Here is a 72,089-nt window from a genome sequence, read left to right as displayed (position 1 = left end):
ACCGATTGGACACGCAAAACAAACTCCATTGCTAATAGTGACCGTCCAGTACCCCTGACCACCCTTTGTGTTTTATATAATCATCTTCCTGTGCTAACGGTCAGCTGCACGCACACATGTTAAGTGTGAATTTGCAATATATCAAAGTTATACCTGACTTTTGTAATCATCGATTCACTTTGTTTTTTTTTTTAGTTTAGGTGTTTCTATTCTGTTAGCTTTAATGTCATGCTCGTTGTTGCTATAGTAGAAGAAAGATTACACAAACTGTGGTTATCTACTTGTTTTTAAAATTCGAAGATTAATGTTTTGGGAAGGATATATAAACGAAAACTACATTTTTGTAGTTACGCATTCCATTACACAGTGCACGACGATGTTTAACTTTGGATCCCAACACAATTATTTGACTGGTTATTTTTAATTATCTGATCTATGAGAACGTGTTTGAGACAGGTCAACAACTAAAACACACATCCATATATTCCATATAACTCTAACATTCCATTTTCATTAGTTTCTCTGATAAATCGAAAACAGCCGAAGTACCTCACGAAAACAAATTTCGTTGCTAATAATAGCAAAATGACCAAGTCCACTCCCCTACCCTCAGTATTGTCAATTAATTAATTATCCCCGTCCGATGGACCGGCGGATTTCAGCTGCATGACTCCCGAATTCATTACCGAAATTGATGATTGACTTTGATCATAATATCCATTACAATGAAGTTAAAGGTGCATGTTTGTGCGTAGATTTCATGAGAGTCTGCTTTAGTTTCACTATGTGATATTTGTGGCTTGAATGTGTGTATGTGTGTGGATTAGTTCACTAGGTATAGGGGTAGGAATAGAACTGTCTAATTTAAATATTGAAGGTACTATTTTTTTTTTGTGTCAATTTCAATTCCTAAGCCTTGAAAAACAAACTTACAAAATTAATTCTCCAATATTACAACTATTTTAAAAACGTGTTACTCCAACTCTTCAAAAAATATTTTGTACAATATTCGGCAATTTGTCTTTTTATTTGTTTGTCTGTGAGTTGCAACTCAGCATCGGCTCATCTGGTACAAGTACAGTAATCTAGTATTGAAGAGAGCTTCAGTTAACATTTTGTATCGAACAAAATTTTGTTTCATAACAATCGCTTCATAAATATAAAAGTATTGCAATTCAAATTTTGTTCGAAAGGAATATCCAAAAATACTGCGCATCGTATTTTTCCACGCGAACAAAGTAATCTATACTTCTATACTTATACTTATACTTACTAATATATAAAGCTGAAGAGTTTGTTTGTTTGAACAAGGTACAAGTTAAAAAAATCTTTTTGCGCTGAATAGACCATTAATCGAGGAAGGCTTTACGCTATAAACCATCATGCTGCGACTAATAGGAGCAAGATACAATGGAAAATATGAAAATAAACAGGGCAGGTATAAATCATAACTTATATCTTCTACCCACGGGGACGAAGTCGCGGGCAACAGCTAGTATTATATAGTATTATATATTTACTTGAAAGTCTTTTCTTCTAAAGTAATACCTAGGTACAAACGTTGTGGCTCTTTACTTTATTATTAAACCGTCAAATTGATTTCAGTGAAGTCATTAAAAACTTGATACAACTTTCCAATAAGAACAAAACTTATATCATTAGAGTTTGAAAAACATGTGCTATCGACGAATTGATAATTACCTAATTTTACTTTGTTTAGATAGACTCTTGTAATTAAAACTTGTTATTTTGGAATACTGTCGAAGATATTAAGTTATTTATCATTGTTCTGATTTCAAATGTCAACGTCTACACTAACTTTCAGCTGAATGTCTTTATTTTCCTTTTTCAGGTCACAAGAAGGTTTGAAAACATTTTACCTTTAATAATCGATTTCATTGTTAAGAATTTACGGAGAAAAATCTAAGGTAAAGTGGGTTTCTTCGTGCATGTGACTGAATAAAAAAAAAATCAAGAGACCCGCTAGTCTCTATAGTTATAAAAAAAGGTATAAAATGGCATGCTAACCCACTTTTCAGATATAATAACACATATAACCAACCTACTATAACTTAGCGTAATAAAAACAGCTACTGTTACCACAAACATGATGAGAATACATTGTTTTTCACTTTACAGCTTTCTAAACAGGTATAAAAAGTAAATGTGTCCATGGAGTCAGAATAAAGTATTTATTAAGGGCGGTATCGGGAAGGGGTCCCGGTGATGTCCCATTCCTAAGGGACGTCGGACCTTAGGCTTTGTTTTTATGATATACCTATAAATAAACGGAGGGAATTTCATTATTTTGGGAAAAAATGCTTATCCAGTATTTTAAGGGTCTTAAACACTCGCTGCTCGATGTTTTTTTTATAATTATTTCTGGTATGGACAGTTGTAAAGATATGTGTGGAGATAAAGTGTCAATGTCTTTTTATCAATGGTAGCAACTGAAATAACATCTTAGAAACTGTCGCAAGTGGCGAGAATTCACAATTTTCAGATAGATTTTCCATTTGCAAAAAAACACTTTCAGAAAAAGTGTATGTGTGTGTACATGTACAAAGTGTATGTGTAGATTACACTTGAATAATAAATAAATAATTAAAAGAAAACCACAAGGAAAAGAATTAAACCTTCCAAATCTTAGCCGACACGTCTTAATCTATTCCCGACTCGCTTGACCTGCAATCCACCCATACGTTCAACATTTACAGCCCCATATACTGTGCAACATCCCATAAGTTCGGGAACATCCCCTAACCACTGCTCCTAATAACGTTCTAAGCACAGTGAAGCTGCGTCCAGAGGTGAACGACCTCTCTCGGGACACCTGCTGATGTTATTGACAACAAAACTGTGTTTTCTTTTATTTCCCTCTTGGTAACGGACACAAGTGAATTTGTTTTGTCTGTTTCTGTCGCTATTAGCTTGTTGTGATGAGTCTGTTGCAAGTATGATACACGCTCCAAGTAGTTATGATTATTAGTTATTGTTTTCTGCTTCATTTGTTGCTTTGGCTCGTTCAACTTGTCTAATCTTTAGAATTACGATAGTTTAGACTTTAGATCATTAAACTTGGCAAATATGTTTATTAAAAAATACTTAAAACAAATTGTTTAGTTCCAGAAATATTTCAATTTGAATATAATACAAAACTATAAATGTGTACATATGTAACTACACTGAACATTCAATTCATATAATGCAAAAGTTACCCCACAAAAAAAATATGAACCCAACCGTGTTATTGAAAAATGGGCCAAGTAAGTACAAGCACAAAACTTCCTACCAAGAGAACGCAGTATTACTCAAGTATCAGTTGGCAAGGCTTTGTACTCTCCCATGTTAATCTCCTTGATACTTTTATCCTCAAAATAATATCAAGAAACATGATCAAAAACGGGATCCTCAAAAAATCTGTCTGTATCACCGCCGTTGTAATGCACTCCGTTATTTTGTATTATACTTCAATTTTATTTTATGTTGATCCCGAGCTCCCAAAAATGACTGCTAAGGGAACAGTAAAACCACGGCTTACATCGCGTTTTGCTAACCTGCCTTTTCAGATATAAAGAATTCATGGCAAAGAGAATTTTTGAGGTAAGACACACTGGGTTGTGAATTTTATCTTTATGTGACTCAAACGTTGGTTTTTATTCACTGATGTTTGAATGTAACTGCAAAGAGTTCTGCTTTAGTTCGCGAAACATTTATGAAGTCACATACTGGTGTTGTGGAATCTTTTTGATGCGAATGAATTACAAAAGCATGTCTTTTGTAAAGTATATTTCAGACTGTGTGTAAAGTTGGAAAAAAATTGGAAGTAATATGAAGGTATAAATAAAATATATTCTTAATTATTGATTCTGGTTGTCTTATCCAAGGAGTAAAATGGAATCCTAGTACTACGCTTCCGCTCTCTATCTGTCTTTCACCAGACTTTATCTCATACGAAAAAAAACGAAGTTTTGTGAATTATTTGGACCAATTTAAATGAATACATAATTCATATAAATAATACAAACAGAATATTTGCTTGCGTTACCAGACGATAAATACAGGTTTATATCTTTAAGTGAGTATGATTTAGTGGCAATCAATTTAGGGGATTTACGATGTATGCTATTTAATCTAAATAGTAATTAAACATAATGGTTAGGCAACGTAGGTACGGTCATTTTACTGCAACACCAACACCCTTTACAAGGGATTACAATACATCGTTTTTGATCAAACAATCAGCCATCTCATCAATCAGATACTAGGCTTGTATCCAACACGGACGAGTTTTTATCCCGAAAGCTAGGTCACAGTTTTGATCTAGGACACATACATTCGAATGATTGCGTTCCTGAAAAGTGACTGTCGAATTTTTTGCGTCACTGGTTCATATACAGGTTCAACATTGCTGCCATAACACCGAAACTATCAATTGAATTGGATTGCACATTTTGACTGAGTCCTTGTCATTTCAGAATCGGAGCTAAAAGTAGGCCCTATGTTTAACCACTTGCAATCCTACTATTTTAACAACAAAAACATACAATACACTGGATGTTTTTTTTTTAAGGGAACAATGAACTATTTCACGATAAATTACGAAACAATTACCAATATATTTTATCCAGTCCGAAGATCTAAGGTAACAAGCATAAAAAATATGGAAGAATTGGTAACCTCCTCTTTTCTGAAGTCAGTATGAAAATAAATCAACAATTCATACTTATAAATTGCATCGTTATCGTCAAAGTAAAGTATGATGGCAATGGAAGCCTAGGTGTCCATTTACAGGTACCAATCTCACAAGATATTAGAATAAATCCATTCCACAGGACCCATGAGACAAACGGGCCGACCATTCGCAGTCCCAAGCACGCAATACATACAAACCGAGATTGTGGAGGATTTCCAAAATTCTCCTCGGTTTAGCAAAACTGGGTTGAAATGGGTATAACCTACATATGTGTACTACTTCGTTTAAATTCTTGCTTACTCTTTAGACGACCCGACACTTAGAGCACCTTGGAGGAATGGCGGGAATGCTGAGTTAACTAAACATTTATTCTCTAAAGAGGATGTAATGTGACAAGTTGCGAAATCATTTGTGTCTCAGGAATAGAAACATCGATTTCAGAACGTAAAAATATGGAAAACCATTTATTTCTATGCGTTCCCCTTGCGTTTCCTTGTATCTATTTCTTAGATGGATTAGATGACAAGTTTTGTTCGCGAAATCGCAAGTTTTATTGCTATAATTATTATTATAAATTATATTAATTAGAAATTGAATCCATCAGTGTAAGACTTGTTGGTCTATACATGTACTAAACATTAGATGCATGTAAAAAGGCCAAGAAGAAAGGCGAAAAGAAACTATGTAGAAATGGTTAATTTAACACTGCGTAAAACAGGACGTGTATTGAAAAACAAAATCCACCATCCAAAAACTAAGCAGTCAGGAAAAATGAAGTGAAGCGTTAAATCGAAAATAGCATACATCGTACAACCCCTAAATCGTTTGCCAGTAAATCATACTCACTATAAAGGTCCGGATAAAACTGTAAATATTCTTTATGCATTATTGTGCCGCGGTAATGCACACAAATCTTCTGTTTTGTAATATCGCAGTATGGGTGTACCGTATACTCTGTATAACATAAAAATGGATTGGTTCTCTTCTGCAGATGATTTTCTTCATCTTTTAGACCTAACTGAAAACAAGGCCTTGTTTTTTTGTCTTATAGTGTCTTGCCTTAAAATATGATACGGTAAATAATATTCTCAATTTTTTAAACTGTGCTTATCATGACGATTCAAACAGAGAAATTGAATTTTAAGCTGATTGTAACAATTACAAGATTTTTCTATGTCTGTGTAAGACGATACCCCTTATTAGCATTATCCAGTTTACGAGATTTCTCATCTCATGAGTCAGTTGGCGGGCAATGTCATCGCCGGGAAGGCCTATGAGTCATTGACTCATCTCATTTGTTTGTAAGTAGTCTACCTAGTTAATTGGAAAATTGCTAGACCTCACAGCTTTATGCCATTATAAGAGGTATTTAAGGAGAATTACGTAGCTTTAGTATCAAGTGGCATTAGTTAACTGGGTTTTATTAGTTTGTTGTTTATTAAATAATTGCGAAACGGCGTGGGGTTCTTTGTTTGTAAAATAGTTGAGTGATGCAGTAGCTGAGGGTTTTTAAATGTTTGCGCGGTCGGTCTCCGTATTGAACCGATATTTGTGTAATCTGTAACCCCGATATTTTAAGAGAAATTGTACCTACTTGTGAAAAAAGCGATAGACCATGTACCCATGATAAAGCGATAGGCGATAGACCATATGGGTCTTAATTTCAAGTTTTGGTTATTCTTACGTGGGTATAAATCAAAACGCAGAAATATTAAATGTATGTGGCTTAATTTGAATTTATTAAAATTAAAATTGTTTTCCTAAAACGGTTATATGAAACGGTTTTTGTTCACTGAAAGATAAATTTATAGACGTTTTTAACTCATTTTATGATCCGAGTGTTGTAACAAAATCGTACTCTTATAGAGTTAAAGAAAGCACCGAACGACTGACTGTAAATTTAATTACAAATGTCGTCTTAAGCCGAGAAATTCTCAACTCGGTGGGATTCAAACATCCGCTTCTACTTAATTTATGACCGATTCGTTTTCGCTAATTAATTTCAACTCTTATCCAATACGCTTAATTGGAGTTACAGAGTTTGTTCCTAATTTATCAGCAAGTTTAATACTACCGCAATGAGTTTTGCAACCGGAGTTCCACGAATTTAACAAAACCGGGCTCCCTCTTTTTGTTTTACAAGCCGGAATAAGTGTTTTTCTATTACTGGACGTTTTTACAGCCCGATTGGAATTAGCATAATTAATTACTGTCGAAATAACCTCGGAGTCTAAGATCTCTAACATAAGGATCATTCAAAAGCGCCGAATACCTATCAGAAATGTGATAATTAAAGCATTTTCAGCTTTACATTATTGTGGGTAAATCTTAAGGAAAAGATTGTGACGGTTTTAGCAGATGCCTTCATAACCCGGTGGGTTAGTGGCACGAAGACGTATGTTATTATAACGTCAACCCATATCACGTAGCTGCTTCGTAAGTGGGATATTTTATTATGACAGCCTTTGTATCCTCCATAAGATAAATGCCCTGTACATAGTTAACTGGAGAAACGGACTGACATCCTACAGAAACACAAAGCCAAACAAAATGGACGTTTGGTGATCATATAATACAAAGGTCAATTTTACGGAACCTTTCCTTTCAATGTTTTACCTCTCATAGCTGACCTTTTCATCTATTGTGATCTTTATACTCTTTGCTAGATGAATCGACATTATAATTGTGTAATGTTTATGTATTTGAAAACTGGTCAGTTAAATCCGATGAAGTCCATCATAACGTATCTTGATAACAAATAATGTAGTTTACCAAAAAATGTAATGGTATCAATAGAAAAAGAAAAATATTAAATAGCTAATGTACCTAATGCTAAAAAAAATATCATGTTTTTCCAGTTTATAGATAACAACTATTTACAGTCCTAAACAAAATGTTAGTCCGTAGTTCTTTTTCAACGTTACCGGAGGCAAATACAGCTCATAAACGAACCCTTTTTTGTTTTAAAACCAGTCACTAAATAACTCACGTTTTGTCTCAAGTAGATCCGCTGAAAGGAAATTCAACCGTTTGCTTAGGTATATGCTGAATACGTTTTAGGGTACCTTTGTACCTTTTTCATCGAAACTAGTATTTCTGTTCATTGTCGCAATGCTCAAAGATAAGCTACGTATGAGTGTATGTGTATGTTCGTTTATTTAAAGTAAGCAAGAATCATATTTGAGACCGATGAAAAATAAATAACGGCCTTTGTACAATGTTTTAACATAATTACGCTGTGAATCTTCTGTTGTGAAGTACAACCAAAACGGCGAACAATTAGAAATTCATGAAAATGAAAGTCTGGAGTTCCTAAACTCAGCTACATACCTGCCTCCTGAAAATCTAGGTTGCTATCAGAAAAATAGTCAGGCCGTACCAAATATAAAACTTTGTGAATAGCGATTTAATTTCCGGGTCCATTCCACGTAGCAAACTTTCACTGGGCCGAGATTGAATAAAAATACAGCTTGTGCGTTCCTTTAAATCGTCCTGAGAAAGTTATTACGGTACAGTTGGAGGCAGGAAAGGTTAATGACTTGTACGTGATGGGCTTCTTAAGACGTACCTAGACGTCTGGAGTTATACCCGGTAAATATATCTCAGAAGACATCGTAATACTCTCGGTTTTTCTAAGATTTCAGCAGATACGGTGTAATGAAAAGAAGCTTACGAGACATTATTTTGTCCTATCTTGGAATTGAAATGCAGGGGGCCAACTTGGCCCGTACATTTGTGCGCGCTCTATGTTTTGAGTTTGAATTGTTTTGAAAATGTCCTGTTGTTTTTTCTTCTCTTTTCAATCATTTGCTTTCATACATACCATTTACTCATCATCATACATCATTTTCCTTTGCGCATATACTCAGACATGTTCATTACACTCTATCTCACATCAGAAACTTTCCGTCTAATAAAAAATGCAGTAATAAGTTTCGAAGCGATCGTCAACATATGCTGAAAACGTTTACGTTGGGGGTGACGGAACCCACACGTCAACAGAATATATCCATCGGTGTCTTTTTTCGTTGACAAGCGAGTGGCATGCACTCGAAACGAAGGCATTTCATGGTATCAGTATTCCATTCCCGTTCGGGAGGGGACACGTCGCACAGCATTTCATTACTGCATCCCTACTGGGCTGACTCGAGACATATCATGCGATATATTTTTAAAAAGATGTTGCACTTTTTGTTTTGTTCCTCATTTGGTTGGCACGCTTGCTGAATATTTTATGTAACTGAATATGTTAGGACTGTTCCGCTTCAAAATAGTTGTGAATTTTCAGTTATTTACAGAGCAAGACTCATACTTATTTTATCAACGCTTGTTGTGTAAAATCTTGACAAAGATTGGTAAAAAATGTATATTAGATAATTTTAGAGTAATCGTATTACTAAATTATTATTTCTTTATTTTCAGTGAATACGCACCGGTTTTTTAAATATTGGTTTGAGATAATATTAGTTTTAAAAGGCAACAGTTGCACAGAAGCTTATCAACAGCTTGTTTACATCTATTGGAAGGAAAAACAAGCCTAACGTTGGATTTAATGAAATACTTTTCTAAAAAAACAAAGGAAAATCGCTATTTCCACTTCAAGAGAACAGATCCTCGCTTAACAGCACTGATCCCTATTCGTCGCACGTTTTGAGTTTTATTGGAATTAAGTTATACGGAACCCTTTATTTCCACCGACGTTTTGGTGGTATTACCGCGGATTACCACTTTCGAAAGGGTGTGACTCACAAACCGGAACAATGTAAAATAGACACATTTTCCGTATTTATGGACCCCTAATCCTTATTACGTTGTGTAGATATTATATTTATTCATTGCAAATTTAAATCTCAATTTACGAGGGATCCAAATTGAAGGTAGTCCGCGTATTGCGATATTAATTTGTATTTGAAATTTAAAGGTCAGAAGTTTCGAAATAATTTATATATTGGAAAATGCTGAATATTTTCCATTTCAGCTACAATTAAATTAGGTTTTTATGAATTTCTGAATAATAATCTTTGTCTGTTAATAACTAATATTAAATATTTTTACAATAGGTATAATCATCCTTGTATGACGTTATCCTCTGTCTCTTTGCCTATGAATATATTTGATTCCTGCTGTCTTTTTATGTGAGATTCAATTTAAATCTACAGACGGATAAAATTGATAGCATTTCATCTTTCTATTGATGTAGTAGGAATCTTGGATAAAAATAATTCAAGATAAAAAAGGGCTCGTGCTTGTATGTAGCTAAACCTACTTAAATATTTTACAAATCATACCCAGGCAAAGCAAAAAGATGGTTCATCACACAAACATTTATCCTGGGTAGGAATCAAACCCGGTATAGCACTTAGGGACACTATTCAATAGACCAACAATAGGCTAGTCAAATAGTAATAAAATGGATTTTAATGAGGTTTATATTCTCCGATAATTATTAAAATAACTTGAATTACCCATATTCATTTTAAATTGGACATATAATTGGCATATTCCGGATAGCAATCACGCTTAATTATTTAGGTAAGCCTCTAATCACAATCAGTACATGATGATACAGCTATTAGGTATTGTATTGGAAGTGGGACTTGGATTATTCAATAGCTATCTCGATCGGGTTAAACGTGCATCTTGCATTAATCAAAAGGTAAACCGTTTAATTAATGAAAATGTATTTATTTTAAAAGTATTTCACCTACTTTATTTATGTCTATAAGTAAACTCTTTACTTTACTTTTTTAAATAAACTTTTTGCTATGAAGTTGAATCCTAGTGTCAGAGGAGGTTTCACAAACATAAATGTCACATGCACAAAACACAACAGAACGAGCATCTCATATATGCTTAAAAATGCTTGTTCTTCGCGGGGATCGAACTCGCGACAAGTGGCGCATATTGGTGACTTTACTCGGCTACACGTGCATTATAGGTTTTAATCGCATAATAGGAAAATACATTTTCATTTATTGTTACTCAGCACTCTTGGGAGACAAGGGGACATAACATTTCAGACTTACGTAAGCAAAAGTGTCGTGATAAGGGTTTATCATGCTCGTTCAGAATTATAATCCTCATCTGTTTTGCCTTTTTAAGGGCTTCTCGTATGGAGCGGTCTTCTCTCAGTCCCATGCAATTTGATATAATTTTACACGGCGCAATTGATGATGTCCTAGTGGCCTTTCGGTTCTTTGCATGGATTTATATGCACGTGATGTAGGTTCGATCCCAATGCAGGCAGAGTACCAATATGACTTTTCTAAGTTATGTTTTAGTTTAGATTTGTTTTTTATTAATATTCTAAGATAACACTGAAAAAACGGCGGCAAAATATCGCGAGGCAACCTGAATTTCAAATATTGGAATCTGAAATCGCCAGCCCAGTGAGGTAGCTTGGTGTTCAAGGCTCAAACCATCCTTTTACGGGAAGAAGTCTGTTCCCCGCTGTGGGACGTATATCGCCGTATCTAATCTCTTCGGTATTATATATTATTAACTGCTGACGTAAAGATCCTCTTCTTAAGTGAATACCATAGCTGTTGTAAAAGGAAGCGGTGTAAGCGGTGTAGACTGTCATCATTTTCCACAATTACAATAAAGCTACTTCAAGAGGTATCAGAAGTCTGCCTGACCTTCATAATACATGTAACTAGGTGAGTTTAGATTGTATTAAATTATTTTAAGTACATTCGTAGGAACATACGTTTCGAACACAGAATTGCCTGCTTGTAAAATACACAATAAATGTAAATTATACGTAAGGTAACAGACAAACGAATCGCTAGGGGGTGCGACGTAGTAATAAAATTGGTCGTACAGTCGTACTCGTAAACTATTGTGCGTTTTTATGATTCATCTGCAATGTTTGCTAAGGCCCTCACATGTCATGGGACGGCAGGAGGTACGCTCGCGTGCAAAAGGCATTTGTCGTAAAACTTGTATTGTTTTAAAAGTATCCAGCGAAAGTATGATTACGTCATGAATGATGGATTACACTTATTTTATTTTATTCCGTCACTTTCCTCTATACACATTCATAAAATAGAAGCTATCACTCCCCTTTGATCAATACTTTTACAGGTACTGAAAAATATGTTTTATGAAATAGTTGCTTTCTACACAAAGCGTTTTTTTTTTAATATAAGCTAGCAGTTTATTTGAATCTAATTTACCAACACCGTATGTAGCTTAAAGAAATACGTTTTGATTGTTTTCTACTTTAATTACTCATTTTTGTATGTCGTAAAAATAAATACTTTTGCAAATTAGGCTATTCTGTTAGTAGTTGAAGCTTATCCCATCAATCCCTTTGCACTGTCTAAAATATATAACACAGTTCTTCTTGCATTCCACACTATTCAACATACAACATTATCTTTAGGATACGACAGTCCTGAATTTGTGCAGTGTCCGCGTCTAAGTAAATTTGGTCATCTCACCCAATCCGTGTTTACGAGGGGTCCAAGGGGTCAGCCCTGCGTGAGCCATCGAGATTTGAGGGCCCTCTAACTATGAATCATTGCCGCGAAGACGTATCTTATTTAATTTGCTCTCCACTGTTTTATTTCTATTTTCTTAGTCACCCTTAGTTACGTGTCTTTCAACGAAAAATAATTGTGTTATTTGGAAAATGGTCGCATTGTCACGTTCGTATTTTGTTTGTTTAATTTGGGATTGTTTATGTTGCTCTAAAGAGTACGGCTTTGTAGGTAAGTTTTATGTTTGGGTTGAGTTAAGTGTTCCTTAAACTTAATTTTATTTATTTCGTCTGTGATTGTACGCAAAGTACTATTCACCTACCCGGTTACAGCGGCTCTGGGGTTTGTAGTTTTGTTTTCAATAAAATTTATTTATCCGGTTAAGTTCGCATTTCGGATAGTTCTACGACTGGCGCAGTTGATTAATCAGAAATTAAAAGTACCTACAGTTGATAAACCCCCCTTAAGAATGACAGTGTTGAAATTTATATTTTTTTGTGTTTTTTTACATCACCAAAAACTTTACTGTTATTAATTACATGGCTATAAACAACAAACATAAGACAATCGCTTCACAAATTACACACATTGTTTGTCACCTCAATTGGAAGCTTTGTTAATCCCTGAGGGGAACAGGCTTACGGTAATCGTTACCGACATTTCCTAGGGGTGGCGTGTCTAAGAAACAAAATACACATATCGAAGACTTTAATACACGAAATGGCTATTTTGGATTAGGAAATATTTAACATGTTGACAGAAAATAATAATAATGAATGAATGAATGCTTAAGTAAAGTTCGATAATGCTAAGAATAATTTTACTCTATTGAATTTGAAACAAATGTAAAGAGCGAAAAATAACAAAAGAGATAGTCTGTAACTGTGACTGAGTCGCAAAACGCCTAGAATAATTTGCTCAAACTTATTTCCATTGGCGCAACCGTACCGTATATTCTATCACAAAATATATTAGAGAATTAGAAATACCTAAGTGTCAGAATAATTCTTTTGACGGCTAAATTGAAGTGTACGGTTTTTTTTGTAAATTTTCCTTAACAGCAACTTATCAGATCACGTACCGCATTCCTTTTCATTTTGGCCTATTTGGGATTGGGCTTACAAAAAGAATTGAATTCCGACTGTCTGAATTGGATTGATCAAGAGCGGTCCGTGGCTGCGTGACTTGGTATTATGTTGCTTATTAATTTAAATGCTTCAATTAACTAAACGTTCTTCGCGTAGTCAAGTCATATTTGAAAGGGCGCATCGAATAATGATAAAAATCAGCCTTAATAACAACGTTGTAACAAGCTTTCCCAATACTTATATTACGACTAAGCTCCAATCTGTCAGAAACAAAAGTTGTACAAAAACATCGAAACAGTAAAACTATGACGGAACGAAACTAATAAGTTCTCCCCACCACAAAGAAACTACAAGAGGGAGAAATATTAGGACCCTCACCAATAACTAACTGGCGAACAAGAAAAAACTATACGCGATACAGTATGTAACGGTGAAGCAAATAAAATGAAGAGAAATTAGCATTTATGTAAATTTTAGGAAATTTTGTAACTGAGCTCATGTATTGCAAGCCCACGAGAGTTCTCATAGTAAAGTTTCATGCACGAAGTCAGTGCGACGGAAAAATTAAATCCACGCCGTAATACCGAGCCCGAATGAACAATTTGTTTATTATTAAACGGGAATATTGGTTTCTTTGTAATTGTTCATGGAAACAACTGCGGATTTAATTACGATGCGACCTGAAATGATTCTGGTTTCGTATTGCTGTTTATGATTCAAGATCACTGAAATTATGATGCCAAACTCATATTTGATTTCTAAAATCATTTGACCCCTCTATATTCAGACATATTATTTTTTTAACTCGGAAGTGTTAGTTGCCTGCGGGAGTCAAACCCGCAACACGTGGCGCGGTGTTTGGAAATCCCCTTTTTGCCACTTCGCCTTTCTACAGTCTAAATGTTTTCTCACGTTATTATTGAAATGGAAGTCCCCAAAAAAGTTTGTTTTCCGCCTACTCGTTTATGTGTAAACATCAGCTGACAAAGCCCACGCAAGTTTTGATGAAAATAGAAACTTCAATATAATTTCATTAACAAATATTTAGTCTATCAAGAATAAAGTTGATATTTTTATAAACACAATAAGATATAAACAAGTTAGAAACTGACATTATTTTTAAGTATCGTCCCGCTTATACATTAGCATCAAAATAAATTATTGGGAGTATTTAAACTCTGCTTTAAAAGAGGTTTTACTAAGAAAACGGAGAATATTATTGGCCTTAGTCACGGATTTCCTAAATCTTTACATACAATGAGAGAGCTTCGTACTCTTGATTGTAGAACATCAACAACTCGCTACATCGCTGGCTGCTATTAACGAACACGTTTCATTCGGCGCTCCTCTTCAGCTGCCTCAAGAGCATTTATTTGCTAATTTACTATTTCGTGCTGCGCTTTTGTTATCATGCTACACCGTTGAGCTCTCTTTGTGCCTTTAATGAGAGTTTTACTCCCAAACTGGGGTAATTTAAAAAACAATTTGTACAAGTGATACATGCTATTGAACATTAAGTTGTAAACGCTAGTAATTAAGATCAAGCTAGGCTTTACGTAGGTATTACGATTTGCATTGCCATAAATTATTTGGATAGTGAAAACGTTTATATTATCTACAAAAACTTGTTCATTTTCGATCTAGAGCCTAAAATGTCGGTTTAGTTAGAATTAGAATGATAAACGTCCGTTCTATTGAATAGTTTGAATATTAATCAAAATTTCAACATGCTATAAAACACAATTTGTCGCGAGTGCAACTGACGCTAGCCGCAAGGGTTAAGCCAACCCTGTGACTGCCACCGTCCTTCATAATTAATCGGGAAACGGGTCGCGCGGTAACAAACGGGAAACACGCTTCGTGCGACATTTCATCCGGCGGCCGAACATCGGTCTCTGTTATTTCAATGGGAGATTGAGACCCTTTTGTGTTTTTTGAGTGTCCAATTTAGCCTGCGGCGATTGAATGGGTTAACACTCCTATTACTATAGTGGGACCTAAAAGCGTTCACCTTTTCACACATGCAATTGCTAGACTGGTTTCTAGCGTAAAAAGGTGACGGGAATAGACTGTGGAATTATTCACTTTCGTGCCAGATTGAAATTTCAAAAGAACACTGGAGTGGAGGTGATTCCAATCTACGCAAATCCTATTTCAGATTTTTTTTTCAAATTTCACTTTGGAGAATGAAATTTTTATTCTATTAAAGATTTTGTTTATAAAATCTGGTAGGAAAATTTCAACTCTCTGGTAAGACTCAAACTTCCGACTCCAAGTTTAACGCAAAACAAGTTTAGTTAACTCTCTTAGATATTGAAGACATTTTTTCACTTTTGTGTTCCAAGTCCAAAACATTTGCTTTTATTTTTTCAAGCGTTTTTCTTCAAACACAAATCAATCCAATCTTTATGTATAGGTAAATTTAGTAGATACTGTTTAGAAGGCTGTCAATGATTTCTACAGTTACAGCGAGCTGAAAATGGAACATTAGAGTACAAGCCCTAACTAGGGCACGTTACTAAGCACTAACAAATATTTGCGGTACGTGACTAAGCGCAGTACCTTGGAATGCTGAACTAGGATCTAGACTGTATTGTAAGCCTGCATACTAAACTATACGAAGAAAATGTTCACTGTAAAAGAAGGTAAGCGAATATCCAATCTCTTGTCAACAACCTTTTGAAGATTTTTTTTAAATGTCTTTTTGATATTAGGTTAGTTTGACGTAGACCATTTATTGTATTGAATGTGAACCATCAAATTAGTTTTTTAAATGCGTTAATACTTATTAACCAATGAAAATGTGTAAAAAGTTGGAACATTTTTTTGAATTTCTTCTGGTCTGTTGACGAAATCGCGAGGTAAAGTTAAAATGAAAAAAAATATAAAAATTACCTAAAAAATAACGGGTTGAGGACCCTTTCCCATCCGGGGGCTATTCAGTCAACCGTTCAATATTGAGACCTTTTGTTCTTTTTAAACCATGTTCGGTATTGATTACATTTTCATCACCACAGACACAATGGTATACTAGCTTGTAGTCCGCGTACATTCCACGTTTTTGCGAGAATCAAATTCAGTAACTTCACAATGGACTATTGTTCATAGGAATTTAAGTCTGGAATTGAAACTGTGCCCAACATTTTTAAAGACTACCTTTGTCGTGTTTAGGGTATTAACCTGAAAGGTTCATTTATTGATGGCGGAAAAACTCGTTCAGAATAAAAGCTAAAAAATATTACAATATGAGTTATGAATGAAAATATTGTTAGAAGATGTACAAATAATATAGACACTACATTTTAGGGATTACCAAATTAAAACTCAAAATTTATAAAATGCAACATTTAGGTGTAAGTGTATGGAGGTGGGTGATATTTTCGTAGTCATACCGCTACGTGCGAATTGGCCCAGACCGCAAAACAAAGCCATCGACAGTTTTTTATATTCAGCTGAGAGGATATCTCATTGATCTTTTATTGCGTTTACAGAGGGGGATAAAATCACAACTTCGGTGAAGAAATGAACTGAAAGGAGAAAGGGTTGGCGCAGACACGACTGGAATAGACAATACTCATTCAGAATGTTGATTTGTTAAATCGCTACTCGCATACCAATGGATTTGGCCGGTTTAAAATTAAATTGTTCTATGAAAAGGAACATGAATACAGAAAAGTTATTCTTGCATTCCGCGGTCTGAAATTTTATTGAAACACTTTTTTCTCGACGTTTACAGTTTGAATTGAATGGTCTTTTATTATGCGTTTTGTTGGAGCATTCGCTGAATTGTCTAGTTTTAAATTTTTCGTATTTTATATTCATAGGCTGAATAATATCTGGTTATACGCGGCTTCTATTTGAAATACTTTTTAGATTTCCGTAACAAAACGGTACCGCTGTCCATTCGTCTGTCATCGCAGTGGAAATTTTCACAGATGTATTTTCACTGCCGCTGTATTTACAAATAATGAAAATAAAGATACAGATAAAGTAACGGTTGTTACGGTCATAAATTTTTGACACCCCAAAAATATTTGTCACCGAAAACATTTGTTTTTCTCTAGCCTATTTGTAGGCACTCTCAGTGTCTCGAGACCGATTTAAATTTTCCTGGCTTCATTTCAGTTTACTTTTGAGATGAGATAAACTAATATAAAAAAACGCAAATTTGTATTGAACCACCATAACTAGCGAAACTCAAACAGTAATATATCCGAATCCTAATAAACATTAAATCATTTCAAAAGTTAAACTTTAAAATACGCGCAGTTAGCGACTAACTATTGTCGTGTTAGTTTGATGCTCTGAACAGATAGAAACTAATTAAGCAGCGAACTCATATGTTGCGTATAAACTAGAACTAAACTAACGAACAACTTCCAATTATGACGTTGATTAATTATATATTAGTCAAAGATGAGCTAACGTGGCAATACGCGTTGAGGAAGGTATTTTTAACAAGAGTGATGTAGTTTTTTAAATTTGAGTAGACATTTTGCGATATCAGGGCACCGATTCTGCTATTTACAATGGCCGTTAAATGAATGGCAATCGGATTAAATTTGAAATTATTCCTATTCTCTTGAGCATTACGCCAATACAATAATTATGTAATTGAAAATGCATACTAATTTTTCAATTATAGCGTAGAAAAAATGTAATACGAAAAGTATCGTTTTGAGCCCATTTCCATTAATTCATCGGCCATTTTAAATAGCAATAGCATTTTTTAATAGCAATAGAATTGGGGCCCAGTACTTGTATAATAGTAACAGAATAGTTTATTTTTTGGAAGGTAAGTTTCAAGCCCTGGTCTTACTCTTGAGTATTACAATATTTTTGTTTTCACTTTTTTATATCTATCATTTATGACCCTCCAAAATCATGACTACACAAATAATCTTTACTTCTACAGGTAAGTTTTAGTTTCCTAACACGCATTCCCTCTTAACCTTACCTAGCACATTTCCGAAGGAAGCTAATACCCTTCTGTTCCACGAGTTAATATCACTTCGCGATGTAATTTAAGTGAGACAGTGTCGTGGATTACGCGCGATGCACTGCAGAACATATTTCTTAATAACACTTCCAGTTTCATCTCAGCGAGATTGTTTGAAATAAGGCTTTATTAAATTTTATCGTTTGGTGAAATTATTATTTTTAAATACAACAATTATATATGGAATACTACACATATTATTTGTATAAACACAGAACTTCTTTCAGTAGGTATAGAGCATCATTGATTTTTACTTACTGTAACACAAATAATTAACTTCGGACTATAGATCTACAGAATCCCAAACCCGCGCTATCGGACAACTGCGAAACAAGGGTTAATCTGTAAATCACGTCAACTTCACACTACCGTTAAAACCTAAATACACGAAACTGTTTTCAACGAGAGCCCCGCTTTAGTCAATACGTCTTATCACAAGGGAATAAGGTTGCGAATCTAGTTACAATTGAAAATGCGTTCGGATATCCGCAATTAAATGGGCAGAGACGCCGTACATCAGCGGGTGGTGAGAATGCGCCCCCTAGCGGACAATCACGAAATGCTTTTATTTTTTCAGCCGCCCAACGTTTATTGCCTCATCAGAGGTTGTTATGGTCTGGGGCGCTGCAGTTACCGCCGCCATTGCAATTTATACACGTTTGCGTAAGTAACTACATATGTAACACCCCAAGTCGGGTACTTTTAGAAAGTTCGCTCAATGAGGAAATACGGTTCAGCCTTAAAAGTTCTTCTTAGTTTTAGCTTTAGTTAAATTTACAAGCACAAAATATTTATATAAAGTTTTTAAATATAGTTGTATGTTGCTGTTTTTTTTTTTTATAAACTTGCCAAATTGGTTAGGAAAATAAAGCGTGAAAGACATACAGCCAGTTTATCGAAATCACTGTATACCTAACTAGAGTATTTTGGTCAATCATAGTCATTGATAACATATTGAATATATTAATATACTAGCTGACCCGGCAAACGTTGTTTTGCCGATTTTTTTTCCTAGTTGTATGTATTTTTAATGCCACATTATAAAAAAAATAAAAACAAACAATTTCGTCCAAAAAATAAAATATATTTTTTTAGTGTGAGCAACCCTTAACACTTAGGGGTATGAAAAATAGATGTTGTTTTATTCTCAGACCTACCCAATATGTATACAAAATTTCATAAAAATCGGTCGAACCGTTTCGGAGGAGTGCGGTAACTAACATCGTGACACGGGAATTTTATATATTAGATATTCTCATTATTATTGTTTTCTTTTTGTAAATTATTGTATCTGATATTATTATTTTTTCCTGTATTTCCTTGTATCTTTAATTTATATTAAAATTTCGTATGTTGTACCGATTAGATATAAATTACTGATCTTGATAATAAGTTATGTTTATGTGTATATGAGTAGTGTAATTGGTTTTTACCGTTCTATTCTATTCAATAAATAAATAATTAATAATTAATTAATTCGCCTTCTAGATACCGCCTGCAATTTTTCCAAGAGTCTAACAGCTTTACAATTCCTACTGTAATTTTATGTAACTGTAAAATCGCGCAATAATCTCTGACATAAAGCATGCATCTGTTGAATTCTTCAGCGAGTTCACCCAGACATGACAGTAAGTAATTAGTTTAATTAAATTAGTTCTCGCGCTAGTAATTATAATCGGGACCCATCATAGTTCGACAGCGCGAAACGTTTAATCAGCCTTAGTAATTACATGCCAAAGTCAAACATTATGTAGGACGACTAATACTGTGTAATCAATTGTTACATACCTATTGTACTTATAGTAAGTGTGTATAGATGTATGCGGCACTTCACTTAGCTCGGAATGTATGGGATTTAGTAGGATATTGGCCTAAATTGACAATTGTAATCTGTTATAAACAGAGTTATATCGTGTTATGAATATCATATAACTTACATACGGAACTTTGGAAGGAAATAGATTCTTTAAAAGTAAGGACTATTAATGGGAGCAAATGAAAATTACAAAGCGTCAAAAAATATATCTTCATGCTTGTTGCATGTTAAAGTCATTAAATAATAGTTATTAAAATACCAAATTACCTAATTTAAGGCATTTTTCTCTAAACTGTACCTGTATATGTATATAACGATTTTATAAAAATATTCAAACATAAGAATAGTCTGCTGCAGAATTTGAAGCAGAACATGTGGAAATCGCATTATGTTCAATTTTGCGTGCAGCAAATGCACCCAATTCGGTTCAGAGTTCAAGCAAAATCGTTTACCCATATGACAAAGTAGGTATCACAACTATTTTTATCGAGAACTGAAGATTAACTCTAATATAATTAGTTTAATATTAAAAGTATCTGTAATTCAATTGAGTATCTTTTTAAAAACATCAACGTAACACAACTTTGATAAAATAAAATGGTCATCACGCAAGGCCCAGTGTTTGCGACATGTCAAAGTTTTGAATTCTCCCGTAGGTTAAGCGTTTGTATGATGATGATCCACAAATGCTTGTTCTGAGTCTTGATTTCCTGTACAAATGACTTGAACGTTTATAAAATCGCCCACACAAGAAATAAAATAAAAGTTCAAAAAGTCCTGAAGAAAAGTTAAGTACTTGCGTAGCTAATAAAATAAGTATGACGTTGCCTAATTACAACAATAACGGAAAGTAGGGTAATAGGAAACTCCTAAGGCTTTATCGGGACGCAAACGAATCAAGAACTGCGGGGAACCAATAAGAATGATGATTAACAGGAAACCTTCGGCTGTCATAGCGATAACAACATCGTATCTTGATGAATACAGACAAAATGATACTGATTGTATTATATATAGATATTTTGTACGATCAAACCTCATTGACCTTTTAAGTACAGTGTTATTTGTGACCAATTTTGGTCAGACTCTTGTTTGTGACCAAAATATTCTTAAAAAAAGAAGTTAAAATGTTTTGGAAAAAACTTTACAAACTCTTCATATATACGTATCAATACGTATGCGTTAATTTCATTTCATTTTTAAGGATAAAAAAAGTAGACAAATATTTAAATACCTCTTCAATTGGAAAGGAGTAAAATTTCAAAGTTCATTAACCTTTTCAGTTCAGTCTTATATGGACTGTCGTTTGTGATAAAAATAATATTGTTGAAAAAGAATTTAACAATCTTTACAAACTTTTCTTACACATCTAATTGTCATACGTCCGTGTGGATTTCATTTTCCTTCTCGTAAAAAAGTAGTTTATTCTTTCGATCCCCTGTTTTTTTGTTGATATTAATATCATTATTTTTCCATTGACCTTATAATCTTACGTTAAGGTGTAGATAACTTTCGTAGCCCATATCAGGAAGTAGCACGCTAGTGCAATTTCGAACAAAACTTTTGGAAGTGCTCGCTAAGTTGAGTTGGTAACAGCACTGTATGCAAACTGGGTGGCGTAATCACAGTGCTTAACACCCCGTTACCGAGACCACTTCCCGTGTCTCTTGCCGCCTACAGAAAACACGGAGTAGTAAGTGAATGGAGCAAACAGCCGTAGGTTGAAGCGTGCGGGACTTTTAAAACTTCTTATTGTCGATTCGGAGCGTAGTATCGTGTTGACGACATTTGGCACATTGATGCTGGACGAATAATTCAATTTTCAACCAACTCATTCTTAATCTATAAAATATTGTAGCTCTCATTCCGTCCGTACCTATATTCCTATGTTTCTTACCACTGAGTCGATTATGTTTTCATTTTACATGAAACATATGACATTTGTTCCCATAAAGAAATCGTTATCAAGCTTAACGACCAGTATCGCAGTAGTCACAAAGCTTGCAATTTGCATTTGAAAATAATTATAATTAAAATATTAATTAAGGATATTGCAAGTTCAATACTCCACTATGTTATTACTCCTTGTCTTTCATTTACTTCTCAGTTTATTTCGTAGTTCACGAAAATCCACTTTAGACGGAACTAGACTAGGTTAAGACGCTGTTTTGTGACGAAGATCCGATGGTACCAAGTTTTATTAAAACCTTGAGTGCTGTTCCGCGATTTTCATCTGGATTTTAAGTTGCCGTCGAGGTAAATTCAAAACGGTTAAATGGATTTTAAGCAAAGTTAAAAGCAAATGAAAACTTCGTCGTTCTTTAACGAAAGTTTTTTTTTCTTAGGTACTGTGTAACAAAACTTATTTCTGTAGCAAGATTGAAGTTTTGGTTATAATTTGTTTAACAAACAACATTCGATTTGCATTAAATCTGATTCGCAAATTCAGTTTGATGATACATATTTTGTGTAAATTTTTAGCGCATAAACATGAGTTAATTTAAAACAGATTTGGTAACAATATTATAAAATGCAAACTATGATTTCAAACTACATGAAATTATAAATTATGATGACTAGTTTATTAGGTAACTACAGTGAGTTATTTGAATAAAAGCTATTACTGATTTCGACCGTTCTCATGTTCAGTTTGCTTGTATTTCTATGTAATATCTAAATTGCTGACGTATTAAATGTGTACATAACGAGATACACAGTCATAGGTGTAACGTGTTGACGAAGCGAACAGGTATGTTACACACAGGGTGTGTAGCAAATAGGGCAATATAACAGCAGAATATCTGAGAGACCTGGTTTCACGAGTTCAGGGGTCAACAAACATCACCACATCATATTAAAACCGTAGATATATTCCACAAGCTCACGTGCTGTCGGTTTAATCTTCAGTGACTACATTATGATCTTGAAATGTTTTTTAGGGGTCTGTACCCAAAGCTTAAGTATAGTCTGTCGGTAATAACCGTGATAGCAGGAAAGTTGATTTTTCTACAGATGATGCACCTATTAATATATGCTGTTATTAAAATAAATATATGTGTAAGGTTTGGAAATGATTCGCAAGGACAATCATTTATTGGGTGATTATTTTGTTTTATTATTTTTATTAACCTATTTATGCGGAATCGCCAGTGTTACGAACCCGACTCGCGGTTTTATTTGAACCTGTGTATGTGTTATGCATATTATGCTATATTTCTTATAAAACCCAATTCGACAAAAGGATTAAATCGCCTCATGAGAAAGTTGTGTAAGTAAGTTGTAAGTAAGTCTGCCCGTGACCATGATACCTGCAAAGGTGTCGAAACGTCGGGAACTAAAATCTTAAATTAAACCGCGATAAAATCCGTAAAAATAGTTTCATTTCAAGGTATAAACAAGCAGAAAAAAGCGTGCATTCATAATTATGCAATCGTAAATAATAATTTAAAAAAACGACTTTTAAAGCCTGGTCAAGGCAGAAAATTGTCAAGCAATATGTACTAATGTACTTTAAACAGGCGTGGAACTTTATTAATCAGTTGCCAAATTTTAACTTTAAGCCTCCAAATTGGAGTCTCTTTTGTTTTCGGCTTAAGAGCTTACCGAGCTTAATTAAAAGCTTTATAAACAGGTTGACTATGCGGTTGATTTAAATTTGATTAATTACTTCCCAATAGTATAGGACTTTTTTGTATCTCTCTTCGGGAATTATGTTTCATTAGTAAATACGTTTAAGTGTATAATATAGGGGGATCTACAATAACCCCATAAAGTAATATTAATGAAATTGGGTATTTGACTTAAAGAAGTGGGTCAGTAATTTTTAATTTACTTTATCAATACCAATACGAATATTAAACCGATAAAATACGGTAAAACGTATGTTAGATAACTGACTAAGTTAAGTATCATCTAATTTTTTTGTCATATACTAAATTGAACAAGAAGGACTGTACTCCATGCAGTGTTCTACCACACTTCTCCAACTACAACAATATGATTCTAAAACTTAGGGTCAAGCCCTCTGCATTCCCTCTGCCCTCCCTCTGCATAGCCGAAACACAGCTTTAAAATAAACCTAGTCTCGGGTGGTCCCTATATTATCTTTAGACCATCTTTCTCGTATATTATTACGTTTTGGTGTAGATTAACTCAACTCCTATGATAATTACTATTAAGACTTAGATATTTTTACTGGTTTTACATCTGAGTCATTTGTATTCGTACATGTACTACGTAATGTGAACTATGTTTTTAATAAATTTATTTATTTATTTTATTCACATTTTCTTCAAAAAAGATGTATGTGCGTTATCTTTATATAAATACAGATGGACATTCAAAACAAATATTGCGGCTTTAATTACTTTGAGACAGAATATATTCAGTGACATTCAATCACTCAGAGTAATGAACTGAAACGAAATGGAAAAGTTATCACCGATCCGATTAATTTTAAAAGCGTTTTAAAAGATATTAAGTTTCAAGTGGGGTGAATATAAAATGAAAAATCATTTAGCTGTTAAAGTGAAACTAATTTACATAATTGTCTTTGGTATCTTCTTGATGACTGAAACCACTAGCTGAGTCTGTGTTTTTTGTTTTTTGTTTGTTACTAATTTCTTGGGAAGTTTTCTGTTTTGTAATAGTTAAACACTATTTTTTTGTTCATTTTTTATTCTTACATATTGTAGATTTTTTTTAATCTATCTAATTTCAAAGTAACATTTTCAAGAAGTTGCAAAAGGTTTAACGTACATTACAAGAAGCAAAATCAGAAAAATAAAACCCTATCCATGAATCGTTTACCATCCAATTTAGTACAATCCCACAAGCTGTCGTTATAAAAGGGGAAATCAGTAAAACCTTCATCATTAACAATAATATACAGGGATGGACAATGTAGGCGAGGTGTCAGATGCGTCAGGCGTCGCGCCGCGGCGTCGCGCCGTCGTGTCGCCGACGCCTCTCCCGTCGCCTAGCAACGCTGCACCCCGCGATGCCGGCATTAATAACCTCCTCGGGTTTGCTGACCTCCTGGTACTTTACACACAAATCACTACCAAGATGTTTGAAGTTTTCAATTTAAATTCCATCCAAAATGGGAAATTTTACTAAAAATGTATGTGTACGAAGAAGGGGTATGTTTTAAAGTAAAACCTTATTTTTTATCCAAAATATATTACTCAAATGCATGTTGGTTGACTACGAAAATAAGTTGAATGAATAAGGATAATTTCATAAAGAAAACAATATAAACACAATGGAAAAAAATGTAAGGAAGGTACTTGTACTTTTCATTAGTACCTATAACTTTGTTTATAAGTATAATATCCGTATCTCAAAGACATTTTGTAAGTCGTAAAATACTTATGAAACAATATTAACAAAACGATAATCACACACAGCAGAACAAATACTCTTTTAACATTTCTGCAAATGCAGCGGAAAATCGATTTAAAAACACTCAACATTAAAATGGAGTTTGCAAAGGTAATCAGAGAGAAGCAATGGTACGGAGCGATTACTTCGCAATTACGTAGTATGAGAAGCAATCTACCACATAAATAATTGCTAGCTGTGTCGAAACTCTTTCGTTTGTACACGACGACACAAATAAATTGCTCCGTCTGATCAAAAACAACCTCAAAACCTAATTACATGAAAATTTACTAAAAGTAAGACAATAACATTTACAATCAACAAGTAAATTTGAATTCAGAGCCGTCTTTGATGTAACATCATCCGCTCTCAAATTCGAAACGTGTGTAATGAAATTCAAAAAGACTTTAACCAATTTTAAATACAATATTCTAAGTCAGAAACATTATAACATAAATCTCGTTTAACAAACCTTCAACAAAGTAATCAAAAACAAAACGTTTGTTTAAAACTTAATCTTAATTAAAGTTTGCTTAAGTTTATTATATTATATTAGAAATTATAAAATAACGTTGAGGCGAAGATTTTTGTTAATCTCGATAATCCTGTTGGAACGTGTTGCGGACCTAATGTGACAACAAAGGGTCTATTATTTGGGACGGGGTATTACCTGGCCGTCCTTTGTCGTTCGCAGAAATCCGAGTCACGTGTCGAGAGATTTGAATCAGGAAAGAAACAGTAGGTACTAACGAATGGTAGGAAACAGAATAACTAACAATTACTCCACTTTCTTATTAGATACACGTGCACAAACGTAACGTGAAATTTCTGGCACTATTAATTACTGCAATTATTTAAAATTAAATGTATCATAGATACAAATAACTATTTTTTGAGAATATTCTTAAGAAGGTAAGTGTTTATGAATGAACAGTCAACTAAATGTGAAAATCCCATTATCCCGACCGTGTCAAAACGCCGAATTATAACGACATTCAATAACACCATAACAAAGAAATCGATAAGAACAGCCTATTAAATTACAAATTCTTCGATTTACTATGAAAAATATGCAATAAGCATTCACGAACAAGAGAAACGATTTGTTCGATAAATAATAATTTGATGTCGCCATTCGTTCGCAATCAGCCGAACGATGCGTTGGTGACACAAACAATTCGCAATTAGCGATCGTCAATCATTGGTACTGTAAATAATAATGATCTTTACGGTAATCTGATATTAAATAATGCTGTGTTTAATGTCCAAATTGTGAATGGGACTGACCTAAATAGCTGGATATTGGGGCATCCGCATTAATTAGGGTCGTCGTTTCGATTCTCGTGCTCAGTCAAATATGTAAAAAAAGTTCATGTCGCTATAGTTTTTTCTGTATCATGTGGTAATTGGAAGTAGCTCAGAATGCGATAGTTCTGTTGGTCTAATAGTTAGTGACCACGACTGTTAAACCGGTGGTCGTGGCCAAATTTTTGTGTGATAATTAGTTCTGGGTGTATCTATTTTAGTATAGTCTATACTACTGTATGTCAATGATATGTCAGTTCCCGAGTGTACTTAGCACAAAAAATGCTTGTTAGATGGCGATGTGTGCGAATTGTTGAGTAGATTAGTATATTATTGTTCATTCTATTGGTTGTATCCTTCACATTCAAAAATCTACTATTTACCAACTTCTTTAAACTTGAACTTGCGAACAGTGAGTAACAAAGAAGCAAGTTTATCGTACATTGAATCTGTTGACCCGCTTTGATCCTATGTTCAAAGGACAAACATAATTTACTTATAACGATTGAATGATTTTGGGCCCACACGGTAGCGAAAAGAAAGTATTAGTTATGCCAGTCTATTTAACTTCGCTTAATATTTTACTCGTTTATTTCTTTACGATTTTTTTTCTTTAAAAGAAATGGCTACAACTTTCATCCAGAGTTAGAAAATCGAAGATACTTTGTTTATAAACTAGGTTTCGTTGGGTTAAGGCGCACAACTCGAATTAATTGATTGAAAATAATTTACATGAAAAAAAATTAATAGAACGTTGTAATAAAATGCACTACATTTAAAAATGTGTTCAATCACATTGCAACTTCAATTCTGAGGCAAAAATAAACGGGCTTATTTAGATCATAGTTTTCCTTTTTGCCCCTATGGCGTCGATTAAAACTAATCTATCTCTATTTTGCGTGAGGCTTTACTGCTGGTCGTTTCAGAAATAACAAAAAAACATTCTTACACATTATAATTGGATGCGTGTTACGTATTCGCATTAGAATTCCGCAACGTATTGACAGAATCTCATTATTTTCTCGTGCGGTTCATTTTAACAGCAGAAAATTAGATTTGTGTAGCGGTTCCAATATCAGGCGGTGTGAACGTTTTCATTGATTTTCTTCTAAGAATAGAAGCTTCCTTTGTGAAGGTCAATTTGTGGCTTATAATAGATGATATATAGATTTATTATTTATATATTATTGACGTTCATATAACATATTAACTTTTTGTTTAAATTGTTGGAAGTATCAAAGTTTCAGATACTATAATTTATGTGGTTTGATTGATGGTCATTAGTCTTATTAATATTCATTTTCTTACATACGGTTTTGTAAATGTATTTTGTTTTTTAAGTCATTAAAAGAGAGTTAAAAACAAGGTAAATTGCTGTATGGTCCAGAAACCTGAACCTGAACCAGAAGCCAATAGCTGTCCTATGCTGGACATAGCTTATGGCTTCTCCATACGTTCTCCACGGGTTCATTTGAAAAACCGAAAAAATATCATTTACAAAAATTAACCCTTAATTTCCCTTGCATTTTTGTAACATTCAATACGAAAACGAAGTCTAGTTTTTAATAAAAATAATTATATAAGGCTACATTATCGATAATAATGAATAATGAAGAATAGAAACGCAACTGATGGATGCTATGGAAGTAAAATGAAAAGTTGAGCGGAAACATTCAGTCCTTGCTAAAGCACACATGCACATAGTCACATCGTATAATATTTTATATTCCTTTTTGTAACAGATATTCACATGATGTTTTTATATTGAATTGTTTGCATCAGGATATTTAACTGTAAGAAGCGATGCCAAATATTCAAAGAGCTTGTAAATTGTTTTCCTTGTCTTAAAATTCATGTTGCCATGTTTAGCCATTATGTATTTGGTACATATTATTATCTCTGCTATCGTAAATCATGATGTAAATACGCAAAAAGTTCAATGAATTTTAATTTTAAACACATCCTAGGTAAATTAATAAGTGTATCCTAAATAAACTCTAACTCTACCACCATTTTTTTTTGGGAAAAACCCAACCCGTGCTTAATAAAGTTAAAATTATTTAAAGCCTAGATATAAAATATGCATACTAAACTTCTATTTGAATTTTAAAAGAAAAGTTACTTTGAGTTTTCCGCTCGTTCTTTTCTATTTCAACGAAGTTTGGAATGGGCAACTAGAGCCCTATTTTTAAGTGTTTTAAAATAGGTTTTACCTGGTAGCCTGACTAGGCCGCCATTTTTATATACACCTTGGTTATTCCGGAGGACTTTATTTATATAAGTTAAAATCTTCTTTTGTAAAAAAATATTTTCTCATTATTTTTACCGGTTCAAGGAAAACTCTGATTAGACTTATAGTAGTTTTACATTACTCAATTTTGGAATATATCTTATAACTATGAGACTATTCACAACGTACCTACCGAAAACTTTGCATCTCAAGCACTTCGATTACCATTTCACCAAAACGTCAATAGACCAAAATCTTAATCCTTGTTAATGTTCCTTTGTAAGATAAATTGCATCGGATAAGATTTATCGTCGTTTTCCGATGACGCGGCATGATAATGGTACTTGGTTGGTTATATTTATAGATGAAGAGCGAGCTTAAAGCGGTTTTTGTACATAAATCTTGGGGACAGTATTGTTTAGGAATCAGTTGCCGTGACGTTCTGATTTTAGTCCTTTATTAATGTGTATTTTTTGTTCTATTGTACGTATTTTTTTTTTGATATCTTGACTGTAGACTTTAACTTTGTTTTTTTTTTGTGATTAAGTAACTAATTCACCTGCACAAAAACGTCGATTTTTTCAATTTCCTAATAGTTTGACATCTGATAATAATCAATGCGTACCGCTTAAAGAGAATATAACAACATGCCCATTTTTGGTAAAGTATTCAATCTCAGAAAGCTGTATTAGGTCGCTAATAGGAACATGGCGACTACACGATACAGGAGTATCCAACCTTTTACGTTTGTTCTGTCTTTTATCACTTTTATTTAAATTATACAGAAATATCTTTACATAGCTCATATTGTGAAGCGAATAAGCACATCGCAGCTCATACTGGCGTATTTTACAACGTCAATTTAGTAGGAGACGGAACGCGTTTCCACATACAAATTAGTATGTCGTGGTGATGCATACAAGAAGGGATGTCTAAGATATCGCAAGAACATACAAAAGTAGAGGGAAGTGCTCATACTGGATTTTGGTAGCACTGGTCCCATAGTTATTGCAGTCAGGTTCACCGAAATGTGTAAATATGATCACTCTTTTACATGTCAAATACATCAAATTTTTGACAATATTCCTGTCCGGCATGGCATGTTATTTCCGTTTTAATTATAAAATTCAACTTCTTTCAAATCCGTAAATATAATTTTGTTTTTAATAACCATCTCCTCTGCCTCTATCTCGTCGTGCCTGAGTGGCATTTCCATCTACTCCTCTGTTCCTGTCAGATACCCGTCTCACCCCGTTACTCTAAGTCGGCTAATACTAGCACTGAATAATAAGAAGGGGTATCATTTTCTCCAGTATCTATTACAATGTATGTTAAGACCGCGATCTTGTTTAATAAAGAGGTTCATGTTGTGTCAAATTACAATAACTAAGTGGTAGGGTTTCTAAAGCCAATTTATATTTTCTTAATGTATTTTTGTGGCCGTAATTCGGAAATAATGAGCAAGTCTTTTACTTGCTAGAGGCAGAATTTTGTTTTTATTATATTTATTATGATATCATATTCCCAAATGGTCTCGTTAATTTATGGTAGATATGCGAGCATATGTGTGTGTGTATAATTTCCAACAAAAAAATAGTTTTTTTTCAACAATTACTGCCATAACAAGCCGTAACTGCCATGACAAAAAACTATTTTGAACCTCGACGAGATTATTAATTTTAATAGGGATAAACCACAAATTGTATGAATACAAATAAATTATTCAGACCTATTCTGTTTCATTGACATGTTAATTTTAAACTTTGACGTATTAACAATTTAATTAAATAAAAACAGGTCAAGTGCGAGTCCCAGTGGGGAGAAAGCGGTCCGTGCATATTTTTAGTGCAATTTTAAAAAAAGATAAAAGTAAAATAATGCATGGAAACTTTTGTGCCCGTAAATTTATTCAGTTCTATTCATTAAGACCACACAGCTTCATGACAAACGGACGGACAGCCAAACGCTTCGATTTCTATTCTTTGAATGCGGATCTCTAAACAGCTTGATACACAGCGTATATTAAATAATCCAACATCTTACAAACAAATGACTTTATGATGTGTTTCCTTAGAAAAAGCAATAAAAACGCACAATTAACTTCCCATTAGTGACGGTGACGGCCCATTCATATTCAATTTGTACCGAGAAGATTAATAGCATACATCTATTATGTTGTAAGTACTAGATGTATATTTTATTAAGCGGTATAGAGATATTACAGAGGAGTTTGGTTGAAAACCTAAGGGCCTACAAAATATTATATCGTTTTGGAATAGATAATGAATGGAAAACTTCAAATCAATGGGAATGACATTCCTTTTCGACTAGTAACGTAATTTCGACCTGTTCATTTAATACGATCGTGATGTAGTGATTCGACAGCGTAAACGTTTGGGGAAAATTAATTTGCTGACCGGAAAAATTGTAGAGAAGAATTATGAAAAATAATACACGAATTTATTGATTTGTTTACAAAAATAAAGGACGCCTCGCATATGAAAGCAAATGAACAGTTTGGTGACTTCATTTGTCTTACATTCTTTGTAGGGCCGGTTTTTCAATCATCAGTTAACTTTTATCCGAATTTAAATATGGCCCCTTGACATATTTTCTATACAAAAGCTGTCAAAACGTCAAACATATTCGTCGAATAAAAGTTATCTGGCGATTGAAAAATCAGCCTTTAATCAATAAAACAGTAGCTTAGATAAACAACTATACTTTACTATACATTATAGATATTTACTTCTTTTAAAACACATATAGAACATCGGAAAACATTTTTACGATTCCCTTTGAATCAGACAGAAATGTACATCATCAACTAATAAAATATTTAGCAAAAGTTTCCTGGAGTGGAAATAAGATGGGAACGTTTCACGGTAATCTAATTCCTTCAGTTGACTTTAATAAATTTTGCTGGATAACAAGCGGCGAATGTTTTTCTTCGATGTTCGATTCTTAGATATTGGTCGAACATAACCTACTTTTGAATTCTGAGGGAATAAGGACGACTGTTCCATTTAAATCAAGAAAATAGTATTAACTTGTAAAATGTAGGATCGGGCGATTTGCATTAATAAATGAGAACTTTATGTTTTAAAGTTATTCAGTTTTTTCCTCATTTAATTTCTCCTTTTTCCTTTACGTATACCTACTTGCATTTGTATTTGCCTGCGTTAGTGTCAGTTTTGAGTGATAAGCATTTTTTCTTTTGTTCTTTTTCGGCTACCAAATAACCCTTATCCGCATTTTCTGATTAGTAGTCAGTATCACAACATGAATCAAAGCTCCTGAAGTTGCCATTATGTACCTAATAATATGTTTAAATTATTCAATTTCCATCAAACCAATATTAAATTACCTTGATTGTTAATTGTCATATTGTCAAACAATTACTTGATAATTATTTTTGACAGATGATTAAAATGCCTTTCGGAAACTGTGTATGTCACAAAAAAGTTTCGTATAAAACGTTTTTATTCTAGTCTCGTTGTTGCTGTTCTCTTTTTAGTGGTATAACGTCATAGGACGATATCTGTCCGTGCATTACGTTTAGTTTACGTTTTAAAGCAAGTCATGTTAAACTCATATAAGTTCTCAAACTCCTTGAATGAATTAAAAGTTTCCAGACCACTCCCTCTGAGCAAAAAGCTTTTAATTAATTGGAGAGACACAAAAAACCTCGTTTATCAAAGTCGTTTGTACTTTTTTCTTTACTTCTAGGAAAATATTGGAGAAATCTGTTTTTGTGGTATCTAGAATAAAGTTGTCTTTGTTTCAGACATTTTGAGTTTTGATTAATTGAAGATGAAAAGGAAGCTTTTACTTTGATTAACAAACTCTTTTTCATTGTTAGTGGAAAAAAATAAGAAAGTGTCTGCCTACGCGGTTTCCAAAAAAGATATCATTGTATGAAGGACGGAACAAAAATAAAAAATAAGGTTATTAACAACAAGACACAAAGTGATAAAGTTATTTTTAGAACGTAAGAATAGAAATATATCTTATACTTTACAATAATATTTTTATTTATTAAGATTTATAAATAACAAAGAAATATTGACGTGTAGGTGGAGACGTGCCATGAGAGGGGCCTATGTCCAGCAGTGGACTGAGAAGATGATGATAATCACGATCATACGTAGGTAAGGTTAAGTATTTTCTGGCTAGTCTGGATATCTGATATCTAAACACTGTTAACACTAGTTGGAGAAAGTTTAAGATAAGCCTATGGATGGGTGATGCCCGAGTAAAGCACTAGCACACAGTTCAAAGCAAAGCTCCTCGACTATCAGATTAAATACTCTTCCAATAAACATTTCACACTAGTAATTTAAAATGACCGGTAGAGTATGAGTCGGACGCTAAGGGTTTCGTACGAATAGTCTACGGAAAAACTTTCAATCTTTATTTTTGGTATTTGTTGTTATCGAAGAGACTGAAAGACGGAATAGAGGATAGGTTTTACCCCCCCCCCCCGACTTCATTTCATAGTTTTACTTGTCAAAAGGGAATTTGGACAAATATATCATTTTAGGACGGCACTGAAAAAGTGTCGTCCTGGCATTCACTTATTAATTTTATGGCGTAATAAATATAGATAAGTATCTGAAATGTATGACCTTGATGTGATTTATCTAAATAATACAGATTTAAATCGCAAACTTTTGACATCAAACACGTTGTCGATATTAAATCCGCTAGCTTTTACGCCCGCTCTAATATTTAAACTAAGCCTTCGAATGTTCGAAAGAAAAAGTCTAAGTTCGTGGGTAGCAAACAACTTCTCGAACAACTCGAATACTTGATACTTGGTGGCCTATCATGACTAGATTTGTGATTATGTGCTGAAGGATAAAACTTGGTAAAAAAAGGGATTTGTAAAAAATAACGTAAGTATACCTACGTATTTTTCTGATATTTCGAGTGCAAAAAAAAGGGTATGTAGTGAAATATAATCTCGTGTGATGCCACTTTGCAGTACGCTTTTTAGCCCCCACTATAACCACACGTTTCACCCTCTTAAGCATTTGAATGATAATTCATATCTTTAAATGATGTGACTAATGAAAACACGTAAGTATTGAATATTTTTAGGAATCTTGTCTGCCGGACTACAAAGAGTGTTTTAGGCAAACACGCTACCCAGGCAGACCACAAAAGTCAAATAAAAAAAAATAACATCTGTATAATTAAAAATGGCGGATCGAACCCAGAACTCACACTAATATCTCTCTACTCTTACAAGCGAAATTAAATCAAGGTATTCTATACTAAGATACAGTTCTGGTGTGCAGTCATGTCAGATATTGATTACCGATTTACGTTACACTTAAACTTCCCCAGCCGCGGCGTAAAGGTGGTAATATAAGTGGACCATCTGTGCCACGTCTCCCCTAGGGGAGATGCACCAATATTTGAACATGGCGGTTTGTTTAACGCAAATAATAACTTGGAATAAATTCTAAGTAGCTGCAATCGCCCTTTTGGGATATTAAACGTTTATTTAATATAGAATTTATGATGATATTATTTATTTATGAGCGGTAAATAAAAGGTTTATTTCCAATAAATACACCCAAAAATACAAGCTTATTTAAATGAGAACATACTTCCAAAAAAACATTGAAACATTACAAAGGTAAAATGATGTCTAATTTCCATTACATTTAATACAAAAATATTAGTCTAATACCTAAAAAAGTTTAGATACATCTCAATAATGATATTGATAACCAAAATTTTCTTACTGCATGGCAACATAATGTGTGAATGATGATATAATAACGACAACTAAAAATATGACACGTCGGATGAAACTCACTTAAACAATGGATTTAATAAATAGTAATTACATAATCATACAATAACACTGGTAGGTATCTTGTCGGCGACAATTCTCGACAATTTGTCACTCATTATTAAAATGACTGTCAGGCAAATGACCGTACTTGACCAACATTCAGACGCCATGAAGAGAAAAGAAAAAAAAATCGTCTTACTTGCATCAACACGATTAATAATAAATTGACTGCACAAAGAGGTTTTTATCGATTAATGACATTTTAAGATATAATATAATAAACTTTCAGTATTTAATGCTGACCTCATAACTGACAAACTAAAATTTTGTGCTTCCCCATTCATGGGTGTGTAATACTTTACATAGGTAACTGTTTAAAAAATGTTTTATTTATCATTAATGCAATGATACTGCTAGTTTTTGCTATGGTGCCAAAGACAAATATATTAAACTTCTACCACCCGTCATTTTTGTGTCAAAGGTTAAAAAAAAGAATGATTGAATTGAAGTATCGTCTTATCCTACATTCAAAGTTAAATAAACACAAAATAAATAGGTCAAATATTTTGGTGTTCCAAATTCGAAATCAATAAATCACAGTCATATCATAGCTGACTCTTGGGACGGCATCAGGTTACAAGGTCCCTCAGGAACGACGTCGGTTTCACTCATAGCCGGCTTTTAATCTAAAAGCTATTTTATGTTGCAAACGAAATTTGGAAGGGACACAATATTTCTGCTGATTTTTCCCTGGTATATTAATCAATCACGCTCATTGTGAGGGCAAACAATGACTTTATGAAAAGTTTATTAAACGAATGCGTCATAATTGATTTTTATTCTTGCGGTAGTGTCGTTTTCATACAATAATGAAGAATTAATGAGGCGATATAACAATATTAGGTACTAATTTATTTCACGCTTTGGATCTAAGTCTTTTTTTATTATTATATAGAAGAAATAATATGGTATTGAGCATCAATACCTCCAATAGAGAATTTCAATTTAGTCATAGTTAGTTCAAATGGTCACAACGAACAATTTTGTTGATGGCCAATAACGATTTATGGTATGAATTTATAATATAAATGGGTTTATTCATGTGCGGTTGAAAACTCAGAGAGAAGCGCATTTATAAAGCATAGTATACAATTCTAATTTGTGTTAATACGAATATAAAATGGCGTTTTAAGATTATAAGTTTAAGGGAAATTATGATCATCATATCATAGCATGATTTTATTCTATCTAAGTATAAAGATAATTACGTTCTCATTTATCGTCAATAAATAAAACTAGATCTTTATCACCAAAATAATAATATGTATTAGTAATACCCTAGTTATTCAAAATAAAATAAGGCCAATGGCTTAAGGCCATATTTGATAAAAAATATCTAGAATTTTCATTTTAAAATCTGCAAACATTTTTCGAGTAAACATGTATGGAATAAACATGCTTGCAAATATTACCTTGCTATTCCTAGGATAGCCCAAAGCAAAACTCGTATCCAAATCGTATTTTTATCGTGAAATAGAAAATGTATTACATTTATTACGATATTTTACTTCATAAGCAAAAATGAGTTTGCTTATTCGTGTTTACTTTTGTAAAACAAACACTCAATGTAGTTCAAAACAAACTGGAAAGCAATTAAAGATTTTAAATACTATTTTAAATGAACGTAAGCTAATATTTCTTCAGCGAAAATAAGAGCTATAAAAAATGCTTATTTTTTGTTCGAAACAATTAAATTTTATATTAAAGATTACTTTTTAACTATTATAAAATCTTTAAATCTAATCTATCCATGATAGAAAAAAATGCAATTGATACACAAAATCTCAGTCGTATTCTCCACGAAACAAAGGAATCGCTCCAGACTGCAGACGGAAAACATTGCATTTTGGCGCCAACTACAAGCATAATATAACGCAATTTCTTGGCCCAACAGTTCCTATAACTTCAGAGGGAAATTGCAAACCCGTGAACTATTTATGGCTTCATACGACTTTTGATAAATACTTTTGAGTATCAATCTCAGGTAGAGAAGTAAAAAGTTTAAGACAATTCTCGAATACGAACTAAGTTGCCTTGGCTTGTGTTTAGTGTGTAGTTCAATTCGAAACTAGGCGAGATTATCTTGATGAAACTTGAATTTCCTTAATAAGGTCATGTGACTAAGGTACTTGTAAAGTTTGTCAGGCATGAGGAATCTGGGTGCCTATTCCGTCATCTCGGTCTAAAATGTATATAGTGCATACCTCGCTAGACAATCAATATTTATAACTAAAGCATTAAAATATATATATTAAAAAAAAACCAGATATCTAAAAACAAAATTCCAATAAAAAACAGAAAAAGGGTCAAATTTATACATCATTAATTAATTAAAAAAGATCCAAAATAATCCTTAGCAACGTTAAAAGAAACACTAAAATAAAAAAGTAAGATGACGAGATTACCCCAAAAATTCTAATTCCCTTCAGTTACAAACGTACCGCGTAATATTACCCCGGGATCGCGTTACGAAAACTTTCCCCGTAATAAAGTTACGAGCATCACAGTAACGTGATGGTTTCAGGCATTTGCCTCAGGTTTAACTTGGCACAGATGTCAACTATAGATATTAGTTCTGGGAGACGATTCAAAATTTAATCAAGCAGTGAAACTAAAGTAAATTACTGTGTAAGTCTGTGCTAGTGATGTACGTCGTGCGTACTTCAAAGTTTGTGCTGAACTTTGTGAACAGCCACTATGTATTTTATGGTTTGTCTTTAATTTAGTTCAGTCGAAGAAGTCTGATAAAGGAATTGGTAGAGCCTATATATATGATAGTATCTTATAATGTTTAATAACCTTCAAAATTATTTTTTTATTTCGTTCGGTATAATTAATTTCGTTTCAATTTGTGAAATTCAAACGAAATTTATCTATAAATGGACAATATTCAGAAGTAATTACTTGATTGTCAATCCAATACAATTTGTAACGAGTTATTGTTAACCCAAACACACACGTGGCGAAAGAAATACCCAAAACATCAGTAACGAAACATCTCTCGGCTACGTTTTCTTGCAATTAAGGAAAATGACTAAAATAGCCTATTCAAAAGGATAACAAGTTTCCCAGAAAGGTTCGAATGACCCGTACCAAAATAGTCAAGTTTTTCTCTACAACTTAGGTAGTATTTACAGGATTTTCAGGATTTATGATGACTATTTTCTTGGTATATCGTCAATTTCACAAATTAAACTTTACTTTATTGTAATAAACGATTACCAAAACAATGTAGCATAAAAAACAGGTACTCGCACAATTCTGTTATGCAATATAACCTCCATCGTGCCCACAAACCTTTTCTCAATTATTTTTAAACTTTGTTTTTAAGCTTTTGTATAGATTGCTTTTGTCAGCATTCAGGGGTTTGTAAGCGCAATTAATCCATTAGAACGCATTTCAAACATGATTAGGCAACGTTGCTACTTTACCGCAACCCTTTAAGCTTCTGGAACCATTATAGCCCATTTCAATCCTGCTACTACAACGAAGAAGGAACAATTTATATAAGTAGGGAGAAAAGCACGCAGCTTGTTCATTTTCGTGCGTAATTAGAACCCCTGAGACCGTTGAAAGGGTGATTGTGCCGGAAGAATAAAAATATGAAATATCATCCCATTAACGAGAGAGGAACGATTAAACAGATAACAACAAAAAACAACGCCCAAATTTGCCATTATAAAAACGCGGTAATCCACTTGTATAAAGTTGCGTAAGGTTTTAATTTAACGTCTTTTTGTGAGTCGTAGTACGCCATGCTATACAGAATGACATTCCATCTACTACAGTTCAAATGCTCTAAAAATAAGCGTGATGTTTATACTCAATATTACGTCCCATTTCCAAGCTCACAGTGTCAGTAAAATAGAGGCACAAGTCAGTCGTGTCAAGCCTTGCCCGCATCTGCACGAGCCATAAACAATCACTTGAATTGGAACGCAACTCTTTTTTCGTTCGAACGCATTTGAATTTAAAAGGCGCGAAAATAGAATGTGTCTGCCTTGAACTTTACGTTGTTGTGTTTTGTTGAATTAAAAAAATATTTGTCAAAATGAAGGAGAATTTTGTTGTTTGTATCGTTTTTGCGATATTTTGTTTTCGAGGTGAGTTTTTATTTTTTATTTTTATGCATCGTTTACAGATTCCGAATAAGCTTTTTCAAGAATCAAATTAGAACATAATTATTATCTTATCTCGATGTAATGGAATTATAAGCAAATTGTAATAGTTCTTTGGCATTACCAGCTTTTAAAGACCTGCATTCCATGCAACCAATACGTAATGATTGACCAGCTTATAATTTGTATGTTAATCAAGGAACATGTTTCCACAGATTATTTCCTCTCTTAATCGGTATTACATGTTTAGTACTGTACCTCTACCAATTCTTTAACGTGTAGTTGGTTCACATATTAAAGATTAAAAAAAAATCTGTTTTGAGAAGCACTCTCCGAAAAAAAACAAACTATAATAGGTATATTTTGATGGAAAAATCTTGAAACTTAAAATTACATGAAAATAATGTGAAGGTATAGTCAGTTTATATTTTATTGTATTTATGTATAGAAATTAATTACCTCATGCGTAGAGTACGGAAACACAAAAAATAATAAATAAGCTTTGTTTTATTAAAAGTTACTTTAATCATTAACTTGGCGTTACCTACTAATATATACATTATTATTTAACGTAATGACTCATAACATGTCTTTTTTAGTTAAAGAATAACATCACAAAGCTGGCCTGCATCTACGTTACAAGGTCGAAGTAATTTTGCAATCAATGCCAGCCAATGGTTCTCATGGAAATGTTTCTAAAGTTATTGTATCAATAGACAATGATCTTGACCGACACTTTTAGTGTCAAACAGCCATGATTGACGGCAAGGACTTTCATTGTAGTCAAGAAAAAAGCAAAGACATTGCTCTAAATTGTACTAAAATTGTAGACTATTCGGTAAATAATAAGTAATAGATTAAAGTTATATAATCTTCTACGCATAAATAAGAGCCTTTTGAAGGGCCCATTTGTCTATCCTAAATGTATCTCGTGACATACTTTTTTCTTTGTAAAGAGCCTGCATTTTGGTAGACTGATATACTCTCTACATATATTATTGCCATGCATTTAAACACTTAGATATTCATTGGTTTATTTAGACAACTAAGCAATGTAATATGCATATGCGCTTCTTATAATAATATTTGGTTTGGTCAGATTGAAGGCCGGAGCTTTATTGCATACACAGTAGGAACACGCACTGACCGTCACGTTTTCTAACGGTATGTGGATAATTTCAGAGCTATATCCAGCATTCATTACTAACATTCGAAAAAGGTTTTATGTGTTATATTTCCGATGATTATATGGACACGTTATGTAACCTTTTTACTTGTGTAATTCATACGTATCTTCAAAGCCAGTCGAGAAACTAGGGCTACTATGACATTCAGAATTAGATGCATTAGGTATCGTGAATTGGACGTACCAAAGATAAATCAGAAATACTTGAAGTACCTTAGTACTTTGTACCTAATTACTGCGTAGTGCCAGGACAACAAGTATCGAAGACGATTTAAACTTGTAATTAATTATGCAATCAATTTATGGAAAACCTCCTTAAAACATGTTTTAGTTATAATCATGATGGGTTGTCGGCGAGCACATTATTTGTTTGCGAGAATTACAGATTGTGGTTAGTCGATTTTAATTCAATAATTTTAATTAAATTCAATGAACGGAATTAGCTCTCCGCATTACAAACGGACGACCTGAATAGTTGATACTAAAACCACAATCTACTACATATTTAACAAAGTCTGGGAAAACTGAAAATAGGGCTGTCAAAATGTACATGTTCCAGTGTTCAGTACAATGAAGTTTGTGCAACTCAATTTTCATTCTGTCTATCAAACTTGAAACCGTTCTGAACGGTTTATTCCTGCGTCGTGTGTCAAAACGAAATAAAATACATTTTTGATATTACTCAATTTTGCTGGTTCAGTAAAATTGAAATAAATCGCAATCTTTTCTGTAATCTTATGATTTCAATCTTTTGAGAATTTATTTTATAGGAAAATGAACAGTAGATAATGAAAATCAATTTTGCATTGGGATAGAGTATTTTTTGTCTTTAATAGCGCTTAGCAACCAAGGAATAGAGGCCTCGTGACCGCCTAGAAATGGAACTAAACATTACGTAATACGAGCTCAATCTCGTTGGTGACGGTACGAACATATTAAAAGAAACCCGTCAGTACCAAGTGATCATCATTCTCTCAAGTGATCCACTCATAGAAACTAATAATAAATCACCGTCATACGGGTAGGTCAAGAGCACCATCACTAATCTATTGACCCCTTTGTATTTACTATAACAATATTGATTCAAATCTATTATGAATAATCACCATAACTAACATTCCAATAGTGTCAGGATTTTTTTTTTAAGTATCGATAACCTCGAAGGTCTAATAGAAACTCATGAAATATGAAAGTTTGTGGCCATAATTTAAAACGGATTCGATTTTTTAATGCGGAATCAACGTGAAGAAACAAAACTATAAAACGCACTACCGTCTTTTCTTACCTGAAAGTAATTATTACGAACATTATGTTGTGTAATATAACACTTTTGCAGGAACCTGCATGTTCCGTTAGAGATAAATAAATAACAGCATTTTCTTTTGATCGCAATTTTCAGATGTTATTTTTAGACTCCACTTCCTAGGGACGAAATTGAAGAATTCTCGATAGCAATAAGATTTATTTTGGTATCTAAACAAATGTTGCGTATATTTACATTCCTATTAAAGTTAGTTTAAATATCACGTCAAATGCTCACAGTGTAAATATTTGAAATCGAGTACGAATCGGGAGGCAGAATAAACATGTTAATGTTTTGTAAATGTGTGTATTTAGTGTTTGATAATTCACTGTATTTGTGAAACGGAATATCAATAGAATTAGTATATCTATCAAATAACCACCACGAGCATAATTTAAAAAGTACTACACATGATTCATAACACATGAGCATAATTGAAAAAGTAAAAAATACTACAAACATCGGTACAATCGCTACAATGCATCGGTATTTTAATTTAGGTTTAAATAATATATGACACTTACTTGAGAACTGAAAACTTAGAATTATGTTCGGCAACATTTGGTTCAGACTAATAAAATGTTAGCCTTACAACAAAATATTATCATATCAGATTTAATTGTCTTTTAAACTAGTGTCTAAAGTGATAGGGAGACAAAGAGTTAATGGTTGTAAAAAACTAAAAAAAAGTAAATTCCTTCAGTAAATCATCATCATCCTAGCCTTTTACCAATTATATTGGGTAGTGGCTCACGTAAATAAATGTATTCTTTATAAGCAAAATCAAGAGGATAAAATATTGTCGATACTTCAAGTGATCCTGCAATTGAGGACTAGTTTATTTCCGTGTAAATTTCAGTTTTAAGCAGGGTTATATAAAAACAGAGAAAAACAAAACAATTTCGTGTTCAGTCTCATAATAGCTCAACAAACATTACAATAATAGCTAAATAAACAGCATTGCAAAACGCACTCGGTTCCATACAAACAAGTGTTAGTTACCGTAACAAAATATTTAAAAGCGTAACGTTAGGAGCGTGCATCAACGACAATTTGATGCGTTCGGTCACCGACTAGTTGAGCTCGTTAAGCAAACGTGACGTTATCAATTCCTGAAATTATGAGGCCCATTATTTGTGTCATGGTGCCACTAAATGGGATGCGTGGTACTTCATATGTGTTCAGATGAAAGAAGCCGGTTTTTGCTTTCTCTGTACAATATTACTTGATGCGATACTCGACTTTCATTGTCTTAGTGTTTTAAGTGAGTATTTTAGTGGAAATGTGTAAATACTAATTGCCGAACGATTCCACACACCTTTAGTCGAATTTTCTCTCAAGTTCTACTAAATTACTAACCCAAAATCGGAGGTTATTTGAACTGGCTATCATTACCCGATTTTTATATTATTGAATACTGGAAAAATAAAATTCTCTGAATACTGTTAGTGTTTTTCGCTTTAAGCCGTTCAGTAAAAAACTGTAACATTTCCTAGAATTAAAATTAAAAAAAAAACTAAACCTTTTTGTATTTGTTCCGTTCGTATATTTTACGTCCGAAAAATTTTCAACGAATTCTCAATCGGCAAAAAAAACTACGTCAGTCATAATAAAATTCTACCAAAAAGGGATTTTCATTTGACTTGTATTGTGTAGCTACTTGTTGCTCGGGTATGGTATTAGGTCAATGTATCTTACTTTATTTGAGTTTTACGATGAACGTTTAAGGTCGGAACTCAAATACTTACTCCTGATTTGCCCTTATTAAGCTCCAAGACTAATATCGTTCACGAAATTTATTCAATTGGATAATAACGTCGGTTCTTGACTGACATAAAACAAAATATTAAGAATGAAACTGGTTTATTCAAATAAGTATTTCTTTTCTCGATTCTTCATCTAGGTATAGGAGTAGGAACCCTTAGGACTTTGGTACAGCTTATGCTATACATATAGTGGTTGTACTAAAAAATATTAATTTAATGGTTGAAGAAACATTACTGCATGTATGTTAGGAAAAGCTAGCCTTACCGCATATTAGAAACATTTATTAATAGTTCATGTCTGGACTTCTAAAACCTATTCAGATTAAAATTACACGCAAGGAATAAACTAAATTTACCCACCAATATTCCAATGTTACCGAAAAAGAAGTGCCTGTTTTATAAATACTTTTCATGTTCATCCAAAACCACTCTTATTTACTCTTAATAAGGGATCAGGCTTTTAGACTAATGTATCCAACATTTTACGCAAAAATAAAACCATTTAGAAACTTGAAACGGTAATAGAAGAAGATACTTTCAAAATAATTATGTTTCCTTATTACGTACGTTATTTTGATCTTTATGAGATTAATTTATATTGCCATGGGACGAATGGAGCATAAAATGAAATAATGTAAGGTCCCAAAAACCTTGATCCCTAACTAAAACTTAAAAAAAATCTAGTCAATTCAAACCTCCTTCCGCAGACTAATTAACTTGATTACCTTTAATGTTCCTATAAAGCTGATTTTATCTCACAATAGCGCCGAAGCACGTCACAATGCATGCCCTAATTAGTTCCAGATGTATCGTAACTATTTATAGGGAACTTATAGCCCATGACCTAATATAGCTTTTATGATCACACCTATTTTAGAACTTATAGGAGAACAAAATATTAACGAGCGTCGTTAGTGAGAAACTATTGTGATTAGAATACGGTTTTTGGTCGTAAAAATGTGATGGGTACATGTTAGCGACTGCTATAGCTACCATACGATATTCTATACATTGGCTTTTTGTATCACCTAAAAACAAGGCAAAATTTTTGAAAAAAGCTTTTAATTTCACCGAAGATAATTTCGTAACCTGACACTTAAACGTAAAATTGGAAAAGGGTTAATCGCGTTTTTGCACTATTAATTCAACGTATTGCCATGCACCGACATTCAAACGCGTATGGCGATGCACGATGGTTTAGGCTTTTTCGCCACTTCTTCCCTCAAGGAGGTGGTTGACCATGAAGATTCCCCTGCGTTTCCAAAAAAAGATTCATGTGCTTCCTTTTATTCGAAACAGAAGTCGTGTATTTTGTGCAATCATGACACAAATCATAAATTGTAGTCTCTACGTAAAGAGGGATAAGAGTCTGTAGAATTATTGTCGAGCTATGTCAAAGAAACGGACGTAAAACACTATACTTAATGATAGCACCGCCATTACAATAAAATGAATACGTCTTCCGACAAAAACGGGAAATATTCATATCCGTGCAGATGTCCAATTCCATTCATATCCCGTGTCAAGTACTTGACGAAGGTATTCAAATACCTTGTGAGAAAATATATCATTTCTAGTTTTCTTTAGACTCCAGTCAGACCGATATCATTTCGATAGCTGGAGAGCATTTATAGAAATGCCTTTTGTTCTGATATCACATGACTTATGTTTTCATTGATTTTGTTTTGTTTATTAATTTTTCAAAATTTGAACGAATTTCCTCGAAGTCGTCAACGTTATTTTTGAAAGTAGAATATTTCAGAATAGACTGTTTCTATTTACTTAGCACTATGAATATTTTTTATGGCATTTGCCTTCTTGTTGTTGAAACTAAGTTGCAATAAATATGATACGGGGAAGCAAAAATCGTATTCACTCAGTATCATTAAGAACCAATAAATACTGATATGTAAAGGCACATTACAACCTAATACACAAATACTCGTCTTTCAACTAAGATTGATGACTTGCATAAACTGCGTGCGGACAAACGAGAACAATCAACTAACAATATATTTTACAATGGCTTATTGTAAGGCTACTGTCGCCCATAGTACCCGCTGCAAATCGAAAATGATCGAAATCGGAATAAAAACTATCCTGTGTTAATCCAAGTTGTAAACTATGAGCGTACCAAATGGAAGTAGGATTGTTCCTAGAACCAGAACCCAATTCAAAATGTACTGATTAAACCTCCATCCATCTGTTCCAAATTATTTAGAACACTAATTGGCTAACTAGGCCCCACAAACATCCACCACCTAGTTCGACAATGGAGTTTAGCTCAATTATTACTGGCTCCTATTCTCATAATTCAGGTCCCTATTATGAAGACGTTGCTATATTTCGTAACGTATCAAGAATGTATCGTGACCGCAAAATGTTTAAACTTTTATGATCATGAAACGCTTAAGAACGAATTAAGAGCTTTATTTCGATGGTTTGGACTTTGCCCGGCAGTGGGGTTGTTATAAATAAATTGAGTAAACAATATTATACTGAGATTTTTGTAATGTGGTATGTAATATATAGACTTTACTATTTACACTCTTTATTTTGCTTGATGACAACTTTATTGGTATTCCTGTCAAAATAATAAAGCATGCGTAATCAATGGCAATAGTAGAGACTAGTTTATTATATTTTATGCTATCATAATAGGTCCCTTAGTCAGTCTGACATTGTTTTGTGAGCTACACCGTGACGCGCCAGCTATTTTTGTTTTATTCAGATGGACAGTGATTAACACCCATGTGCACTCAATGTCAGTGGTCACATTTTATGTACAATAAATTTGGGTTATTTTCATACATAATAAAGTTTGTGTATGAATGAAATATAGTTTGTGGGAGATGTCTGTTACTCATTTATGATTGCGAATTGTCATGGGTAATTCCATTCTAATTTATTTATATATTACATTCGATTCAACAAACGACGTTGGTTTTTTGACGTTAGAAATAGGCTGACTATATGACAATAACAATGGAAAACGATCTATTCAGACAATACAAAAAAAGATGGAGCAACAGATAATCTTAAAGATATAGCACATACTTTGCATAAACCAATGAATACAAACAACTATGAATTTGCAAGTACGAAAGAAATATATCAGTTGTACAGACTAGGAGGGAGACTAGGTATCTCAAACTAGGAGGAGAGTTCAAATATTAGCAAAGAAGAAGATTACATTGAATATAATACGTATATAAAGTACGCGAAACAATTTGTGTTTAACAAACAAGTACGTAGCTATAATAGCGTTGTAATGGGGCTTAATTGAACGACGACGCGGCGACGATAGTTTATGTCACTTTAATAATACTTCGCGCACGCCGGCCGACTGGTAACAAGTGTCGATAATATAACGAGTAAATTATATGACGATTAGCCTGATACCGTGGTAGGGGGGTGGTGGAGACATGATCTATGAAAGTAATTTTGGCTAGGTTGTTGTTTTATCATCGTACGGGTAGGTTTGGTACATGCGTAACTGTGTTTTAGAAACAGTGATAAATGTTTTCGTAATATCTGGATGGATATTTTAAATAATAAGTAATAAACGTTATCTTGATTTATTCTTTATACATATAAATAATCTACATACAATTCCAACAAAGTGATTTTTTTTTATATCTGCAATCCACTTGCCGAGTATATAATATGAATTGTATTGTGGTTTCGAAGGTAATAAAATACTATTGCAAACTAAAAAATGCAAAAAAAAATCTTCAATATTTTTGACACCTCGTGTACGTTTTTGAACGAAGCTTAATAAACGTTTATTCTATAAAACTTACATTGCTTTTCAATTACATTGGAAAATATTACATACAAAAAAACATATTCCTGAAACCTGATTTCGGTTTAATAACGCCCTACAATCCTCCAATGAGTAGCGAAAGTAAGCCTCTTTGTTCTTACATAAGGTCGATATTAGTTTAAAATTGTTGCCTGCCAGTTAGATGGTTTACTGAAAACCAAAAAACTGATCAATAACCTGTATTGAAAAGCGATATTCTCTCGGACCCCCTCATTTAAATCTCACGCTCATTTTATAGGTTTTTTTTCTATAAAAATAACGTGAGGGCTTTCCCCCCGATGTTTTCCATGTGCTAATTCCTACACTTGGGAGAAATAACATTAAATCGTAGTGGCTTGCGCCGTTTCCAATGCTTTCCCGCTAACGAACCGATAATTTAGGGGGAAGGAAAGTGTTCCTTGGATTTACGAAGAAGATATTTTTTAAGATTTTCTCTTGTTTTGTGGCGTACGCAAAAACGGGGCGATGAAAGTGAAAGTAGGAATCTACTAATGTGATGTGATGATACACTTTACATTGTTATGGTGGTAGTTTACTTAATAATAAATAATACGTACATAGAGTTGGTCGGTATAAATTTGTGCCGTTTGCATGTGGATTCACTTTGTGGTAGGTACTGTTAAAAAGCACTCAAATGATCATTTTATTTCTACAACTATCCATGGCAGCCGAATAACTTAGCTAGGTAGGTCAAGGTCAATTTTCACCTAATTATTTCAACAAGCATTTCGCGCGATATGAATAAAAGTTACGTCACAACTGAAGAGCAGGAAGTATTAAATAAAATTGTGACAACTTTTGCTCCTTATGACATAGATGTTTCTAACGTCCTAAATTGTTCCGACCTTGCATTCCTTTAAAGATATGAGACAATTCCCAACATAAATTATTATATTCAGCTACATGATTCAGATCCATCCATGACATGGCTGTGCTTGACTGAATGACATAAGGGATCTTTATCTAGAGATCTGTAACGTGTGTTAATTTATTTCTTGTTTTTTTTAGATTTAATCTAGTAAATTTCTTTTTATAAGGATTTACGAAGTAATATTACTTGATCTTATAAGAACTCACAAAAATAGTATCTTTTTATGATTTCGTTTCAATGACGGAAGTGACTAATTGTAATATAATGTTGACATATTTATTTAAATAAAAACTCTTTATGGACCGGCAAACAATCTTATGTGTTGTATGGATATAAAAATAATTTGTCGTTTGTATTAAGTTTATTTTTTGGCGTGTAGTTTCGAAAGTTGAGGACATTTCTCACCGATCCAAAACACAGAAATTTTGGGTAATTAAAACGGTTCATATTTCAGTACAATAAAATTAATTAATTAGCCCTCGACGAAAAATTTAATTTACAATTTGTATGTGTTATAGCGGGCACAGTTTGTTTATAAAATTACTATTTACTATGAGGTCATTAAAATTTAATAGTCGCGCACAAGCTCACTTCCATACGTTATTTAATAAATAGTTTTTTGTTTACTTTTGTAGAGTCACACTCATTCGAATTATACTTTAACGAGACATGATTTTAAAACAATTTCATATTGTAACTATATTTACATTGAACAGAGACCACAAATTGTGAAAACACAATGTTATTTGAATGATGTCAAACTTCATTAAACATTAATACGATCGAACTAAATTGATGAATATATTTGCCGAAAACACTGTTTTTGCAATACATAATGAAAGATAATTGCATTGTCAAAATATGAATGTCGTGACGTTAGCATAACCTTGGCTAGGTCATGGTCGCTAGTCACTGAGCCCACATCCATGTTTAATAACTAATTATGATGTAGACATTACCGGCTCCGTACGACCTTTAATGGTTCAAGCTTTATTAAGTTTCCTTGTAAGCAAATGCGTCATTGGTGTTAATGTTTAGCTCAACATGTGTGGTCTTATAACTACATAATTTACTGTTTATTAATGGGAGATTCTAAACTGCTTCAATTCATTAAGTTCACATAAGTTTAGTGTGTGATGTAAAGGTGAATAGGTCGGTGATTCAAAATGTCAATGGCAAACATCGACATTTTGTAAAGCAAGATAAGCTGAAAATAAACAAAATCTTAAATTGTACCAAAACAAGTTGTACGCTAACAATTCATACAAAACACACGATAACAGTCCTGATAGGAGCTGTTTCTCTTCTCAGATTTTCCACTTCGCGTAAAAAGCTATCTATAAAAGTAAATATTTTCCCTTTTATGTACCATAAGTCAGTTGAATAGCTATAATAACAGTAGCAGTAACATCGTTAGGAGCACTGAATAGGGGTTTTCAATACGTCCGACCAATAAGCCTTCGCTATTGATTACGAGAAGACACAGGTCGAACACAATTTTCGGGCACTCCGTCAATTTTATCTGATGATTTTATCTATCTGTCGTCTGTGGGGATTCTTGTAATATTGTCGGGACAAAATAATGATTTGCGGAGGTTTAGATACCTTTGATGTTGCGAATAAAGTTTACAATATTTGGTGATACTGGATATTGATTTACTTAGTACAACATAATACTTAGTTTTAGTGAGCTAGTACTTAGATGTATCACATCTTAGTAGATGTCTCATCAAAATGGGCTTAGATTTTATACATTCTATTATATGTACTTGGCCCTGAAATGAGTATTCAATGTTGTACCTATTTGGAGATTAAAAGTTGGAGTTGTCTAGCTGCTGGTCTGGTCTACTTCCGGAAATTTGCCGCTTAGATAAGGAAGCGTTTAGATAACTCATCCAGATCAAATTTGTAAAAAAATTAATCATAAAAGATATTGCGGTTTTAAATAACACAATCCATCTGTGACAAAACTTTTTACATTCCAAACTCTATAATAAGTTGTATGATTTTTCGGGTAATATTTAACTGCGATCTAATCCCGACAAACTCAACTGATCCGATAATGAACTTATATAAAAGTTTAATATTACGTTACGCGTCGAAAGAGCGGGATTGCGATCTTTCCCGACGACTGACTTTCACCAAAGTTAAATAAGCTATGCCGTAAGAAAACTCGGGCAATCTACCTCGTCAAATATAAGTACGGTTCCCCTTAATATGAAGTTATATTGTGGAGACGTAAGTAATATATGGAAGGATTTCCCATTTGTTATTTTGGTTTATTTATAGATAACATTATTACGTACGTTCATGAGTATCTCGGTGAATTATTATAAAGAATAGTTTGAGTATATACAATAGTTATAATTTCGATAACATTGTAAAATTTCATATTGCAAGATAAGTTGAAAACCGATAATTTAGAAAAAAGTACGAGCGAGAAATCCTCGGTTTTCCGCTATTCCTTTCTAATTTGAATAATGAATGAACTAGAGTCTGCGGCCGTTGGTTAAGTGTTTCCCAATAGTTAGTTCCTCCTAGTTTTAAAGAATGTATATGAGGCCATAGAGAACTAACATTATATTTAATCATAAATGTTTAAATAAATGACAGTTATTTCATGGCAGTACACTCTGAATTTACGTATATAATAAAAAGGTTTATTTTCCGATTTTTCTAAATACTATGTACTTGTAGAAGTATGTCTAGTATTATAGTTAATAAAAAAAATCTACAATACTGCAAATATATCGTTACATCACAACTTGTAGATTCTACTTTAGTATTAAGGATACCAAATTTAAAAATCCCACTTCAATATAGATTACTAACGCACTCGTTAATCAATAACATTTTATACCGAATATTGATTTGTGTCCATCTTCAATCTATTTGCATAACAGATATATCGCATGTATGTTAGCAGAAATGTCATTCAAAGGTAGCATCATACGACATATCTTTGTTAACAACGTTTCCGTTGCAGTCAGTACCGCCTGCATACAAGAGAATTTCGAGAACAATCGCAGTGTGACAACAGGGAGCGTGTTCTACGAAGACTGTTGCTGTACGGAACCCGGTCACACTGTGGGGGAACTTCTATGGCTAGACCCTAACAACAAAGTCATACAGCTGGGCCGGTATGATACATACGTTTTGTGTTATGCTAAAGTGAATCTAGACTAATTTAAATAAGTCAGTGGGAGTGATGTTAAGAGAATTAAAATATTATTTAACTTTTATCTAACTTTATTCGGTCTTTTATGTCCAAAAAGATTTTCTTTTTCTTTCCACCTATTTATTCACCTTGACTTATGGGTTATATTGGATCAACTTAAGATATGGCGCGATATTATAGTCGTCAAGATAGTCCATGCCATGCAACGGTTTCACTAACGCATGTATATTAACTGGGTCGAATCGCGGCTTCTGAACCCGTCAGCTCATATTATAGGACTTTAGTTTCATCTGAAACAAGTTGGACATTCTCGATAAACAAGCGTGCGAAATCCGTTAGATATTTTAAATGTTATAATGTTAGTGAAGATATTCTATAGAAATAATTCGTCAAGAACTAAATAAGAGCATTGTTTTCACAAGACCAGGTACATCTTTAAATGTGTACACCGAGGAGCAGGGTGAGTGCCTGTCTCTGTTCATCCAAGAGCTAAGCAAGACTATGGCTGGGACCTTCAGGTGTGTTGCACATGTCGACGGCAGCACATACACACAGAAGCACAACATTGATGTGTATGGTTAGTCACCTTTTTTTTTCTAGCCCCTACTTTGCCGATTTGGGGGAAAAATAAATCAAACTAAAGAAACAGTCTCTTTCCATATTCTCCAGGTTCCATATTATTATTTACTATATGGGAAAGGATTTTGTTTTCTCCTATCACACACTCGTGTATCGTGTCATATTAAATTCTACATAATAATTCTAAAATTGTTTCGTTGCGACAATGATCGACTAATAAACGAACTTGTCACACTTGTTTCCAATTAATTCTTTTTTAGAAAAAAAACTGCTTTTTTCTACAATTTCGATGCATTGAAGCTTTCTCTTTCAGATCAATTATATTTCTTCAATACTCCATTAAATCAGTATATAGTGCATAACAACGATTCTCTAATCACGTGTGAAGCGAAAGGCGCTTCACCACCCTTTATTAGGTGGTATAGAGGAAAGGATGGGCAACATGAGGTAAATGGTCTATTTTTCATTTAACTTTTGAAAACCATTCCATAAGCAATTACATACGTTTTAGGCAGTATGTTATTCTTTTGGTTCATAACAGCCTCCTGTATTGCATAACGAACTGTATTTTCAATGGTTACAAATTATACTTTAAAAAAAGATCACATCATATTTATTTGTTTTTAACATCCCTTGAAAATCCATAGGTGATTATTTATTGGAAAATTATTTACAGATCACCAACGATACTATAAAATATCAGTTCATGCCAACAGGGCTGATAATAAAGAATGTCAACAATGACGATGATGGGATATACAAATGTTCAGCGTCAGTTCTGTCAACTGGCGAAGAAGTCGAAGAAGATATAGATGTTAAAGTAAGTGGGAAAGAGACTCTATATAACAAACAAACATGTGAGTGAGATAGTGACCTATGTTTCATATATCATCATCTTCCTCCCTTATGGGTTGAGGATGTCAGAATCATTTTGGGATATAAACCTGTTGACGTATTAAAGAAAAACATAAGTATTTTTTCCCTTCAGGTAATGACTCCACCAATGATAACAGACTTATCAGCAAGTCCAGGTGCAGTTGTTACGGCTGGTGAACCGGTTACAATTCAATGCAACGCTGAAGGCTTGCCTGAACCTGAATTTATATGGAAGAAACCTGAAAACGTAAGAACAACAATTGTTGGGTAAACATTTTAGTCGAAACTTAAGTTATTGGGTGTCGCAGAAGAGTAGATTTATTGTTTTAGTATGCTTCAATTAATAATCCAGAAAATACATTAATGAATTAGAAACATTTATCCATAAGCGGCGGTGTTTGCTCACCAGAAGCATTTAATGCATTTAATTAATGCATATTCATTGTAAAATATCAATACCCAAACTTGACACTGCTAATATATTCCCATAATTCTAGAACTCAGAAGAAAACAACAGCACAAGTTCAATAATAGTTATAAACAACACGATTCGGTTTTCAAGCATAGAGGCAGAAGACGCCGGTACTTACGAGTGCATCGCTCGGAACTTTGTCGGCTCCGCAACAAAGAGTATTGACATTGTGGTAATTAATCCATTGTTTCATTTTAACTTTAGTTAGTTTAAGGTTTAAAGACATTGTACATTGTTTTACATGAAAATGTCTATTGTGCTTGACTAATATGTAAAAGCATAAAAAAGGTGAACTCGTAGATTAATTGTAAAAAAAACATTGTTGACTATAATTTCATTACCTTGTTTTATTTATAACATAGTACTTCTAAATATACTTTTTTGTCCACCTTATCTTTTTAAAACCATTGTCGGGGTTATTTTTTTTTTTCAACTTTGACACCCCATTTTTTGCTATGTAAAAAAGTTCCCTTAAAAAGCTATTAGTTGATAGTAGTGAAATACTTCAAACTGTTTTATATTAAAAGTCTCCTTGAACTACGGTTACAGGTACACACATACCCAGAGATCATAGATTTCCTCAACATAACAGCGACGGAAGGTGATCAGATACCGATGTATTGTAACGCGACTGGCATCCCTGAACCGAATATAACAATTACTTACGAAGGAAAAAGTTGGGACGACGAAAGGTAAGTTATTTAGAAAGGGTGTTATAATAATAAGAGGGGTTAAAGAATTACATAAACAATTATTTAAGTAATGAAGTCGGCTTTTGTAAACTGTCGTAAGGTTTTAGCATTCACTTATTATATCGGCATGTGATGTAGGTTACCTACTGTTGTATAAAAGGCAACTTCTATCTTAATCTGACGCATACGCCCAATCTTTTTAACAATATAGAAGAATATAGTGATCCTCGTGACTACAGGTCTGTTTCAATGATCTTCATTAATGAAAAATATTTTTTGTTTAAGGGAAACCGAATATGATGAGGAGATACCAAATTTTTCACTTCTCACTGCCAATAGATCAAAGGCGGGAATATACGTTTGTAATGCAAGCAATTCTGGTAAGTGATTTTGGGATAATAATATATTAATCTGTTTAGCGTACGAATGGGCTCAACTACAAATTGTATCCATTACATTTAACTTCTTCCAATGAAGTAGAATACATATTATCAAATTACAATTAGGTAAATTGAAGAAGAATAAATCCTTCTTTTTCCTACCCCCTATTTTGGAGACCCCTCCTTTTTAGTTTGCAACATTCAAGTCACATGCACTAAGACACCCAGACTCAGGACAAGTATTTGTGGATCACAGAAATCGCGGTTTGGTGTGTTGACCTAAAATTGAAAATAACTAAAGTAATTTTTTGATACTTGTTGTACTATCTGTGACTGCTTCTGTTTGTTTGTTAGTTAATGTTTCATGTGATAACTTACTTGATCCTTTTTTTCACCAGTGGACATGACAACAGAGGCGATATACCTAACAGTACTACACAAGCCATATTTCGTTGAACCTATCGAGACGTTATGGGGATGGAGTGGAGAAAGAATTAACATCAGTTGTGCCCACGAAAGCAATCCACCATCTAATACTACTTGGATGTAAGTTATCGATGAACATTTGTTAACATATATTACTGTATTTTTTTCTCTAGCATATAGTTTTGGTAAACTTCTTCGTAAATCTTGAAAAAAAAAATTATTTAAATATTCCCAAGTTCCTATTATAAAGCAACGATTTTGTGAAAAAGCCAACACGTACCGCATTTCTTCAAATTCTGACGTCACTTCAGAGAAAATAACAATTATAATATTTAAGGTGATGTAACAACTCATATTAGTCCTTAAATAAAATATCATTATTGATTACTTCTTCACAGGTATTGGAAGGGTAACTTCTCGACTATCGGTAACGAAGACATGCCGACAATAGACAGCATAGTTCTGGACTACGACAGTCAGTTAGAGCATTCGTTCCTCTTCACCGACCAGTTTGCTCCTTACGGCAAACACGAATGTAAAGCCAAAAATGAGATTGGTGAGACTATCAAAGCTTATTATATAAGAAAAGGATTTCCGCCAGGACCAGTTCTGAACGTGAGTACAAAAATAGATCATCTGCTTCTTGCCATAAGAGTGGCTTTATAAAACCCCAAACTAATGAATGAAAACATGTTTTTTTTTTTCAATAACCCTTTATTAAAAAAAATACAATTATTATTCTTTCAGGCACATTTTTTTTAATTCCATGTATTTCCAAAGTAATTATGTTCCAAAGTAATTCCATGAAATTCTAATGAAGAATGTTAACTATCCAGCACGATAACTACAAAACTACAATTACCTCAACATGTACAATATCCTTAATCGTTAGTAGTATCTTTAAACAAAGAGAATATGTGACTTGGAAAAGCGAAATGAACTAGAGTTAAATGTCTGGTCTGAATTTTAAAACATTGCTCGCACTACTTCCTCTATTGAGCACACTTAACAAATCACGAACCAAAGCCATGACCTTTTCTATCTTCACACAACCAAAGAATTTAAATTCTGCATACATTAAGGCAGCTGAGTTAAGTATTTTAAAGTCTGTTACTAAACAAACACAAAGTTAATTTGAATCACAAATAGAATCTGTCATTATGGCTTCTCACTTCTTTGAAATTGAACGAGGAGCTTGTATTTTCAGCTTTGTTGCGTAACTTTGCAAGTGTTCCACAAATTTTCAGTATTCGAGTAATTGACAATTTAAGTTTATAAATGCGACTATCAACTCTGTCACTTTATTCAAAACATGTTTTAATTAGAGTGACTAGCTTATTAACCTTAAAATTTTGTTAAAACACTTAGGTTCCTAATTACAAATAGCGACTTTACCCAATATTGATTTGCATTTTACGATATTGTTGTATGTTTTACGTGGTAGTTATAGTATTAATGACTTTCAAAAGACATTGAAAGAGAGATTATATTTCATAACAACTGAAAGTAACCAAATATTAATTTCGTACGTGTAACGATTGGTACGATTTTCCCCGAATATTAAAAAAAAGATACTTGGTATTGGTAACTTTGGTTTTATCCAAATAGCATAATTACCTATCGAATAATTAAGTAACAGCAACCATTTATAACGTTTGTACCAGGCTACCACTATCGTCGCGACCGCAACATCAGCCACTTTCGAAATCGAACCCCCATCGTCCAACGATGGCCCGAGCGTCATCGGTTACATCGCCGAGTACGACGAAGCAAACAACTATGACGTCACAAATATCCACCCGAACAGAACTTGGGCGATTGGAATTCCTTTCAAGTTGGAGAAGCTGCGGCCCAACACTACGTACCACATCAGGTTCGCCGCCATCAACCGCGTCGGCGCCGGACACTGGAGCGATACCGTCGAGTTTGATACTATGGATAAGTAAGTACTGAACGACTTACGATTTTCATCTTTGTTGTTATTGCAGCAAGAGTTATTTTCGATCCCGTTTCCTATCGTACTTGCCTAGCTATAGATTGCTATATGTATCAACATGACTCAAAGTTGTATTTCCGTCTCCTTTAATTCAAAGTCAAACTATACTATATTTTTTACTCCAGTATCAACATTAAAAGACGTCATTATAGTCAGCGTACATTACTTTGGTAACAAGTTTTGATAATTAAGATGACGAAGCAGTATTCTTAACAAGACTGGTACTTGACGGAATTAAACCAATTTTATAGACGAAAAAATTGATTGAAATTGACGGACTGTTACAAAAAATATCTGTATCTCAGTATTCGGGAAGAAATTACTTTTAAATTATTATACAGACAATGAAAGTAAATAATTCTACAAAACTCGAAATTCTTTTAGTAAAATTCATTCTATTTTCAGACTCACTGTTTTTAATTAACTATCTTTCTAGATACTGTTTGTCTTGCTCTAAATATTTTTAACAATTAAGAAAACTAACAATAGAATAGAATTTCAATACTTAATGAACTAAATTTTTGTTCACATTAATTTTCATTGACTTTCATGAATGACTTTTAAAACTATTACATTTGTGTGGTCTGCAACAGTAATATATCGGTACACATAATCGTCCCAGAAAACTTTCAAGGATGTGTTAAGCTACGTCAGGCAAATATAGGCGGCAACAGATTCTACATCCCAAAACAGAATAACGCTGACCCTGAGATTTTTACCGATTAATTTTCCCGCCTGTACCGCATCACATACTTTACAATTCAAATTTTAGCAGACGTTTTTCTACATAAGCTCTGTTCTATTTCTGTTTCGTAAGCCTCATTATAACTTTGTAGGTCAGCCCCAGAGCCACCGATATGGCAAGTGGACGCGCTCCAGATCTCATCGAGCAAGGTGCTAAAGTGGAGAGAACCCGAAGACAATGGCGAGCCCATAGATTACTATGTCCTTCGATACTGCCAGGTAGGTCTTCTGTGACGTCATTAGACAGCGAATGGGTATTAGTGGGTACAGAGTAATGTTATTGCCCTATAGTTTGTATTAGTTTAGATTATCGATACTGTTAAATTTTATTGTATTTGTTGTTTAAATATATTTTAAACTTTATACTGGAAATTATGATATTTTCATAGTATGGTGTTATTTACTCTGGAAAAAGAATTTGTTTATTACAATAGCCTTAATTACTACTGTACGGAACGAACCATGTATTATCATCTTAACCATAGGTAATAATAATATGTTACATTTTACCATTATTTGCATCTCAAAAACTCATGAATATTCCAAGTATTTCAGTATGATATTTGAAGTCCAATAATTGTTATAACGAAATACACAAATTAATGGAGTAACTAGATATTTGTTTTTCCTTCTACCACGAAAGTATATTCACAGCCGATGTTATTTTTACCAGCAATAATGACTTCCTCGTAACAATTTTTGTAAAAACCTATTTGGATTGCTTTTTAAATCATTAATTTGTTAAATGAGAAGTCATTTTCCGATATCGATATCGTATTTTAGTAAACAATGAGATCGATTTGATAGGACGTTAACGTAAGCGAAAAATTAGATTTTGCATTAATTGAAGAAGCGAAAAAGTAGAGCTAAAATTTTTAATTTTGCCTTTATTCTTCTACCGTTCTCGGCTTCCGTTCAAAATTTTTACAAACGATTTTAGTCAGACTACACAGATTGTGAGCAAAATATGAATATGACCTACCAGAGTTTTGAAAACCTGTGTCTTCGTTTAAATTATTATATTTTTTTATTATTATTATGTAAACCGAACTAATTCCACATGTTACGTAACGTAGTAACATGCAATTACATATTTGACTCTACTTTTGGATTACTCTAAATGTTTAGCTCCCATTTTGTTTCTGCTAAGAAAATTGTAGAAACAAATATACAGTGCTCTACATACCCCTGGCAACAAAAATTTAAAGAATCATTATTTTCATCATCATCTCCGGAAGGCATCACCCTCTGCTTGCAACAGGCCTTTTTTTCTGTCTATTACAAATATTCTTAATACCACAACAGCTAAATACCACTTGAAACATTCTTACAGATGACCGACAGCTTTGACGAGGGCGCCTGCACGGAGGTGAGGCTAGACGCGGCTACTGAGCTGGAAGTCAAGGACCTGCAACACAACTCCACCTACTACTTCGAACTGATCGCACATAATGTAGAAGGCAACTCTACACCTGCTAACTTCTCGTTAACTATTCCAGGTATATTATTGGTCTTGATCCATTTGTTTTAGATACTGAGCAGTATCTTTCTGTGAGAGTAATATCTGACAAATACCTTTTGTATTACTACAATTGTTGACAGCAAAGCCAGTGTCGCATCACACATACCTTATATACGAGAGTCGTATGTTTTGTGTTTAAACTGCACTTTCCCCAAATTGAAGACTTAATAGTTAAACTATTTAAAAAATATGTTTTTAAAACGGTACATTAAAATTAAATGAAAATTATTTTGCAAATCTATTGACGATCAAAAGTTTAATTAGATTGTTGTCCAAGCTTGTGATTTGGTCTCTTCTACAATCAAATTTTCAAAATCTACATCAATAATAAATGTTTTTATTTCACAGCTTCAATGATGAGTGAAGATTTACCAGCTATATCAGCCGGCGCAGTTATAGGCATAGCAGTAATAATCATAGTCCTCGCCATAGTATTAATAGACTTATTACTGTTTTTCTGGCGAAAGCAGGGCATGATAGCAAGCTGCTGTTCCAAGAAGAACAAAAAAAGGAAACCGAGTGAATTGAACTCCCGGTAAGTGGAAACCAAATTTTCTTTTACATTAATTATGACGTATATTGATGTCGCCACCAAATTTTAGTAATTGGTAGGTTTACTTTTTCCTGTCGTTATAACAATTTCAAGATTTCAAGAACTCTTGTTAAAATAATAAGAGACTTACTAATGAAACGGCTCATTAAAAGCTCAAGCTACGAATATCAAAATTTTCCTGTTAATTAAAACGAAAAGTAATAAACGACAAATCAAATCTAAATTAAGTAAGTCATCTTCAATTCAATCAAGCAAAATCCAATTCTCGGAAAGATTAATGAAAAATCGAGTATAATTTGTCTTGGATTGCGTCACCTTAACCTCGTTTTTTCTAAAGCTTTTAAATAACGCTAACGTCTTATTGATTTTCAGTGACAAGAAAGGTCTGTTGAAAGACAACGGGGAATCGGGCACAGACGATACTTTGAGGAGGCCCAACAATGGGCACAAAGAGTACGAATACAATAAGACCACTGGCATTATTACCGGGAAACATTCCTCTGTTTAGAGTGAGGAATTTTAAAACGTTTAGGACTGTGAACCGTGCCATTCTTTCGGGAAATCTGTTGCTTTACTTTTATCTTTTACCTTTTGAGGACTTTCCTTTGGAGTAGGTAAATATGTCGTGATAGCTGTTGAAGACTGGTAAAGAAATGAGAGTTTATCGGTTTGTTGATGTGCTTAAGCTGTTCTTTAATTACAAATTTCGAAGTGTATCTGCGATTAAATTCATTTGATTTTTGAATAATAAAATTGTAATTTTGTATCAACAATATGTTCCTGGTTTAACCTGGTTAAAGCAGGGAATTTTAAAACGCAATTAAATTTTTAAATTACTTAAAAGAAAAAATATCCAAATTCCAATAACATCGTTTTGTATAGTCTTTATATTAAATGGAACACTATCCAAATTCCAATTACAATTTTTCTTATATTTTATTTATGGTTACATATTAAAAGTAAAAGCGATACGACGAAACCAAGTGTCAAGTTTGTAAAATAATTAAGTATGTATTTTTTAATATAATTTTATCACTATAATTATGTAATTATAATTATAAGGTAATGTTATTATTCACCGATACATAAGAAACAACAAATTGGCATGTAAATAAGTAATAGAAAACATAAAATATTTTTTCCCCACGCTCATAATTTTCATTACCTTGCTAAAATGACAAAATGCAGATTGAATTTCCTGATAATTTTTGCCTATAGTTCCCATTGAATGTAGAGCTAAGTATACAACTTTTGGCTATTCATAACGTACTTTTATATTTTGTAAATATAAGATAATTATTTATAGCATAACTTTAGTTGTAATCGATCATGTTATTAGTCGTAGGGAAGAGAGACAATTAGCTAAGTGACGTTACAATTTGTCTATTTGACTCTACAATTTTCTGTACTATGATAGAGACAGCATGACTCCTAGACGTGGCAGTTTGCTATGCGTCGTTTTTGATACAGCGTCTAGAATATTAACAAGTTACTTATAAAATATTTTATTCAAAGTTTTTAGATCACAATATAGTACAAACCCATTTTAGCTAATAACAGTATTTAAATATTTATCTCTTTAAGCTTCCAAGATGATAAATTTTAATATTTTGTAATATTTTTTGTTATTACAGTCTCAAAGTAAGGAGCTGCTAGTTATAGTCTATTTTTGACTTGTATTTCTGTTATTTTTTGAAAAAATAATGTACATCTTTAAACCCATGATGCGTCCTCGACATTTTGAAAGGAGCCAAGGTTATTTGATTTCGAAATTACAGTTTTTCTGATGTACTTGGGTAAAAAGAAGAGAAAATGCAGTTTTTACCCGTTATATGGAATACATATACATATATATTGTCTATTTTATTTCTGTTTTTTGCAACATTTAATCTTTTCATGTTTTTATAATTTCACGCAACAGTGATTTCGTTAAATAATTTTATAAATGTAGAATCTACGATTAAGTTTTTTAAGAAGAAATGGATCTTATTCGTTAATTAAGTAGAAATAACCCATAACACTAGAGAAAGGAACAACATAATTATTATACCAAAGATTGAGTCAGTATACTTACAGGTTTATTGTAAAACTTTGTACATTTATCTTACGAATATTAAAGTTTATGAAAATACATTTTTTCTTTCTTTTTCCATATTATTATGTTAAAAGGACTCAGAAGTTAAGATGCTGCCTACGCGTGCCCCTGCACTAATCCCCGTGTATTTAAACTTACTATCTACATAATATGAATAAAATTATTTTTTCCTTATTCTAACAGGGACCGGAATTCAGGTCATGTTTATCCTATAAGGTAGAGTCAACCGAATTGAATCCTAAAAGTTGTCATTGGCAGAAGATTATGTTAATGTGTGTTCAAGCCATTTGAAGTAGCCTCAAAGTCAGTGATTAACTTTATCCTAAACTAGCTGTTGCCCGCGACTTCGTTCCCGTGGGTAGAAGAAGATGTAAGTTATGATTTATACCCCTCCTGTTTTTTTTTCACATTTTCCATTGTATCTTCGCTCCTATTAGTCGCAGCGTGATGGTTTATAGCCTAAAGCCTTCCTCGATTAATTGTCTACTCAACACAAAAAGAATTTTTCAATTTGGACCAGTAGTTCCTGAGATTAGCGCGTTCAAACAAACAAACAAACAAACTCTTCAGGTTTATATATTAGTATATTATTATCCTAAATGTTATAGATATGGCCCTTATTTGTACGATTACTACTCCAGAAATATCGACTATCTACGATTTTTAAGAGTGGCTGAGCTCAAAAGTGGTACTTAAAAATTTTAAGATTTGATTTACTCAAGTCAGCACAAGTCGCCCCTGAGCCCCGAATCACCATACGAAAAATGATTTACAATAGTGTTCTTAGAAGGTACAAATAAACTTATTGAAAGATAACATTTTAAAAAAACATGTCTGTAATATTTATAGTCTGAACAAATTTAATACATATGTATCTTTCAAACTCAAAACATAATGCACTAATGAATACTCCAACAATTTCTATTGAAAACAAAAGCCCATCGATTCAACTCGAGAACAATGCCAGTCGGTTATTATTATCAGTTACCTAATTTAAATTAACTGGATATAAGTTAATCGAATTGATTCATGAAGCAATCATTGGTGCGACCTAAATCATTCTGAATACTTAATGAATTCGATTCCGAAGGCTACAGCGCGCACCTGTTATTGAAAATTAATACTTTAGAAGGGAATCGGTAATAAAAAGATGTAAGTTACGAGCGAATGTTCATGAAACCGTGATGAAAAGGTAAAAATTAAAGGGTGCGTATGAATGTTTGTTTTTTATTATAAGTGTTACGTACGGGATTAAAATCAAATACTCGTAGTGTAAAAGTCTTGGCAAGCCAGCGAAGGCCGGGTCGGCATGGTTATATTCAAGTTTGTAATAAATTTGATCAAATCAATAATTCAATAATACAAGTTCCTATTTTGAAGATTGAAACGCTCAGCTCGTTTGAATATCTAGATATCTTTTAGGAAAAGTAACCTCAATAAGCCTTCCAGCTCCATTATATTTTTTTTAATACTTTGATATTTTAAAGATATAGAAATCAAAATGAAACGGGATGTAAGATTCCTGTTTCCACTTAAAACTTGGACCATCGATCCACACCGGCGTGCACCGCTGATATTAAACGTTTAAACTGCAAAGCAGACGAGCGTGGTATTGAAAAATTTCTGATATTTTATGATTTATCACTACTTGATGTAATATATGGGGATCCCACTATGCCATGGGCCACTTTTGGTGGCCTAGTGGATTTTGGAAGGCTTGTTATGCTTTTTGACGGGCTATCAAAGGATTGGGTAAGGAAACTGATTTTAAGCATAGATGATATATAGGTTACATTAGGTACTCATTCCAAAGCATTCAGTATTTTGGGGAACATTAGCAGTCTTGTGCATTATTTGAGTTTGAGAACACGACGTGAAGAATTGTATTTTTTGGAAAAATGTTTGATGATTTTTGACCAGAGTTAAGTAAAAAGGTCTTACCAAGTACAAACAAAACACGGCATTTTATAAGCAGGTAGCGTCGTTCTATTATCTCACTTGAAAATTTTGTGGTTTTAATTGATTTAATCTATTTTAAATGTTTGTATTAATACTGAGAAAACAAGCAGTTACTTAAAAACTTAATTATTGAATAACAAGCAGACTGATATTACAGCGTCAAAGCTGTATTCGCTAAGACGATTCTTTATCTACCCGCAGTTTTTCAACTACCCCTAAATGCATGTTACACATTCCTTATTAATTTACGAAAACCATGATATCATTATAATAACACATTAAGCAGAACAGGGAAATCTCGTATTTTTTCTTTATGTATTTAGACTTCTTATACATGATCAATTTAAAATCAGGGACTAAATGCTAAGGTATATATATCAGGAAATTATAAGGTGATGCAGAGACAACAATAAGTAGGTGTTTATCATAGCATTGCAATTCAGGTAAAGTTTTTACAAAACATCAATTGTTCTTAGTAACAAGAATACCCGCAAAAATCAGTAAAGGTAACCGCTGAATACGGAGAGGCGGTGCAGCTGTCAGTTCCCACACATAAACGGCTATTTGTCGAATTTATAGGCTTTCTAACTGAATGGCCTGCAGGTGTCAATAATAGCTTTTAAAGGTAACATTTTCCGGTAAACGAAACTCGTCGTAAATTAAACGTGTCTGTGTTTACCGGTAAACACAGACAGAAGTAACAGAGTGCAGTTTATTTTTGAAACAGGTAAAACAAAGAATTTACGATTTGCAATTACAAAAATTATATTTGAAATGATATGTGTTAAAATTTTTGTATAGAAAATCAGCTTGGATATAACCTGGCTTTGAATCTATTGAAATTAACTATGTGAAGGAAAGCCTCTTGTTACCTGAGAATTTCTCACCATATTTTAAAGAGACTCCGCGATATACCATGAAATGCGCCCTATCCACAAATGCAATACTACTACTTTCAACATGACCACAATATATATTTCTTAATTTTAATCATGGGTATAATAAAAAAAATCGTTAAATACCAGTCTTCGGCAAGCAAGTTGGGCGTGCTTGCTGACAGGAGACAGAGAAGACATTTATTTATTTATATAGGTTTACCAACAGCTTCTGTGTACAGTAATGCTTATGTATATTAATAATTATGTCTAAGATTTACACAGTCGCCAATTACTGGTTAACCAGCATTTACAAACGAAGTGATAAGTGCTAGAAAGACATGAATGTGGTTCAACACCAATCGCCACTGACTTCTCATGTCAAGCCTGTGGTAAGATGTCGCTCTCGCATCGGTCTGTTTAGTCACCAAAAGCGTTGTCGTACAGACACTACCCCATAAATCGACTGCAATAGACATAAAGGTCGTTACGGAATAAAAAAAATCTTTTCATTACACACTTTTTTCTAGCTGGTAACAAAAAGCACAGAAACACGGTATGTTACCTTGCGGAACAATTAAAATAAATACCACACAATAAGCTTATATGTATTTTCAGATTATCTAGTCATAATTTAGTGTCTGTTATTACCGTATAAATAATGATTCGTCCGCAACAACATTTAGTCATCCACGAATTGCATTGACGCGGTTTGCGGGTATTATGAGCCTGATTTTGAATATTCTGCGGTTAATGAACGTAAATACTGGAAACAGCATTCAATAACTAAACCAATTGAAACTCTCGACGATGTACCACAACAATATTAAATTGTGCCAATGGGGAATATGCACGTGACTTAAATATGGACAAAATATTTTTTTTTGTAATATTTATTGCTACTGAAAACACACTATACAATTATTTTTAGAATTTATTTTAATTTAATAATGAAATTTAATCATCAAAAAGTGGCTGTTTTGAAATTACCGCGCAAATTTTCGAAACGCAACACTATTGGTGGAACAAAACGTGACGTCAGTTTTACACGAGACGTCTGCTGTCAACAAGCTATTTGTATGGTTTCTTTTTGGAGGAATAATTGTTATTGTATTGTGTCGCTGTTTTTTTATCTTAAGTTAATAGTTTTATGTGTTCAAAATATTAATTAATTGTGAAGAAGGACTTAGAGAATGACTGAAACCGGTTTCGTAAAAGCGCAGTCGGATAATCTTCCGAAAATCAAATGTAAACAAAACAAGTAGGTAGGTAAAAGTAAGAATGATTTGTATATGTATTTTACTTTTTTGATATCCTTACTTACATTGAAATGATCTTCACAACAGTATAAACAGCTCAAACACGATACATTGTCTCTTCTCATCGCCTTGCACCACTTTTTCCTTAGATTTTCACCTTTCGGCATAAGGAATTACACTTTGTCAGGTGCAGTGTTGATATTATTTGGACACATAGGAACGACACAATATTTATTTATAATATGGTTTTTTGTGCTTTTCCATGGTAATTAAGTCGATATTCACTCACTTTATTTATTTTTTGGTAATTTTGTAAACCAATCACTTTGCTGTTGACATCGAACTCGTGTAATGGTGACGTCACGAGCAAGCGCGCCAAAATGGCCGCGTTTAAATTGATCGCGATTTTAATATTTAGTTTTTTGCATAATAGTTTATATTTTGGACGTGATATTTGTATGTTTGGTAATGTAATAACTAGTAGAAACATATAAAAAATAAAAAAAAAATCATGCATATTCCCCATTCATCATTTTGTTAAGTGTTCGCAAATATATTATGGATTTGAAAATAAATATGTAATAATTTTAATTCTGACAAAATGTAGATATTTATTAAACCAATGCCTACATAATGCAAAAAAATTCAAAAAAAAGAAAAGTCCCTGGCAATAGTCACATGACAAAATATCTTTAGCAAAATTGCAAAGATGAAATAGAGAGTAATCTCACTTGTCAATCGGATTTTCATATTCTATTTTCCCACCACCAAATTGATTATCAAACGAAGAAGTCTCGGTTTATTCGTCGGATTTATACGTCAATATTTATTTCAGTGCGCTTTCATTTACGTTGCCACTCGCAAATAGTTCACCTTTAATAGAAAACAAACTGAATTAAAATCGATTGACCCGTTCAGGATCTATGACGCCACAGCCTCTTTTTGCGACGGGAGTTAAAAATAATAAAAATATTACTATAGGTACTATGCAAGCTGTGTTCAAACTATATCTTAGGTAAGGAAAATTTATTACGCAAAATATTTAAGCATTTTAATTACATTTAAAAGTTCTACTTTTAAATTTCCATAACCTATTACGTCACCTCAATTTAAATTTTTCTTCATCAACACTAATGCCTTCACTCCCCTCTGCGTTTCAACCTAAGACCTACTTGGAGTAGCCTAGGGTAATTAGTACAATCCTCTTTGTTTACACTTTTTGTGTTGACATTTTTCTTCGTAAATCACTCGAGGGGACAGCGGGCACTAATTACCCTTCCTTTCCAAACATAAATAACACCTTAACACTTTAATTAAAAATGACTGATTTATTTACACTAGCCCCTGTCATCTGAGGTTGGATAAAGAAATACCGCAGTTTAAATTTCGAAGCTTTTTTAATGGCCTGCTCTTTTTGCTTTGTGTGGAATTTTGTTTTTTTTTTTCTGTCGAGTAATTAGCGTCATTAGAAATTAATCTACATGTTGGTTCGAATCTTCTTGTATGCAGAAAATAGCATTGATTTGCTAGCTCTATACATTATGATTATGCCACCGTATATTGAACCATATAGACTGATTATAATTATCAATGTGGACTTGTAGATGTTAATAATACAGATAAACTGAAGATATATAAAAAGTAAATAGAGAATCTAATACCTACTTATAAGTACGTGAATATTATGAGCCTTCATTATTTGAAACCAGACATTTTCGTAAGCTAATATTTTGCACTGGAATTACGTAAAAGCAAATTTGAATCCACAGCAATAATGTTTTCATACGAATAATTGATGTATAAAATATCCATTCAGTACGTCCAACGTGAAAAGTAGATTTTGGTTTTTGGTTTATTTGAAAACAATGCATTACCGTGTAATGCTAAGTGCGTTTTACACAAGGCATAAACCAAATTGCCCTATAGTTTTAGCAAATCTGAACACAATGTTTGTATTTATTACAGCAAATTTATTATAATGGAATTAAAATGAAGTACTAAGCAAAAGCATTTAAAATTTTCATCTGAGTATTTGACCGAAGTTGCGGATCACTGGTGTATCTCTGGTGAATGGTTTAGGACAACAACAACACAATAAGAAAACCTTGATTCAAATATATATTATAACTACATGAGATTGTAAACCCTCGGTAAGCTATGTATAGAGATATTTTGATCCCAGCATTAAGCCATTAACATTTTTTTGGAACATTTTTTTCAATCAAATAAAAATGCCGTATCTATTCACGGCTACTAGCAAAATGTTAAGAGATTATATCTAAAAGAGCCAGACCACAGTCTGAAACAGTAACACACTCGAGAGCGAGAAGTGAAACTAAACTGAGACACGGATGCACTATCGGAAGTTAATGAAAACTCCGCCTTTAGTGTAAGTAACTTTTGTCACGGAATTGTGTGTGTGCATTGTGCATCCATTTCCTAAACATTACAGTGAAGTTGATATATTTAAGTACGTATTAACAAAATTCAATTCATCTGTATTTTGATTATTTTTCTTTATGTGATTGTGTTATTTTTTTCATATCTTATGACCCCATCGTTTCATCAGGTTTGACCCGGAAGAAAGGCTTGCCGACCGTAAGTTTTTGTTGTTAAAACAATTTAAAAAAAAATCGTTGTAGAAGGTATGACATGAAACATTAATACCTTGCAGGTCGCACGAAGGTGCAATGTGGCTAAAAACCACTATTTACTAACGGTTAAGGAAAATATGTAAGGATTTCAAACAGGAAGAGGCCTGTGTCCAGCAGTATATAGCAACACCTGCAACACGCAGCTACAAGCATAAATAATTCAGATATGAGACACAATTTTTAATTATTAGTGTGAGGCATATATTCTACATGACAGCGACTAAGGAGTACCTACTTTCTAGAAGAGTCTTTTTTACAGGACGATTCAGCCATCTGTTCCTCGAATGCTTTGCTTCAGTGAGGGAAGATTGACAAGAGAAGAGGTTGTGATGGCTTTGAGACATCGATCCGGACACATTCCACTGAATAGCTTTGGGTTTATGATGCGCAGAGTCAATTCTCCCAGATTAAAAAGTCTTTTTAGTTAATATCTGATAATAGTTTCTCGGACAAAACTAAGGCCTCATGACCTGAAACTTCTAGACCTGATAATGGTTTTACGAACAAGGACCTGGTGTTGGCACTTCTAGTTAGATTCTACATGCAACATATCGTTACCACGTTGTCCGCGCCTTGCGGTTAGCTCGTCGCAAGCCCGAGTATGGGATAAACTGTTCAATGATAACTGAAACTTTACTTAACGCTAATGTTCACTTTCTTTTTATCCGATTTTTCCCTATTTCAAACTGCACCTGTACCGGATTTTTTACGTAAAGTACTTTTTTATTTTTGAATCTTGAAATATTTCAGACTTTATTCTATATTAAGTATCCTTTAGGCAGATATCAAAATAAGAACCGAGTTTCATTCTTTAAATGAATCTGAATGAGTGCAGCTTCTGAATACTGTTTAAAATAATATGGAATTAAAATAGTAGAATAAAGAAGACATTTTGCAGCAAGTGGATCGGCAAGAATCGTGAATATGTCGTCTTAATATCCGAGTCACGTGACTTTCAATATCCGGATTCGGTCGTATTTAAACGTTTGAAATCATTTTAAAATTCAATTCAGTTAACTTTTTATTGCTACATTTTCAAAATTTTAGAGAGATTTAATAAGATAATACAAATTAATTAGAAAGTATCTCTCTGAAGCTTGAAACCCATAAAGTACTGTTAAACTTGTTAACGAAAGAACAAAGTTTAGTCTTAGTTTCAATTTACTACAACTATTTATTGTTTAAATCTTATCATTTATTAGTTTGAGTTAGTCTCACTATTACAAAAATCAACTAATAGTTTTAGTAAGGCTAACGTTATCGTATATCTAGTAAGTTCACACCTGAAGCTGATGCTGGTGGTACCAGGCTGGCAGACAGATAGCGTTGTTCTTGATAAATTTTCAATCTGCCGTCCGGCGCTACTGCCGAACTATTAAATTAACCGAAGCTCGGAACGAACAATGACTTTCCGCACAATTGCTTTATAAATCTTTGCAGATGTTTTACAAATGATAGGGTTTAGGAAATCCTTTTATAGTTTCGTCGCTTAACATTTTCGTGCCGTTAAGTCACGGAATATTAATGCAAAATAACGTGGTGGAGTTATTTCTATGTTTATGTGATTTCAATACTATTTCTCTAGACACAAAGGTAAACCTTAGTATTATTATTTATTTTTAATTGTTTCATGGCCTACTTTAAGTATTATAATTTGTTTTTTAGTTTTCTTCGGTCAACCATTGAATAAGAAATTGATTAACATTAATTTTATTTTACGGAAACTACCAAATATGACAGTATCAATTATCTATAATTATTACACATTATAATCTCATTTTTATTCTACACAGGCACCTAAAATCTACATTATCTGTTGTAAATTCCAGCTAGAACAGAGTTAATCCTCTATCAACGCTTACCTCGCCTCTCAAGTCCTAAACGTCCAGAGGCACAACGTAAAATGTAAATTGTAACAAAAAAACTTCCAGACTACTTCGAGAAGCTGTTTTAAATTTAAAATAGAATGCATCTTAATTGTCTTTTAAGAGGAGACTACATCTTGTATTTGTAGGAGTAGAATTTGAAAGCTGGGGAAAGTGGAATGCTATTACAGAGGCTCTGATGTCCGTCCGTCGGTCACAAGGCTGTATCTCATGAAACGTGATAGCTAGACAGGTGAAATTTTCATAGGTAATTTGGCAGTATTTACTTCATTTCCTCCACAGGTTAACTTCATGAGAGTGCACGTCGTTTTCAAAACGTGCACGGGACACAGGTCTAACTGCCAACGAGCAGAGTCCTCCAACGGTCATAATTTTATTGATGGATGAAAAATATGTTTGAATTACCCATCAAATTATTTCTCACCCTATCAGTTTGGAGAGTCCGACTTACACTTGACCGGTTTTTTTTATATTTTACGATGACTTGTACATCTATTTATATAACTATATTTCGCATGGTGTACCTACAGTCCCCTTCACCTGTGAGTCCCCAGATCTCAGTCTTTCTCAATACATGTGCACATAGGTACGACTATTTTAGCAAAAATATTAATCATTATAGGCTTAAATATTTCGCGTAGTAAACAAATTAATTTGCAAAAGTTTCTAACTACTAATCAGCTACTTAGCAAAGTATTCCGCGAGTCTTCAAAGTTTGAAACAATGTAATGCAAAGACTCAATAGCCAATTAAAACTATAGTTTGAAACTCATCATTTAAGAAATATCTTTACAATTTTCATCGGTTTTTAACTTTACTGGAGACAAAATATTGTATAAATCAATCAAATTTATTAACAAAATTCAATAATTAACATTCAATCTGTTCCAACATTGAATATTTATGTTTTGTTGGTTAAATTCAATTCCATTCCTTTGTTTCTAATTCGTATAATTGCTAGCTTGTGAAGGACTGATCTGCCAATTTTAGCCCAAGCATATAAGACTACCATTTTCCTTTATATTACAAATCCAACAAACTAATAGTATACGTAGTAAAACATCCAAACTGTACACTAACCTAACAACAACAGTATTTTCCGAAGCATCCATCCAGAACCTCACATCTAGTGTTTCCATCCAGACAATAGCAGGAATAGCCCAGAGCTGATGGAATCAGCCGCGTGCATCGCCCTTAACGAAGCAGGGCGCTGCCAAATTGACACTCCTTTGTACGATATTGAAGATGGGATCCATTTTATTAAGTCCCATGTAGGAAGCTGAACGAGGTTAGAGGCAAGAAATAAACTGTTCGGGTTATATACGAGCTGAACTCTACTGTTACGTTAGCTACCTTTTGTGTTTTGGAACATAATGTCATATATTCGAAAGTCTATAAATAACGCTGTGTACCGACTAACGTAACTTAATCAAATTATCCAATTGTCAGATATTGAAAAAACTTGACGGAGTGAAACAGAACGAGAGTTGAGAATTATGTTTAACAATTAAAGAATACTTAATTATATTTGAAAAAGAACAAAAGACAGTCAGTGAAACGTTAGGGTAAAACAAAAAACTGTCGACAAAAGAAAAGCGACTTTGTATTCTAAGAACAAATGACGAAATTAGCCCATAATTTGTTAACTACAAAAGTACCAATATATTAATAAATAGAGTGTGATATGATCGAGCACGTACGCTTTAGCCATTAGTGATTTCTCGCTAGGAACTACCGAACTAATGTTGGATACGTGAGCTGGCCGCGCTCTGAACACACTCGTAAATATAACCTGCGCTACATGTTACATTTGCAAATGCATATTTTTTTTGTAGGTACACGAGTTTATATTTAGTTTAAAGCGACACTTTTGTTTACGTATGTTTTCATTTAAACGCTTTAAGTATACAAATGTTTTCATTTTTTGATAGGATAATTTGCAATGCGATCCCACGCTGTACGTAGATAGGAATCCGGTTGTATCGAAATCGTAAAAAAAGAAAA

The 72,089-nt window shown here is 33.3% G+C and overlaps 1 protein-coding gene across 3 annotated transcripts; it reads left to right on the top strand.

Annotated features, from left to right (window-relative positions):
- Positions 1 to 38,213: 38,213 nt before the first annotated feature.
- LOC113495931 (fasciclin-2-like) lies at positions 38,214 to 60,370 on the top strand. 3 transcript variants are annotated; one of them, XM_026874929.1, is made up of 16 exons: positions 38,214 to 38,972; positions 50,926 to 51,079; positions 51,540 to 51,694; positions 52,010 to 52,143; positions 52,373 to 52,516; positions 52,685 to 52,819; positions 53,070 to 53,216; positions 53,594 to 53,736; positions 54,022 to 54,116; positions 54,515 to 54,662; positions 54,941 to 55,157; positions 56,207 to 56,484; positions 57,375 to 57,501; positions 58,616 to 58,781; positions 59,153 to 59,339; positions 59,730 to 60,370. In XM_026874929.1, exons 1-16 carry the CDS (start codon positions 38,921 to 38,923, stop codon positions 59,863 to 59,865), a joined length of 2,418 nt encoding a protein of 805 aa, XP_026730730.1. In that variant the 5' UTR covers positions 38,214 to 38,920; the 3' UTR covers positions 59,866 to 60,370. The 3 variants fall into 3 exon arrangements, with proteins under 3 accessions (XP_026730730.1, XP_026730731.1, XP_026730733.1); XM_026874930.1 differs by lacking the exon at positions 38,214 to 38,972 and adding an exon at positions 40,958 to 41,194; XM_026874932.1 differs by lacking the exon at positions 38,214 to 38,972 and having other exon boundaries at positions 51,015 to 51,079; positions 51,545 to 51,694.
- Positions 60,371 to 72,089: the final 11,719 nt, after the last annotated feature.

This window comes from Trichoplusia ni, chromosome 7, assembly GCF_003590095.1.
Source record: "Trichoplusia ni isolate ovarian cell line Hi5 chromosome 7, tn1, whole genome shotgun sequence".
In the NCBI taxonomy this organism is placed as follows: Eukaryota; Metazoa; Arthropoda; class Insecta; order Lepidoptera; family Noctuidae; genus Trichoplusia; species Trichoplusia ni.
Note: the sequence above shows the minus strand (reverse complement) of the source record. Positions and strands in the feature narration are given on the sequence as shown.

Bases quoted from the DNA above. Each gene is read 5' to 3' on its own strand.
- LOC113495931 (XM_026874929.1), top strand. From the start codon at position 38,921: ATGAAGGAGAATTTTGTTGTTTGTATCGTTTTTGCGATATTTTGTTTT. The intron at 38,973-50,925 runs GTGAGTTTTTAT...TTTCCGTTGCAG, and splicing joins TGCGATATTTTGTTTTCGAG to TCAGTACCGCCTGCATACAA. The intron at 51,695-52,009 runs GTTAGTCACCTT...TTTCTCTTTCAG, and splicing joins GCACAACATTGATGTGTATG to ATCAATTATATTTCTTCAAT.